General features: G+C 38.3%; 6 protein-coding genes and 1 long non-coding RNA gene across 7 annotated transcripts; 5 read left to right on the top strand and 2 right to left on the bottom strand.

Annotated features, from left to right (window-relative positions):
• The first annotated feature begins 934 nt into the window (after positions 1–934).
• Positions 935–12,067, top strand: LOC147866435 (putative ribosomal large subunit pseudouridine synthase SVR1, chloroplastic). The gene is made up of 10 exons (XM_087316876.1): positions 935–1,354; positions 4,020–4,099; positions 6,160–6,260; positions 6,368–6,440; positions 6,577–6,670; positions 6,763–6,811; positions 7,296–7,449; positions 7,529–7,585; positions 10,559–10,614; positions 11,721–12,067. Exons 1-10 carry the CDS (start codon positions 961–963, stop codon positions 11,797–11,799), a joined length of 1,137 nt encoding a protein of 378 aa, XP_087173002.1. The 5' UTR covers positions 935–960; the 3' UTR covers positions 11,800–12,067.
• A 2,599-nt stretch (positions 12,068–14,666) lies between these two features.
• On the top strand, positions 14,667–17,466 carry LOC147866434 (pentatricopeptide repeat-containing protein At3g09040, mitochondrial-like). The gene has a single exon (XM_087316875.1). It carries the CDS (start codon positions 14,758–14,760, stop codon positions 16,951–16,953), a length of 2,196 nt encoding a protein of 731 aa, XP_087173001.1. The 5' UTR covers positions 14,667–14,757; the 3' UTR covers positions 16,954–17,466.
• Positions 17,467–18,152: 686 nt separating this feature from the next.
• FAS4 (RNA helicase family protein) lies at positions 18,153–28,187 on the bottom strand. Its single transcript, XM_087316874.1, has 9 exons — positions 28,004–28,187; positions 27,784–27,858; positions 27,466–27,515; positions 27,177–27,237; positions 26,175–27,095; positions 25,870–26,100; positions 23,750–23,863; positions 19,997–21,085; positions 18,153–19,909 (listed from the first exon to the last, which is right to left on the bottom strand). Exons 1-9 carry the CDS (start codon positions 28,112–28,114, stop codon positions 18,467–18,469), a joined length of 4,095 nt encoding a protein of 1,364 aa, XP_087173000.1. The 5' UTR covers positions 28,115–28,187; the 3' UTR covers positions 18,153–18,466.
• On the bottom strand, positions 21,830–22,361 carry LOC147866433 (uncharacterized). The gene is made up of 2 exons (XR_015529576.1): positions 22,255–22,361; positions 21,830–21,960 (listed from the first exon to the last, which is right to left on the bottom strand). It is a non-coding gene; the product is annotated as an uncharacterized LOC147866433 (long non-coding RNA).
• A 2,704-nt stretch (positions 28,188–30,891) lies between the features above and the next one.
• On the top strand, positions 30,892–37,672 carry LOC147866431 (ATPase GET3B-like). Its single transcript, XM_087316873.1, has 11 exons — positions 30,892–31,201; positions 34,731–34,945; positions 35,043–35,105; positions 35,244–35,354; positions 35,440–35,514; positions 35,611–35,679; positions 36,259–36,324; positions 36,415–36,492; positions 37,004–37,102; positions 37,279–37,413; positions 37,498–37,672. Exons 1-11 carry the CDS (start codon positions 30,943–30,945, stop codon positions 37,633–37,635), a joined length of 1,308 nt encoding a protein of 435 aa, XP_087172999.1. The 5' UTR covers positions 30,892–30,942; the 3' UTR covers positions 37,636–37,672.
• A 6,565-nt stretch (positions 37,673–44,237) lies between these two features.
• LOC147866430 (putative polygalacturonase) lies at positions 44,238–48,363 on the top strand. Its single transcript, XM_087316872.1, has 5 exons — positions 44,238–44,831; positions 46,449–46,569; positions 47,043–47,217; positions 47,322–47,392; positions 47,483–48,363. Exons 1-5 carry the CDS (start codon positions 44,475–44,477, stop codon positions 48,112–48,114), a joined length of 1,356 nt encoding a protein of 451 aa, XP_087172998.1. The 5' UTR covers positions 44,238–44,474; the 3' UTR covers positions 48,115–48,363.
• An 8,464-nt stretch (positions 48,364–56,827) lies between these two features.
• On the top strand, positions 56,828–60,750 carry LOC147866429 (histidine--tRNA ligase, chloroplastic/mitochondrial-like; the record flags this gene model as incomplete). Its single annotated transcript, XM_087316755.1, has 5 exons — positions 56,828–56,983; positions 58,986–59,133; positions 59,270–59,367; positions 59,563–59,777; positions 60,233–60,750. Coding segments are annotated over 5 exons (780 nt in total), but the record flags the coding sequence as incomplete, so codon positions are not given.
• Between the last annotated feature and the right edge of the window lie 198 nt (positions 60,751–60,948).

Genomic DNA, 60,948 nt, shown 5'->3' with positions numbered 1-60,948 from the left:
TGTTCTACGTCATGATCCATGAGATATAGTAGCATGTAGGTACCCTTGGTATGTAATGGGTGCTCATTTAACACAATGTGGTCCTTGATAAAGACACTTGTGTTTTCGATCCTTCTTGAACTTGATTTTGTCATTCTTCCAATCATGCTTAATGTCAAGTGATCAAAAGTCCACATGCAACTCGACGTTATGGGGCTTCAATCAACTGTAAAGTCAACAACCCCAGTCTACAATTATGAAATTGATGGTATTGGGAAGTTACTTGAAAGTCGACTCTCATAAGTCTCCATTAGTGCAAAAGGTGTTGTTCACTCATCCCTTACGATCATGTCCGCACATGAAGCCTATGTTGAGTAGATGACGTAGACACAAATGCAACCCCGACCTCAATCCCAGCCCTAGCCCGAACCAAAGCTTTAACTTTACCATGACCATGACCATGACCATAGACACAAAAAAAACCCAACCTCAACCCGAGCTTCAACTTCCCCATGATCGTGAGCATGACCATAGACACAAATGCAACCCCGACCTCAATCCCAGCCCTAGCCCGAACCCGAGCTTTCAGCTTTATGATGACCATGACCATAGACACAAACGCAACCCTGAGCCCAAACTGGAGCTTCAGCTTGTCCATGACCATGACCATGACCATGACCCAACCCCAACCCCAACCCCAACCCCTACCCAACCATACACCTTGACCTTGACCATAGACAAAAATGCAACCCCGACCTCAGCCCGAACCCGAACCTGAGCTTCAGCTTTACCATGGCCATGACCATAGTCACAAATGCTACCCCAAGCCCAAACGGGACTTGACCTTGACCTTGACCTTGATCTTGACCCAACCCGAGCCCCTACCCACAGAAAAACAACAGAAGGGCATGAATGTGTGTTATGTGTAGCTGCTCTTCTTCTTTCTTCTTCTTTCTTCTTCTTCTTCATGAGGGTGTGATCATGGTGGCCATAGCCATAGCCATAGCTCGCTTCCCTGGCGCTGTTGCAGAAAACCTGGGCTTCGTTTCGTCCTTCCGCCACAGCCTGCCAGCCACAGCGGCAGCTCCTCACCCTGTCTCCGAATCAAAACCCTCTCGTCTTTTCCCTCTTCTGCTCGCCTCGTCGTCCTCAACATCATCATCGCGAGCAGTTGTCATCGAGAAAGCATCAAGCAGTCGCCAGGAAAGGATCCACACCCCATCCACACTCTCTCCCGCACAGCGTGCTGTCCATGGAAAGAAATCTACTTCTCCTTCTTCTCCCGCTCCAAGATTCTCTAAAGCTGCTCGCCGATTCTACAACGAAACGTTCAGGGAGCCTCAACGTCTTAGCAAGGTTTTAGCAGCTGCTGGAGGTATGTGTGTATACTTTTTTGCAGCCTTCCGACGAGAGAGATTATAATGATATATTAAGATCCACAGGAACAGAAATCATCGCAGTTTCCTGACTTTAGTGTTCGAATTTTCTATGTTGGTTATGTTGATGTGTAGAAAACAAACAAATACCATTCCTAGTGTCATTGGCGATGGTTCTCTGTTCGTCACAAGGTTTTGAAAGGTAGTTCAAATTTGCTGGAAATCTTGTATGCCTGATGTCCTCATATGTGGGGGCATTCCAAAGTGACACATTCGTCTGTTTCTGTTATATCAATGAATATAGCCAATATTATCCTTTTTTGCTTTCAATGTTCCCTTTCTTTACTTTACATACACATCCAAATATTCTTCCGTGTGCCATCTTGCATAGCATTTCCAAATGTCTTAAATCCAGCTGGATGACAAAAATTCGAATTTTCAGTTTTTTAGCTGTAATCATCAAATTTCTGATGACTTGTAATTTCCTTACTTCCATTATGTACTTGTAAAATCATTTTTGAAGAACATAAACTTAGTTGGCCTTCGTCTAGTTTCTGTAAACATTTCAGAGTGCAAGACTATGCTCTTAATCCCTAAATGATGGCATAGAAATTTCTTTTGTATTTCCTCTATTTCATTCATTCAGGTTGCTGAAAAAATTCAACCATAGCTTCATAAAGCAGAGTTTGCACCACATACACATTCAATTTATTCTAATCTACCATCTTTAGGTTGTTGGCACATGTGCTCAAATTCATAGTATTGGGGGTGCCAGCCCTCATTCTTAGTTAGACACCTGTTCCAAGTGTCCTGGTCAGGTATGTCAAATCCAAGGTATTTGAACCAATGAACTGCATCATCGCTTTGTTCTCAGCCACATTGACTGCTATGTCAAGATGTTTATTGAAAGTATGGATTTTTCACTAAAGCTTTTAATATGTCAGAAGTACAATATTATCTGCATAAATCAGAAGCAATACTGCGGAACGCCTAATGTCTGGTTTATGCTCATTCTCTCCTAATGCTCCTGGTATGAAATCTTCTCGTTGATCAATACATAGAAAAAATAGAGTAAGATATAGTGGGCATCTATATATCATTCCCATGTGCTCATGATCGCTCTTGAAAGCCTCAGTTTGTCGTCAACCTTCAGCTTACTGTTTGTATAACTTAGCTGTTGGTACTACCAAAATTTTCGTTCTTTCCTATAATTTTGTCCTTTGAATTTTGTCGAATGCCTTATCCAAATCTACAAAGAAACAATACAATGGCTGGCCTATAAGCCAACTCTCTTCCATTTCTACTCGTAGACAATCAAGATGATCAATAGTATCGTGTTTTGGTCAGAAGCCTGTTTGCTGTCAACTCTCTTGCTGTGTTTTTTAGCCCATTAATTGAGTTGATCTTCATAAGTTTAGCCATACAAGATCTTACCATTATCGTGCGATAGTTGGTGGGCTGATTTCTATTTTCTCCTTTATATAGCATCTTGATCCTTTTATGTTGCCGATTTTGAGGATTTCAATGTGCTGCTATAATGCATATATCCATTCTTTAGCCATTGAGCCTGTCCATTTTAGCATTTTTTAGCATAGATGAAGTGTATCTGTAGGCTTGCCATTTTGAAAAATTTTGATGTTTTTTTGTCAACTCGTTATACCCAGAAGATTTCATGTGATTTAGGGAAAAACATCAGTCATGGGTCTTCTGTCCTTCATGCATAAATTTTTCAGCATATGTGAACGGCCAGTTACAGATGATTTGCCTCATAAGCATGTGGCTGCTCAAATGATTTCATTGCAGTTTTGGAATTTGATGGTAGGAGTGTTAGGAAAGTTAACATATGCATAACTGACTTGTGGAAGCCAAGTGTCATAGCAGTGTTACTTTTTGGTTCTTTGATGTTGGCTCTTCCTATCATTGCAAAGAAAAATTTGGCAAGCGTTGGATTGTTCACCCACCAATAGAGAACATCTGCTAGGTTTAGACTGTTGTGAGACAAATTAGTCGTACCCTATCGATGAGCGGTATCACAACAGTAATTAACTTATTATGAGGAACCATTGATTGACATATTTTCTCATTGTTCTTGGTTGAAAAGCTAATGGCACAAAGCTATCACGTGTAGGATCATGATTGAAAGTTAGAATCCATCGACCTCCTGGGTTCTTACCCGACTTATAATAGGGTGGAGTGCACCATTGACAGACCATGATCTTCTGTGAAAGTTTCAAGTGGGAGCATCAGTGATGGGACTTGAAGGATGATGAACTACATTTGAGCAGGGCATCATGTATGAAAGGAGGATATTGGTTTGGGGGCCCAAGGGTTATCAAGGTTATCAATTTTTTTAATCCAGCCCTATTATTGTAAGCATTCTAAATATCATGAGCTATATACAGTATAATTGAGAGTTTGTTGTTTAGTTTTTGTCTAATTAATCATTTAATTTCTATCTAATTACTATGATCATTCAATTTTATCCTTATTATCTTCCAGTTCAAAAACTCAGGGCCTCTATGATGAGACACACATATCTCTTATTTAGATTATATATGTTTGCAAATAATGATAAAATATCTTTCACTAGATGAATGTAAAAAAGCATTGTAACATGCTTTTAGTATTCTTCTAGCTGATATTATCTGAAAATTTGTTTTGCAGTAGCATCAAGGCGCACATGTGAAGATATTATATTTGATGCTAGAGTTACAGTCAATGGTGAGGTTTGCAAGATTCCTCAGGTAAAGAAATTATCATTAAACTGTAAAGAACTGAAATATAGTGCAAACTGTAATAGTTATGTGGCCATGCAAGAGGTTGGTTAATAAACCTTGTTGTGAACCGTGTTCATACCAAACCAAATGGCACATGAGGCTTGTTCTAGGTTCTTTTTGTGTTGATGATTTTGAAAAGTATAAGAGTCCCTAAATGCAAATCTGAGCTAGCATCTCGTACAGAGAATTGTGGTCTTGAAAATAAGTCTAATGATGCATTCATTAGTAAAGGTAAAGGAAATTAAAAAAAATATATCCTTTATGAAATAATCTATTGGGTAAGATTGCACATAGTTATAGTAACTGCATTTAATATTTCATCTTTTGATTGTATCCTTGAGTTTTAGGTAATTGGTAAACTGTTAATGTTTCTTTTAGGATGAATAAACACATGTATAATATGTGTATGCAGTGAAGATTCAGAGAACTAGATAGGTGGTCATTGCACAACAGAAATAGAGAGAGAGAAATAGAGAGAGAGAGAGAGAGAGAGAGAGAGAGAGAGAGAGAGAGAGAGAGAGAGAGAGAGAGAGAGATTAATGTCTTTTAAGAGGCCACAATGGCCGATAAGACCAAACAAGAGATTGCATCTCTCAAGTGTTGTCTTGTCTTTGAGAACAACAAATCAAAATAAATAAATGTTACTAAGTAAAAAAGTAAATCAGTTAAAAAGAGAGTAAAGAATCTTGTTATCGGTACATGTAAGACTCTCAAATTAGATATATTGTAATTTTTTTCTTCGAAAGATCTTTAGCATAGGTGGATCCAGAATTGAGAGGTCTCCAAAGTGAGGGAAGCACTTGTGATGGTGGGAGATACTGGCCTTTATCTGTCAATGGGGAGAGTGGTGAGATTGTGGTCCATGGAGCAGGGGCCAACATGCATGACAAATTGCTATTGCCCGATCTATTGTAATCCCTTTGTTATGTCCTGGTCGGGAACCCATTTATGTAGCCCTTGATGGACTTGTAGCATGAGTGTGAGTGATGGGTCTAAAGAAAGTTGATGAGCTTGTGTGGCTGTAGTGTTGTCCTTCAACAACGTTTCCCCTTGTCTCTCGAGTTCTAGCAAGAAAAGTCCCAAGCAACGGTGATCCTCATATTCCATTACCTTGCATAGTAGGCCAAAGCCTTGTTTATAGAGGCAATGGTATCTCCCTCTTATTCCATAAAAAACACTACATTGACATAGGGTTCTTCAGATTCCACTCCATGATGACACAATTGGCAAATTCTTTCTTCTGGAGGTATTTGTGCATATCTATCTACCCCAATCGAGAGAGAGAGAGAGAGAGAGAGAGAGAGAGAGAGAGAGAGAGAGAGAGAGAGAGAGAGAGAGAGAGGCAATACGCCAAAGACAATAAGTTGTACTAGCAAATAAAAAAAAGATTACAATGATAAGGTCGCCCTTAATCAAATGCTAATGAATCATATACAATAGGGGGCTTGGTTTATCTAGGACTTCAATGGAAGTACACATAGAAGTTATGATCAATTTAGTAATGATGGAAGAATGGGATATCAAAAATATCCATTTCATTTGATGCAAAGCATTGTCCATTCATTTAAGTCAGTGGCAAACTTTAATATACACAAGTACTGAAAGGAGTGTGCCCACACATGAGGTGTGTGATTGAGCTTAGTATCTCGATGTAGGTGCTAAAAGGATGTCTTAAATGTGCCGAAAGAATCTTAATTTTACATTTGGGTGTGTATATACATAAGATATGCACTTGCATATATCCTTATTTACATGTGTACCAACATGTACATGTGCATATGGGAAGCCAGTGAATGGTCTGTCTTTATATTTCAAAGAGAAATATTGAGATAATCTGTCCTTCTTTGGGGACTTCTAACTCAAGTGCATGTTTATGTTTGTGCCCTTTATTCAGGGCCCTTCTTTGTACCTTTGTATATTCAAAGTTCAAACATTTATCCTGCTCTCGAGGGCATTAATGAACTCTTCTATAATTTATTTTAAGCTTTAGACTTGCATGCATTCAGCTTTTGGTATTTCTTCTGCAGACTTTAGTTGATCCTTTGAAAGACTCAATATACATTGATGGGAAATCATTGCCAAAGAAGATGTCACCGAAGCTGTATTTTGTACTGAACAAGCCAAAAGGGTGGGCTTCTGTTTAATGTTTTGTCACAATTAACATGTATTTTCTCATTTCTAATGTTGTGATTTTATTTGTCTTCAAGTAATTTTTTGCATTTAACAAATTTACAGATACATCTGTTCAAGTAGTGAAGATGACGAGAAATCTGTTTTAAAATTGTTCGACGACTACATGAAGATTTGGGTTGGCTTTTGGCTTTAATCAAGTTTTAGATTCTTGTTGAGTATTTTGCATTCGGCCTGTTGTAGACTAGGATGTACAAAATATATCAATGCATATTTTACAACAAATTCAATGGTAAATATCTCTTATTTAACAGGTACAAAGGAATCCTGGAATGCTAAAGCCAAGATTATTTACAGTGGGCCGCCTTGATGTTGCAACTACAGGCTTGCTCTTTGTTACAAATGATGGTTTTGATCTCCTTTTCCACTAGAAAAATATGTTGATTCTTACATTCTTCAAGGATGTTCTTTTAATGAAGGGCTGCGTGTTTCGTCTACAGGTGATTTTGCACAAAATGTTTCCCATCCTTCATCTGGCCTTACAAAAGAGTAAGGAGATCATTTTGGGGGTTACACATACATAACATTATTTTTTACTGTCATTTGTAACCATAAATATGCTAATAATTTTTTCTATTTGTATTTGTTCTTTAGAAATTGAACTTAACGCTCAGTGATCAGTCTATGTTTTTTCTTCCATTGACCCAGTTCTCATAACCTTTGATGCTATTTATCAGTATTAATTAATAGTATTACAGAAAAGCATTATTAAAAAGATAACATCAAAGATTATGGAAGGATGGTTTTTGTCAATAGAGATTGTGAAAAACAAGGCCTAAAATCCACTCCAGGTCATGAGAGACTGATTCAGTCTCTCATGGGGGAGAAATTATGGATATTGAGAGCAAGTTCATGTTCTAAAGAAACAAGATTGAGCATTATTCTTGATAATGCGTTTTTATCTGAGTTTCCATCCTTGGTTGCATTGGTACTGAAGAGGCTGATTGCTGATTTAAGCGCATTTCTTCTTCAGATATATCGCAACTGTGGGCAATAAAATAACTAAAAGACAGGTTCAAGCTATACTTGATGGAACCGAAGTACAAGGAGTGCATTGCGTTCCTGAATCTGTTGAAGTTGTTGCTGCAGCTGAACAAGGAGATTCAAGGATTAAATTGCGAATTGTGGTATCTTAGAAGAAACATATATCATGAATCAATGAGGTTATAATAAAATTATGGCCATCTGATTATGCTTCTGGCTCAGGTTTCAGAAGGTCGAAATCACGAGGTTCGCCACTTAGTAGAGAATGCAGGTTTAGAGGTTTGAGCTTCTTGATTCTGTTTTACTCCCTGTCATTTTTGTTTTGTCGCATTTGCAAATGGTGAATAGAAAGTAAGTCCTTGTGGTCTACATACTTATCAGTAAAGAAGGAGCTGTTTATGCTAATATGAATAAATAGTAGGTTAACACCCAGCTACTTGTCTAATATGTTATTAATAGTGGGAAATTTAGATGCTTAACTGTTTAAGCAAGATGTTAGGGAACCTTATCTGGCCGTCTCTGGACTTGTGACTGGGTTTATGACTGCTGATGGGACTGTCCAACATTATGTTTGATTTGTACAAGTTGTATGAATGCACATCTCCTTTTTTAATTTAATATTGCTGAAATTACGAGTCTGTGTTTGAGTTTATATGTGATGGATTTAAGATATCTGTTGATTGAACATTCATTGTTTGTGTCACAGGGTAATAGCTGATCCCTGTTTCTGCTTTGCCTGATACTGAGTAATATTGGTGATGAGTGTCTGGTTTTGAGACTCGATGGGTCATTTCATGAATGATTATCTCCTTTTCCATTGACAAACATGATCAAATCCGGCTGAGCAACAGTAGGCTTCTTTTCACACATAACTATATTAAGTTATCTTTTGGTCTGAGTGTCTTGTCACTGAACTATATCCATCAGTTATGAGTAGATATTCAACTTTATAATTCCTAGCAAAAGACATGCTCCTTTGTAGTGCGCCAATACTACAATGTCTCTGTTTATTTATCTTTAACGTCCCAGTTTAACAGCATACTGGAAATCCTTAAACTGCTGGTTATGCCATGAGACTTGATCGCTTGTCTCTATGGATAATATTACTGTGATGGCATACTGTATGCTGTGTATTGCAGGACGTAGCTATAAGTTTTTCTGTGCTTGCATTCTGAGAGCATTTAATAACATTTCTGCAAAACATTTGGATATTGAAGATACCAACTATATCAACAACTGATTTAATGATTGCTTCTCAAGGAGAATAGGTGTTTCCAACTGATTTCTTAGGGCTATGTGTGATCTTATGTCCTTGGATGTATATTCTTCCATCTTTCTAGCCAACACTGAGGCACCAACTTTGTGACTGGCATTGTTTTCTGTAGATGCCTCTAGAAGGTCATGTGGACTTTATAGGAATTGACACTCATGTGGAAATGATGTTATTTAAAAATGATCCCCTTTTTGCCTTGTTTAAAATACACATATGACTGGAGGCCAAATCATACATAACCTTTATAAGCTAAACGATATATGGAAGGAGACTCATACCTGATTGTGTTTGGCATTTAGAGACTCTTTTTGAGGTGTCAGTCTTATGGCAATTTATGATGCGTAATATGATCAATCCACCTTTTCGAAATACTTTCGTGAATACTTCCATTGCAGATTGTTTTGGTTTCTCCTTTGTGCTTGATCAGTAGGGATCTGCAATAATTTTTATGATATTGTTGAATATGTAGGGAAAATAGAGTTTGCACATACAGCCAACAATATAGAGAAACAATGGAAGAGTCAGATTACATCAATAGCAGAGTTCTGAAATGCATTTAGAACAGAGGGATGATGCAATAGAACTGTGTGCACATACACTGGTAATTGAGTAGATCCTGATACAACTCAGTTGCTTGACACAAGAAAGAACTAACTTTAGCTCTATTGTTGAGGTTGCTATAATACATGTAGCAGTAGATTGCTAGCCCTAATAACTGAACCACCTATGAACTTCTCAACCTCTCTTGTTTGGCACAACAAAAGGGTTAGTTGGAGCGTGTTCACTTCAGCACAACCTAACATACACCCCTCAAGTGCATCATGTGCACCATTCTCATCAGCTCATCTCCCGGAATCCCACATCATCTTTTATTTGGGAAGTTTTCGCATTATTTGGTTGCCTGAAATTCTGCATCATTCAGTTGCTTGAATTTTCATGTCATCCAATTCTTCCTCATCCTATTGCTGGTATTCGCTCCTGGAGCTTCTTTATCCACTTGGGTTCCAGGGGTTTTATAAAAAACTCCAGCTAAAGGACAATACTCTGACTTAAGCTTCTCAGTGGAAATGATCTCTTGTATAAAGGGGTAGTAGATTATCTAAAAGGTCTTTATCCGCCCTTGGAATGCCACATCCTTCGCGATACCGACACGACTTCAGCTTTCATATGCTATCCAAGTTGCTCCTCCCCCCTATCAGCATTCTGATTTCTACTAGAACCTTTCTAAACCACATTCCTTCATATCCTGCATACTACTCTGCCTCCAATTTCTGCCCTTCTAACACCTGCTTATACAGTAGAAATTTGAGGTGCAAGAATATTATGTCTTTGGAATTCTCATAAATGATTGGAACAGAAAATATAATTGATAAATATCAGATTCAATAATCTGACAACGTGTGTAGGAGCTAGCCTTAATGAAGCATTGCAAATTATTTATCCCCCCTCACCCCCAATGCTGGTCGTTACATCGTGTTGTGTTTCATCATGGAGTCAAAAAAATCCATACGCTATGGAGGAAGCAAAACAAAAGATATTTGAGAAAGAAATCCAAACTCATTAAAGAATAAAAGACAATTATGGCTTATAAGTGTTGCGAACTATACTCAAGCTAGTTGACTTTGAAAGGATATAACCTAATCAAATGGTTCATATATAGATTATGGTCTTCTGGTGTAATAATTATGGCATTCTATTATTCATATACCAAAGCTATGGCATTTTGAAAGACTATAACTTTTTTTATCAAATTATTCATATATAAACTATGGCCTTCTGTTACAAACTGGTGTTTGTTTTAGGATAGTATTAGTGTCAATTTGCTAGCATGGTGAATTAAATTATTTAAATTATATTGGCCTATAAAGAAAAGTTTTCTATACTGCCATTTGGGAGAGCTAAGTATTAGAAAAACTAAAATCTGTTTTAATGCATGATGTCTCATTTCTATATTAACTTTTTACTTTCTCTTTTTGAAGGTTCATGCCCTTAAACGTGTGCGCATTGGAGGTTATCGACTTCCTAGAACACTGGGGTATGTAATATCTTTTTTTCTGAATGACAATATAGGAGAAAATTTCTAGACATGGATTGAATGCTGCCTAAATTATATTCCAGTTAGTGTGGCCCAGAGAAGTGGATTTTAAAGTTGGCATTAAAATTTCAATCTTCATTGAACTTCATGTCATTCTAATGGTTCTGCTATTATTGTATCCAGATTTCTGAGCAGATGCATTTATTCAGTAAACTAACGCACATATATACATATTTTTTTAGGTACACAATTTTGCGATGGGCTTGGTGTAGTTAGGTTAACAAAACATTCGCTAAATTAGTGTTGGAAATCTAGGATGAATATAAAAAACTGTTAATTGTTGGAAATTATCGAATAGAGGTAGGAAGGAGTTGATTCATTAGAGTGATTAACGTTAAGAAAAAGTAAATACCATTAAAAGTTAGCCTTTGAATAAGCTTATAAATAAATCAAAGTGAATCTTAAGTGATTGTGAAACTCTATCTTCTGACAAATGAATCTGTAGTTTCCACAATTTTAATCTTCTGACAAATGAATTGTGTAATTTCCACAATTTTATTCTCCTGACAAATGAACGTGCAGCGGTTGCTTGCAGCACATTTTAAAAGACCCAAATATAGCACAGGAAAGAGAAAATAAGTTTAATAATGCTGGCTCTGGTTCAGAACCATAGATCTTACACAGGCTTTGATAGCATTAATTAGTGAAAATTAATGTGAGAAAGGGAAGATATATACCAAAACTACAAAGATGAGTACAAGGGCAACAGCAGTGTGCATGAAAGGTGAATGCATGCAGGACTCTTGAGGGTTAAGCTATTGAATCTGGGAAAGTTCATGACCAAAAACCGATAAATAGAACTCCAGGGCCCAGCCAATTATTTTTCTTGCTAATGTTTTTATACACAATTGAACAACTGATAATGTTTGTATACAATATTGGAAAATAAAAATTGGCAATGACCACAAAGATTCTTGGAATGAAAGTGGCCAACCTGGATTAGTGGTCCTCTTTAAATTCTTGATAATAAATTTTGCCATATGATTTTGCTGTGTTATAAGATTTTTGTGATTCCTGAAGCAGTCATGATTATTGTTGGTGTACAGGCTAGGAAAATACTTACTGCTTACAGAAGCTAATGTTCGCAATGCTAATTTGATATCCCAAGGAAAGAAGAAGGATTGACGTGATTCTCTACACAGATAAGAGTGTAGTCTCCATCGATAGGGGCCAATTTTGGGATTTCAATTTTCTGGAGATTAGTTTCTCTTTTAATTTGTACCTTTTATTTGTGAGGGAAAAAGTTTAGGAAATATAATGAAGGATGAGTTTCCATTATGTAATAATCCATTTAATGCCTCGCCCAATGTGTAATATATAACCCACCTTTTCATCATTATGTTGTGAAATATTCAGAAGTGTCAAAATATTCAATCACCTGAAGGTTGGTTGAGTGGAATGATAGACGTTTTTCCTGCCATAATCATGGACACTCTGATTATATCCAATCATGCAGCATGAGGTCGAATAATTGTTAAAGGTAATTGCTGTACAGTTCAGGAGTCTTAAGAGACAATTTGGTTAGACTAATGGGTTTAAAGGTATTTTATCCTTAGTCTTCTCATTCAAAAGACTCGGTGATTATGATAAGCTTTTCATTCTTTCCCAATATACCCCCGTTTTTATTATTTTCACAAATGCTCTTGGTCAATCCTCTCTTAATGACACCTATCCCTCCCTGATTTTTCTGTCCTTTTCAGTATACCCAGACTCTTTTTCTTGGTGTAGTCTACCACCTTTCAATCACTCTCCTTATTACATGGTTTTAGAGATGGGGACGATTGTGTGAGGACACTAGAAAAAGCTAGATAGAATTATTTGATAGGTGAGTAATGAATGATATGCTGAATTGAGAGTTGGAAAAGCTAGAGAAGTATGTCACTTCTGACCTGAAATTTTATAGAGGAAGAAGGTAGTGAATTCTAAGCCTTGTGTGACTTGGATGAAAACCTATTTGATCTATCTTGAGTTACAATATATATGAGCTCATACTGATGATAGTTGGTATTACACGATCTTTTCAGAATTATACAGCATATGGAAATAGGTTTTTACCTTCATATTTCCATCATCCTATTCTTAATTGTCATTTAGCCAACATGCCTTAAATATTGGTAATCCCTTCAAGATTTTCAGAAAGTGCTGCTCTTGTAGTGCAATAGCAAAGATTATTCTGATCCCATGCTGAAATTTTTGGAAATGCTCATTCCCCATGTTTCATTTACTGCTGCTTTCATTGTAAGGTTTCTAATTCAATTCTGAAGAACTTATTTCAAACATTTTACTCCATTTTATCAAACCCCTTTTAATGGGAAATATCTCATTAATAGGAGGCTACACTTGTACAAAAGTAGAGCTTGGTTTTCCACTAAACATGATAAGTGGGATGAAGCACGAATCAACCATGGACTTGGAAGTCATATTGGTGATGCAAGGTGAGGCTGTTGACCCACATCTATAGGCCTATTGTTTGTTAAAGTGTGGAGCCTTTGTTGATGCTGAAGCTAACTGTCAAGTATGGATGATCATGCTTGTGGAAATATGATTGAGCATGCACGCTTGAAAGAAGAATGTGGAGTTGAAGAAAGAAATGGATGGGGGGATCTATCATGTCAAAGAATTGATCCATAAGCTCAGTCATGGTTTGTATCATCTTTCGTTTGGTTGGTCTTTATTGTTGTGGGAATCAAGGACAATTGAAGACTAGTGAGCGATGCCTTTGAGTCAAAAAGTAAAAGAAACAACATTGACAAGTGTGGGGGGGAAAGGTGGAATGTGTACACCCTAAGAGAGTGAAGATCTTATCAAGAAGTTAAAGTACTGTCATCGCTATGGAGGTTGTCTACATACTAGTTCAATCAAGGTTTTGTGGACTTTGTGGTACCATTGAAGGGAGCTACTACATGGAAGTAGTTGTAACTCCTTTTGGTATACTTACCAAATGGTACTTGTTACATGGATGTTCATCAAGGTCGGTGTATGGGACATGCCATTGTCTAACCATTTGTTGGTGAGATGGGAGGGGATGAGTGTCAATCAACCTCAAGCTATTTATGTTGACTAACTACTAAAGTAAACTCTAAACTTCCTACAACTTTACCACAACCCGGGCACTCAATAAACCACCAACATGCCTTTGCTTCCATTAATCCAAACTTAATGTAATTAAAAGTTATTATGGATAACAAATATTAAGCTCTTAACTAATAATTATGGAAATGATTAAGGACATATATGCATAAGGTTTAGCACAAGGGAGATATGTTAAATAAGGAAGGTTTATAAATTCACCTCCATGGTTTTTTTCTTATTTTATTAAATGGGTGGGAGTATAAAAGTTTATGAATATTACCTCTATACCTAATTACAATGTTAGGTTCTCCCTCCATACTTTTGCAAGGAGTCTTTGGTTTATCCTCGGACCCTATCACCATAGTTTGAGATACCCGTTGCATACTTAACATCCCCCACAACCTAATGCATGCTTCTTGTTTTGTACGCATGGTTTGTTACACGATTAACCTAGTTTAGTTAGAATCATGGTTCATTCCCATATGTAAATATCCGAACTTGTGCATTCTTACATCTATTTTAGATTATGTTAGAAAGCAAGGAATTGTCTAGCCTAGGGTTTTTTCTTTATTTCTTTAAAACACACCAACTCTTCTTTATTTCTCAAACTTAACTACAAATATAGGGAGGCACATATAATGGCGTTGAGCAAGTACATATTGAAGATATAAGGAGAAGCTCGGGGGGTCCGTACCAGGATGAACGGGATGTCTAAACATGTGGATTCTTTACAACATGGAGTTTATACCTCGAACCATATCTTTATTTCACGAGATGCCCCTCAAGAATGCTCTTGCCTCCTCGAGCAAAGATAATCATACACACAAATGCTCAGAGAAATAAGGAAAGCAAATATCATCACATCCTTGGGAAATAAGGAAAGCCTAAAAGGATGCATTCATTTGGTCATGGTCCATGGATGCATGCAAGAGGAAGACGAAGCAGGGGTTAGGTCTCCATTTGGTGGAGGTGCTGAAGCACTGTGCAAAAAAGAAGGACCTGAAGCAAGCCATGGCCCTACATGATCACATCTCCAGAACTGGCGATGGGCCGCGTCTACTAAGAGAAGACCCCTATGTAGCAAGTGCCCTCATTAGCATGTATGCCAAATGTGGATCACTTGTCAAAGCTCAGCAAGTCATGGACCAGCTTACCCACCCAGATGCCTTCTGCTGGTCGGCTCTCATTGCCGGATATGCACAGCATGGCCAAATTAGCACTGCATTCACGTGCTTCAAACAAATGAAAAGTCTTTGCCTGTCCACCGCCGCTTCTATCCTCACCTGCATCTTGAAGGCTATTGGTCATGCACGTGCTCTCGACCAAGGGACGGCGATTCATGATGAAATTGCTGAGATGGGTTTGTTGAATAAAGATGTTGTGCTCAGTGCTTCACTGGTGAACATGTACGTGAAATGTGGCGCACTTGCGAAAGCACAACAAGTGTTTGACGAGATCCCTATCCGGGATGAGATCACTTGGACTACGCTGATTACAGGGTATGCCCAACAAGGGCATAGTGATGAAGCTTTGAAGTGTTTTGAGAGGATGCAAGGTGAGGGTTTCACTCCTGATGCCATGGCATTGCCTTGCATCTTGAAGGCTATTGGTACCATGCGATTGATTGAAAAAGGTGAACAAATTCACAATGAGATTATTAGAAAGGAGCTTCTGAAGACAAACGATGTTGTTCTTGCCACGGCATTGGTGGATATGTATGCCAAATGTGGATCTCTTGGGAAAGCACAACAAGTGTTTGATGATTTCCCTGTTCGGAATCTTGTTTTATGGACCGCACTCATCACAGGGTATGTCCAACATGGGCAAATTGATACGGCATTCGATTGTTACCAAAGGTTACTAAAGGACGGCTTGGAGCCAGATTTGGTAACCTTTTCTTGCATTCTCAATGCATGTGCTAGCATAAGAGCAATTGAAAAAGGCAAACAAATACACAATGAGATTGCCAGGAAAGGTTTGCTAGGGAAAGATACTGAGCTCGGCACTGCGTTGGTGGATATGTATGCCAAATGTGGGGCACTTGCCAAAGCACAACAAGTATTTGATGAGTTTCCTGTCCACACTGTTGTCTCGTGGACAACCCTAATTTCAGGGTATGTGCAAGAGGGTCAGTGTGATGAGGTGCTCAGGCGTTTTGAACAGATGAGATGTGAGGGTTTCTCTCCAGATTCGGTTACTTTTGGTTGCATCTTGAAAACCTGTAGCAATATAGGAGGATATGAAAAGGGTAAACGAATTCACAAGGAAATCATTTCTAGGGGCTTATTGCATAAAAGTATTGATCTGGGGGCTGCATTGGTTGACATGTATGTTAAATGTGGCACACTAGTAAAAGCACAACAAGTGTTTGATGAGCTTCCCATGCATTATCTCATCACTTGGAATGCACTAATTGCGGGTTATGCCCAGCAGGGGCAGGTCGAAGAAGCATTGAATTGTTTTCGCCCGATGCGAAATCAGGGCATTCTTCCTGATGCAATGACTTTTGCCTTCATTTTGAAGGCTTGTGGTAATGCAGGATCAATTGAGAGGGGTAAACAAATCCATGATGAAGTTCTAAGGTTGGGCTTACTAGGAAAAGATGTGATGCTTGGCACTGCACTAGTGTATATGTATGCCAAATGTGGGTTGCTTGAGAAAGCACAACAAGTGTTTGATGAGATTCCAGATCGGAATATAGCATCTTGGACAGCACTAATTGCAGGTTATGCACAACAGGGAAAGGTAGATGAAGCGTTTAAGTGTTGTGAAAAGATGGAAGATGAGGGACTCTCACCGAATGATGTAACTTTTCTTTGTGTCTTAAATGCATGTAGTCACTCAGGTTTATTGGATGAGAGCCAAATGATTCTCGAGAAAATGAGTAGAAAATACGGTGTTATGCTGAACCCAGAACACCATACTTGCATGATTGATGTGTTTGGTCGAGCTGGGCATTTTGACAAGGCAATTTCACTTATTCAAGACATGCCCTCTTCTGATATTTTGCCAGTATGGCATTCCCTTTTGAGTGCTTGTAAAGGCTGGAGAAATGTAGAACTCGGGAGATTTGCATTTGATCGAGCCATAGCTGTAGATAATCAAGATACCACAGCTTATGTCCTTATGGCCAATATTTATGCAAGTGCTGGCATGGAAGAAGATGCAGAAAATATTGAAGCCATGAAAGTTGAAAATTCTGCTTGAAAAAAGATGGACACAGAATGTTGCGGTTGACTTTGAGTGAAATCGATTTGTTAATTCATGTTGGGGCATACTTGAGAAAAGTTGGAATGACTCATACTAGGAGTTTAAAAAGAAAGAGATTCTTCCAGGTTAGGTACATCTGGTATGGAAAAACTTTGTATGTGACACCAAGCCATTCAAATATGTGTGGTTGTCATGTTAAATGCAGAAGCTTCTCGAACAACGATTTGTAGAATGGAGCTTACATTGATAAATTCTATGTAGGTGTACTATGGATCAGGCTCAAGGTGCATTATTGTAATACTGGCAAAGGGATAGCCATGATCATTCCAAAATAATCAAAATTTCTACGTCATGGCAATGAGTTTCAACATAGACACTATGATTTGTCATAATTGATAATCTCCATATCAGGCTAAAAACATTCAGTTGACTCTATGGATTTGATGTGTACACCACCACCACAATGCACTAGATTCTTATTAAAATATGGGGCCTCTTGGCATCCTTTAATACCCACAGGAAACTTGGTAATTGGTTTCTTGTGAACCTGAGTACTCCATTGGTCTGCTTTTACAGTGACTTGTCAAGCTGCAAAACTTTAAATACTTAATTTATCCCATAAGTTGATTCATTGCATTTGCTGGACAATACCCATCCATGCATGCAACTTATGTAGTTACTACTCAGATGATGCTACCATACAAGAATTTGATGTTATACATAAACTATGAAGCTCTCATTGATGTCGACTACATAATGTATTATAACCATAAGATTCAAAATTTATGTAATTAAACATTATCTTCTGTAAAGTGAATAAACATATCTCCCAATAGAATATGCTCAAAATGTTCTTGCATTTCACTTATTTTATTTGATGATTTTCATCCTTATCATCTCCTCTTCTGGCTCTGACAATTGTGTATACTTCAAATCAAAAGAAGTGTTCAAAGCACTCTATTTCAGAGGTTTGTATGATAAATGGACACCCGGGAGCACATGGAGAATTCATGATGCACATTCTTGATCTGGCAACTGTTTGCACATTTTAACTCCTCTATTCAAACTTTTCAGGAATTTCCAGTTATGCCTGTCAGTTCCTTTCAATCCATAAAGCAATTCCTATGGGAGGTTTGACTTTTTCAGAGTCTAGCTCTGACGCCTTTTTGTCTATCGTCTTCCAATCAAACCAAAGACAACTTCAATTAAAATGACCATGAAGAATTCATGATGCAAACTAGTTCCCATTCTTGCTCTGGCAACTCTTTGCACATTGTCCTCAAAACAAACCAAAACTAGTACGACCTCAATAAAAGTGAACGAACATGAAGAATTCTTAATTCATATTATGTCCTTTTAATACCAAATAGGTTATCTGTGGCTTTTCATTTCACACTTCTCCGAAGTCTTTCAGTTATGGATGGCAGCTCCCGACCACACACAAAGACATCTTTCCTGAAGAATTTTGGTCTTTCAGACCCTAGATCAGATAGCAGAATGCCAAATTCTATTATTTCTTCGTTTTCTTTGGAAAAAGCTCCTTTGCACTCTTTTGGACTTCTGATTTCAGAACTTCCCAGATCATTTTCAATTGTGAATGGGACTTCTTCTGTACCCACAAAAGTATCTCCTCAAAAAGAAAATCAGGTTGAATATCCCACATAATTTTCAGCTTGTAACGACTATCTACTGAGGCAACTTCCAAAGGGTGCAATAATTCACTGACACGTTTCTGCGTGTTACTGGCAGGTAAAAGTAAAGTAGCCGGATCAGCTGCTAGATGTGGACACAATTCCAGTAGGCCAGGAAACACTTTGCCTTGTAAAAGGGCACATGCAAAAACAGCAACTCGATGCTTCTTACTCTTTAAAGGAAATTTATGCAATGGAAGCTGCCACAAGTGGGGACCGAAACTTGGTGACACCCAACAGTATATATCATCTGAAAATGGATCATACCAAGGAGGTGGATCTGACAATGGCTTCGAAAATGTGCACAATGTTTTTGCATGTATAACAGGCCATTGGGCATCTACACTAGTTACCATCTTCATGTAAAGCCTAGATGTGCTGATCAGTTCATTATAGACAACAAATTCAGGTGCACTTTTTCTTAAAGATGAAGAAGGATGAATATAGACTCTCTCTTGTGTACTGCATGCTTGATATTGGGTTCCCTTGTGTTTTCGTTGCTCTTCCTTATCGTCTGTGCTCCTTATCAAATCTTGTACACTCACCTTTCGTGCTAGTCTATCAGCCCAACCTGCACATATGGCTTGTCTCAACACTTGCTCATGCTTCTTACTAATGTTGTCATCCCCAAGTGCTGCTTTCCATTCAACCTCCACATCTGTTACATTCATTTCATTATTTGTAGGAATTCCTAGTTTGTCTCCACCTTTGCTAAATGTAATGTATATGTGTATAAGTTGTTTCCTCAATTTCGACATCTCATACAGTATCCGAGCATGCATATGCTGTACCGTGCAGAATCCCTCTGGATCACTAGAAAATTCATATGCACGTAACGCCCTGACTATGCTGAGAGCATCACTCAAAGGATGTCTGTAATTAGTATAAGAGATTAATTTTTTAGGTAGTTTTCTTATAGGCGTACTATTTCCAACCTTTGTTGCTTCTATCTTCTGTTTTTCAGACCCCTCTTCAGCATTCCTATTTGTCACAAACGGAGAGTCCAAGCTTAGAGCAGCTACAGTAGCAGCTGCTAAGGCCAACAACAAATTTGCTTCTTTTACATCAGAAGGGCACCCAATTTGCATTACAGTAAGTAGCATTCTGGCATGACGTGGACCAATCGGAAACAATGCAATAGCCCGTCCTAGAGGTGTTAAAAGGCCCGAGTTAGTGTCCAGTGCTGACAGAGCATGGAGGCACTGCTCAGCTTCAGTAAGGGCTGTTTTATCAGGTTGAGATAGAAAGGGAAAGTTCTTCACCTGCAAATAACCTCACGACATTCAATGAAAAACATATTTAGGTTTTATTAGTTCTCATTACTCACTTAAACGACAAAATGATTATACCTTCATGATTCCCATACACTTCAAAAGAAGAACAAGTCCTTCAATTGGAGCTCGACTAATTTCTGGCTGCGTGAACTGAGTGAAGGTGTCATTGAAAATGGCCGATGAATAAAGACGATAGCAGTGTCCAGGACCTGTCCGCCCTGCTCTACCAGCCCGTTGAGCTGCTGATGCCTTGCTTATCCACCCAACCTCATACTTTGCAATACCACTTGCTCGTTCATAGAACTTTTCTTTAGCTCGGCCACAATCCACAACATACCGTATCCCAGGTATGGTGATGGAAGTTTCGGCAACATTTGTTGCAACTACGACTAATCGTGATCCCTCTGGAACAGCCCCAAATACCTTGAGCTGTGAGGATGCCGGTAACAGGGCATACAGTGGCAGCACATGCAATGGTCCAGCAACAACAGGAGTTCTATCTTTCTTTAGAGTTGAAGATGTGAATGCCTCATCTGTCTTTCTTGTGCCAGTAAATGCATCAAATGCATCTTTGATCGCATCCAAGCACAAACCGTCTTGTACATTAGCATTCCAATCTGAATGAAACTCATGTTTAGCATCTAATGTATTCTCTTCTTCTGAGAATTCAAGTTCACTTTCTGAACTGGAATCGTTGACCATTTCTGCCATATCCCAATTCTCTTCTCTTTCCATTTCATCATCGCGTTCATAAGGTTGAGAATCATCCAACTCATCTATTAAATTATCCTGATCATCTCCAGAAGTTTCATTCGTTTTATTCTTCCCATCGTTTTTTGGAAAAGCATTCTCAAGCCTCTTGCAAAGGTAATGCACTTCTGCTTGGCCAGTAAGGAACACAAGCACACCCCCTGGTGGAAGGTTCTTATGGATTGCACAAACCTTCTTGTAAGATTTACCCACATAGTCAACCAACTCTGTCTTGGCTGAGAAATGAACTGTCACAGGAAATTGTCTAGCAGGTACCTGCACCACAGGAGGCGGACAAGGAAACAGGCCCTTGTTTGCCACGAATTCATCTACTCGTAGTGTAGCACTCATAATCACAAGTTTCAGTGGGAAAACAGCAGCTTCACCTGACTTGATATGTTCCTCATATAAAGTCTGATATCCCAAAATAAGCACCATCAATAGATAGTAAAATAGCCAAATATTAGAATCAACAAAAAGAGTGAAATTTCAGCAACAGCCAACCATTGACTCAAGAATAACATCTCAGGGTGATGATGAACAAGTAGAGATCTAAAAACCAGTTATATTGCCAGAAGAAGATGGACAGCAAAACATAGAAATTTTAAACCCTGAAGGATGAAGATCAAATACAACCACCTACAAATGAAGAAATAACTGCTTAACTACAACAAGAAGATAACCCATTAGATTTGGAACCAAATCTAGGCCTTTTTTCATTTTCCGCGTATCAAATGGATGTAAAGATGGCTTCCCTTCGTGGTAGCCTAGATGAGGAACTTTATATGTTGCAGCCTGAGAGGTTCCCGATTCCAAGAAAAGAGCATTTAGTTTGTAAACTTTGACGCAGCCTCTATGGGCTGAAACAAGCCCCACATCTTTGGTGTACAAAATTTGATTCTTTCATGCTCTCAAATAGCTTCAATTGAAGTACTACAGATGCTTGTCTCTATATGAGAAAGGAAACTAATGGCAGTCCTATTATTTTGGTTTTGTATGTTGATGTTATGCTCATTGCAGGAAAGCATGAGAGGAGTTTGCAAGAATTAAAATGCAAACTCAAATCTGCATTTTCTATGAAAGATCCTGGAAACGCTGAACACATTCTTGGGATAAGGCGGGACTGGCAAAAGAAGTTACTATTTGAGTCTAAAGGGAAGTACATGGAGAAGATATTGGAAAGATTGCAGATGACTGATGCAAAGCCATCTTCAGTGCCTCTTCAATCACAAGAAAAGCTTTTAAAAGCACATCATCCCAAAGACAAAAGGAAACAAAAAAAATGCAGGCTATCCCATATGCTTCAGCTTGTGGGTCATTGATGCCTCATCTGTCTTTCTTTAGTGACTCCCAAAGACAAAAGGTGGAAGAGTCGCCAAGGGAAGAGCTCGAGACTACCAGTCGCAACTCAGATTGGAACAGGTAGTCCCAACTCAAGGGTGGAACCCCTTCTTTGGGATTGGGACTTGAACCGCAATTGGGACTGGTTCCCTTCTTGGGTCCTAAATCCTCATGTTTGTGCCAACCTCGATCATGACTCACTCCCAGACCGCATTCCAATTGGGACTCTTTAGGGACACCACATTCACTTCCATCTCATGAAGTTACTATTTGTGTCTCAAGGGAAGTACATGGAGAAGGTATTGGAAAGATTTCAGATGATTGATGCAAAGCCATCTTCAGTGCCTCTTCAATCACAAGAAAAGCTTTCAAAAGCACATCATCCCAAAGAAAAAAGGAAACAAAAAAAATGCAGGCTAGCCCATATGCTTCAGCTTGTGGGTCACTGATGTTTGCAATGGTATCAACGCGACCTGATATTGTATGTGTAGTAGGAGTAGTAAGCAGATTCATGAGTCAACCTAGACAAAGCCATTGAACTGCAGTCAAGTCTATCATTAGATATCCCAAAGGCACCAAGAAAAAAGCATTTGTTATGGCAAACGGAACTTGAACCTTCATGGCTATTGTGATTCTGATATGGCTGGAGATATAGACAAGAAAATCTACTTATGTCTATATCTATACTCTTGCAAGGGGAACTATTTCATGGTGTTCAAGGCTGCAACAAAGCGCGTTGCACTCTCTACTACAGAAGCTGAGTATATCTCAGCTACAGAGGCTTCAAAGGATGCCACTTGGTTAACTCTCTTGTGTAGCGAGCTTGGACTCCCAAAGCAAATTCCAGTCCTACATTGTGATAGCTGAAGCGCCATGTGTTTGGCAAAGAGCCCTGTTTACCACACAAGGACCAAAAATATTGTGATTCGCTATCACTTCATTAGAGAGGTGGTAGAGGATGGTCAAATCCAAACAGTAAAGATTGATACCACCAAGAATCCGGCAGATTGTTTAACGAAGTGTTTATCAAAGACACTTCACCAACACTATTTTGAGCGAGTGAGAGTTGTATAGTAGAGTAATCTAGTTCCTTTAAGTGGGAGGTTGTTGGGATTAAAGGCCGTGTAGGTTTCTCTAACTAAACTGAAAAAACAAGTTTATATTATATAATATTTTCTAATTTTTGTTAAAGTTGTACAGTCTCGTTTTCAGAGCTGTACTACTACTTTTAAAAGAATATTTTGTAGTTTGAATGGAATCCTTGTACTAGATTCCACTCAGCATTAAATATGTATTTATGAGGCCATGACTTAGCTGTCATAACAGCATTTAAAGCTCTTCTTCTAAGAGCATATTGTATGTATCTTGGATAGCACATATATATACATATAAATGTATGTATGTATATGTATGTATCTATCTATCTATCTATCTTGGATAGCACATATATGTCTGTGTGTGTGTGTGTGCACTCCAACCTTGTATATTCTCATTTTAAGCGGTAGGCTTTTGTTTTGCAGAATTGTGTCTACTTCTTTAATCCCTCCTATGTGTTAAACCCCATAATTGTTTTCATTCCTATATCTCGGCCTTTACATATTTCAGAAAACTGACATTCTATCTTCTACTTCCTTACAATAAGTATATGTATACTAATAAACAAGAAATAGACACAAAAAGGAATCATTCCCATTCAGCAGCCTTTTGGGCTGTTTACCCATTAGAAAATATGTATACCTGACGTAGTGGCAACACCCTTGACAGCATGCCGATGAGAACATCAGTATTAAGACTTCTCTCATGTGCTTCATCAAGAACTATGACTGAATATTTTCTCAACAGGAAATCTGACTGATAAAAAAAGATAAGGAATTAGATAATGAAATTTTTATTTAGAAATTGTCACTTAGATCATTGTATCCAAATTGAAGATTAGAATGAAGAGCCTCTTATAACAGCATAACAACCTGTCCAGCAATTTCTTTCATTAAGAGTCAATCCTTCCTCTTGCACAAAGCAGCCCATTTTACTAAGAACCAAGAAACACAAACCCCTGTGCAGTTTAACAGAGATTTCAAGAAAGGCCTTCGAATGCTGGTCTCGAACACAAGTGGAATGTAGGATTCTCATACCTAAGTAAGACATTGGCATTTGGGTTCACCCAAGTGTTGTTCACCATTCACAGGGACTAATTCACAGACTGCATAAATACAAGATGTGATCATAAGGGACTCAAAACTCTTACTACCATCTCTGCAACAAAACCCAATCTCTGCCTGTACAATCCTCCAATAACACAGAAGTCAAATGACCATAGTGGAGAAAAAACATTGAAATCAACCATCTGGAACATCCTAATTACACCATTTGGAAACTAGATTCAGTTCCTTTTCTACTCAAATGATAAAGAAATACTCTGACTCATGGGGACCTGTCACTATTGATAGAGAGATGTGATGGTGTGGTCAGTTGCTCCAAAACACCAAGGGAGTAGGCTGTTGTGAGGAGAGAGAAAGTAGAGAAAACTGTGCAAGAAAAATGAAGAGGAAACCCTAGTCGCTAAAATCCCTGTCTCCTTTATGAGATTTGGGATCAATTCTTATTGATAATAAACTTTTGGATCATTTGGGCACGTTCACACATGACCAATGACCAAAAGTTATAACGATAATGTAAATGCCTATAACTCCCCAAATTGGGACCAAAAATAGAAAGATCTTGAATTGAGCTTTCACGTGGAAGGGTCAAAATCTACACAAAAGGGAAGTCCTTCGGGTCTTTATCCCCAACAATTATTTTGGGGAGTGTGTGTGTGGTTGTATTCCTTTTTGCTGAAGGTGACAACTATAGGGTATGTTCATCTTCTAATGTTCTTTAGCCAGGTTAACCTCCACAAGTTTCCCTGCGTTAGCACATGTATATGCAAGTGTATACGTATACTCTCTAATACTCTCTCTATCTCTAATACTCTTATCTATCTATCTATCTCTATCTCTATGTGTGTAAACCCTTGCTCACTCACACTCTCCTTTGTATGCATTCTCTTCATAAAAGTACTGGCTCATTTTACTACACGTAAAAACCCTCAACCAGCCACAACTCAATATTGATGAAGTTAATTTGTAGCTCCATACTGCACAGGGCAATTCTTTCTGATTCATTCCTATATGTTTAGCTCACATCACACATTACTTCTGATAATATGTATCAAAGATTTGAATACTACGAGGCCAAGAAATTGGGCTATTGGGATAGATCCTACATTGAGAAACTGCAGTTAAATCTCACGCCTCATATTTCCACCACAAATGGTAGAATCTAGCAATGAAGACCTTTGTACCTTTAACAACGTCCATTAAACGTTTTATGGAATGCTTATATGCCAAGACGAAAAGAAGTACAATCTCTCTTATGTTTAAACATTTATAAAACAAAAACATTGTTTCAGTCCCTTCTTTTTGTTGGCTCAAAAAGGATGTCAACAAATTGGATCCGAGCACAGCAAAATGAAACAAACAAAGGTGCAAGAACTGTGGGTCCTATTTTTGGCACTATTCGGAAGTGACTCAGTGAGCAAAAGTTGCCCTAAACTCACCAGAACAAAATGGAGGAAATTTTAAAGGACTCCTGATACAATGATGCCCAATAGACAGTATAAATTTCCATGAGCACCAATATTTTGATAGTAAAAGTGACATCTTAGACATTAGAAAGTATAATGATTATATAATACAGAAAGATTACATAAAACGTTACAAAGATTATATGGAATACAGAAGATATGACGATACAGAAAGATTCTATATAATACACAGGATATGATAATACAAAAAGATTATATAATGTGTCAAGCTGACCTGCACTTCTCTAAGCAAGATGCCATCTGTCATGAACTTGATACAGGTATTTCCTCCAACCTGTTTATCATGCCGAACTTGAAAGCCCACTTCCTGGCCAAGTTTTAGGTTCATTTCATGCGATAACCTCTTTGCTGTTGCAATAACTGCAACCCTTCGAGGTTGTGTTACTCCAATCATTCCAGATCTCTCAACCACAGCATTGGAAGAAAATCCAGCCTCATATAAAAACTGCAATGGAGACAAAAGAAATATAGATACCTATGAAGATTTTTAACAAGATAACTATGAACATCAGCAGCTACCTGTGGAACTTGGGTTGTCTTACCACAGCCCGTCTCACCACAAATAATAGTAGTCGGATTTTCAACAATTGCTTCCATAATCTCTTGCTCCATCATTATTATTGGAAGCTTTTGCCTAGAATTTTCTACCTCCTCAGTTCTAGCAACATGCACAACTACGTTCGGGCTTCTATGTAAATTGTAACCAGCAGCTTTAGCAGTTTCACAAATCCTTGTATTCTGAGCATTATCAGATTCTGACATGGCATTTCGATTTGTTGCATTAATCATGCCATCAGGGGATGGAATACTTGTGTCTTTTCTTCTCTTTTTCTTCTTGTTAGATGTAGATTTTGTCTCCTTAACCTCATCAGAGTTGCACCTTCCATTATTCATATTATCTCTTCTAGCTTCATTTTCTGATGATGAAGGTTCTGCAATTTTTGCAAGTTGCTGAGCATTATCTGAAACTGATCTGGTATTTTCCTGTGCGTCTTTTTGCCGCTTTTTCATTTTTTTAAATGCAGTTCTTTTCTCCTTAACATCACCAGTGTTGCATGTTTCAATCTCCATATGAGCTCTTTTCGATTTCTTTGCTGATAATACAATTTCTTTGGTGGGGTTCTCTCCAATGGTTTTGTCACTGAAGTGACCAACACCATACTCAGCTCTTGATGATAAATCCAACAGAGTTTGTTTTTCCGTGTTTGTTATGGAATCGAGAATCTGAGCCTTATCTTCACAATCTGTGTCCTGGGATACAAAATATTTCAATTCCTTGTTATTATCTCCATTCACTGCAGAATTCTTCATTGTTCCATCAATCTCAATATCTTCAATTTCTTCAGTCCTTTCACGTAAAAGAGGAACTTCTGATGGAACTTGTAATCCTGCACGTGCATAATTCATGGCCCTCCGAAGCTTCTCCCTCATGCTCTCTCTCTATAAATATGAAAGAGCATGTTACGAATGGTAATTTTCTATATCAGAAAGAATATAGAAGATACTTTTCTACATGCTAACCTGCCCACGTGTACCAGATTTATGCAACAATGCATAGGCATCTTCTGCTAGCTTGTACTTTCTGAAGCATTTGTTAAGGCTGTTTCAAAATGAATAATGAATTGATTTGGATTGGAGCTTACAAAAATTTTAACCTGGAAAACCTACATATGATGAAGTTGACAACAGCTCTAAACAAACCTTCATAAAACTTACATAAGAGTTGTCATTGGAACATCCAATTTATCAAATGATAATGAGCATAAGGCCAATAAATTCCTTACAAATGTTTAGAATTATGTCAGGATACTCAAGAGTAGCAAATACTTCCACGCTTTTAAACTTCTTCTCCTTTTCTTCCTACAGAAACAAAAAGACAAATGTTGTCCAGGTAAATGTGATCATACAGCTAAAATCAGCATATAATATTATGTGTGATTTTGCCTTATTTCCTTCTCCTGCGTGCATGTTACATCATAACGTGGCACAAATAGCATCTTTTCGTTTGCCTTCTTTTTTTCTGCTTAAATGCCTAAAATAGCTATTTTCTTCTAATATTTTTCATTCAGGAAAGAAAGAAAATCAAATTGACATAACGTAGCATTATAGGCCAAGCATTATCACATACCTTCAATTTCTTTAGTTTTCTCTGTTGATTCTTGGACAGACGAGGAGTGGCCTTTAGTTGTGGACACAATTGGTTCTAACAACACAACGAGAAAGAGAAACAGAAAAAAATTTGTTTGATTTCGATACAATCATCGAAAAACGTTCTAACAACACAACGAGAAGAAGAAACGGAGAGAACGAAAAACAAAATAAGAGAGAGAGAGAGAGAGAGAGGTTACCTTCAAGCTCGTCTTCTTCTTCCTGCGGTCAGGCAATATGATGATGTCATCGCCATGGTCCTCGTCGATCGGCACGCGCTTTACATCTGCAGACTCTGCAGAAGCAGCCATGGGAGTAGAGATTCTGCCTCTGCCTTCTTCGTTCCTGCCTGTCTTACTCAACTGAGTTCATTCAGGTCTGTGTGCATTATGTATTAACTGTGAACCCTAGGGTTTTAATCGGATAGGTAAACCATGAAGACATTATTATGTATGTACATATATCTGCATAGTAGAGCCCTTGGGGCCATCATATGATGATGACGATGGTGGTGGTGGTGATCGTGATGATGGATGATCCTCATCCAAGACCCTCTTGGTTCCGCTCCGAGTAACACATTCTTCACTTTGCGAACAACGCACAAGACAATTAATTGATGGCAATTCCCCAAGGGGCAGGCTCGGGCAAGGACCACTCATTGAACATCCAAGGTCACCCCCCTAGACCAGTCCACCCGATACCCCCCCCCCCCCCCCCCCCCACCCCCTCCCTAGAATCGACACCTGATTAGCATTAGCAGAACTCGAATGTGATAGAGATGACAACGTTTAGGTTGGCTGGAGCGTAATGTTGTACACTACATACAAGGGGCAATGTCGTGACTTGGATGAGACGAAAGAAATCCTCTCTCATTTCATTAATTGTGAAGGAGATCAAATCTCAGCCTACATCTTATGAAGCGATCAATGAGGATTTCCTATAGGATATTGAGGAGGGGCAAGGAGACCTAAGCCAATGTGCTTTAACTACCAAAGGCCACACATGGAGAGCGAGAGCCCAACGAAGCATGAGTATTTCGACCGCATGGCACAATGACAACGACACACTCACCACAAAAGCACCCTTGCCACAACAACCAACAAATCCCTCGGATTAGCAAGCACACAAGCTCATTGCATGGTTCCAATGAGAAGCATCATGTCCCAGTCATGGACGAGAGCACTCGGTGCCCGATCATTCTAAGAAAAAGAAGAGAACCAATATGAATTTGTTATCGATAGCCCGATTGGAGCTAGTGTCATCACATGGCCCCAAAGGATTGCCCACAACCTCAAGCATCAAGAATCTAAGATGTTCACCACTCGACAAATGAAGCGAAAACCAAAGAAAAATAAATTGATCGGGTCTTCAAAGTTGATCTCTATCTCTAATCATTCTTATGGTGCCAATGCTAAGGACGAATCCCCCAATGCCCCAGCTGCAAGTTTGTTGGCACACGTAGCAACTTATTGAGGTAAAGCAAAAAGTAGAAGAGTACATCAAACTACTCCAACAAGAGGAAGAACAAACACTACCCAATCCACCAAGCTTAGATTTCAACAAACTCAATATTTCGGTCGGTGATCCTCGCTACCACAATGAAGTACCTACCCAAGAACACACATTCAACTCCTTCCCCGTGACAAACAACAAAGAGGTCAATGTAACATAGTTGCAACAAATATTAGCCCTCAGGGTATGACTCGTGTTGGGCTCATGTTATATGAAGTATACAATTTGACAAGTACTTTAATGGAGCCCACACCGAGTTTTAACCACGTTCTAGTAAAAACAATCGAGCTAGCACTCGAAGAGTTGCTAAAAGTCAACCTCCAACCCTCAAGGTATGACTCGTGTTATAGGAAGTATACAATTTGATGAGTACTTTAATGGAGCCCACACCGAGTTTTAACCACATTCTATTAAAAACAATCGAGCTAGCACTTAAAGAGTTGCTAAAACTCAATCTCCAACCCTCAAGGTATGCCTCTTGTTATAGGAAGTATACAAATTGACGAGTACTTTAATGGAGCCCACACTGAGTTTTAACCACATTCTATTAAAAACAATCGAGCTACCACTTGACGAGCTACTAAAACTCAACCTCCAACCCTGGCATGACGTTCTAGCTGACTAAATGGTAAACTCTTATCTAGGCGTGGAGAACCCATCCTCTTGAACCCACTGAATATCGACGTCACTCAATAACAACATGATGCTCTCCATATTGACACATTCAGAGCACATTTTGAGAGCGATGATACCAATTTCACGCTTCATATATTTGTCAACAACGTAACTACTCTCGCCATAATTAACACAGGAGTCAGTGTTCGTATAATTAACTGCAACTGTTTGCAAAAATGCGGGAGCTTGACAATGCTCCCATTTGATGTAAAGTTGCGCATGGTTGACGACTCTATCCGATGACCAGAAGGTAATGGAAATTGCTTGATAAACCTTGTCTCAGTCTAGTTCTTTATTGTGTTAATCTTTTGCACATTGTTCTTACCCTTTTCAGCTTAGAGGCCGTAAGGGATAAGCTCCCGTTCCCCCTTTTACTCCCTAGTCCGATACCCCCGTGGTTCCACCCAAGCCTACATGCACGCGAGGATTTCCGCAACATCTTTGGTGAGACCGACGTGAAAGGGCAACAAGGGAGGACGAGGATGGAAGAGGAAGACTTCATGGATATAATGGCGAGAATAGTGATGGATTTCATAAGGGAAAGAGAAAGACGAGTGGCTTGACAAGCCGTCGAAAGCACGCTTGAACAAGTTGGTCGTTTCAACGAGGATGATGTCCCCAAATTTTTGAGAGCCTACAACGCCGAGATGACGAAGAGGAATGTGGACGAAGCAACGAGGCTAGAGTATTTTTGTCGGGTGTTGGCCGTACCGATACACAAAGTGGTCAATGAGCTTTATCCCCTTCCATTCATACATATTGTTCCTTTTCCATCCCCTTCCATTCATTCACAAACATACATACATGCATGCATGCATACATACATACACACATACATACATGATACATGCATGCATACATACATACATACATACATACACGTACATACATCTCTCTCACCTCAGAAAACACACATTGTAACACAAGAAAGAGCTTCTTCCCTGAAGAAGCCATGGCGTTTCTTCCGCACTCGACATCATCTGTCGCACCTTCTCCTCCTTCGTTACGCAGGAATGACCTTTCTTCTGTCTTTCGTTGCTGCCCCTCTTCCTCCCACGCCTTCGTTTCTTCGGCTTTCAACTCGTTCTCGCCCGTCCTATCTCAGCGGGAGTTAGCAGGGTGCAGACATTTGAGTGTATCGACGAGTAGGTTCCATCCTTCTTTGTCTTTTCCTACAAAAACACGACCTGTTCGTCGCTCCTCACATGGAGGTAAGCAAAAGGTTAAAGAAAGCACACATACACACACAAAAAATCCTCTGATTTTTTATTTCTCTTGAAAGGTAACTTTGCTTTTTTCCTCAAAATGGGAAAATTATGCAGTTTTCTGAGTTATTTTGCCTATGATCTCAATGGGAAGTGATCTTGTATCAAGAAGTAAGAGCATGTTTCTATCTTGATCTTGGCTTGAAGAAACTTCATAAGAAATTACTTTTAGACATTTCTAAAAATTCTTTTTTCAACTGAAGTTAATGATGGTTTACAACTTACGTCAACCCAATAGAGAGAGATTGGATGGATGAAAGCTTGATATGAAATTTTATTGGGATAGGGCCCTTATAAAGCCCGCAAATTAGACCAATTATTGGTTGTAAGCCTCCACCGAAATCAAGGCAATTAATTGGGTTAGGTCTGTGTCTTGCTCCATAATCATTAGTCGTTTTAGCAACTAATATGGACTGTAAATACTCCAAATTGACTGGTTATTGAGCAACCAAATATTGTGTTGTAAATACTCCCTAACATCTCTCCCCTTAACATGAAAGGTGGGTCCAACCGACTAAATCTGTAACCAAGCAACCGAAGTCTTTGGCAGGATATTTTTGGTTAAGATGTTCATGACAGTGCCTTAAATTGGGATGCCATATACGAAGGCCAAGATCCTAGGGAGGGCACTAACTTTGAATGCTCGGTGATTAGCTTCGACCCAAATATCAATAATTAAAGACTATGCTTGAGAAAAGTGTAAATAATTAGGGTTGCCTATTTATGCAGAAGCAATGTGTTGTGTGGATGTATTTGAGAGAAGAGAAGTTGAGAAGAGAGTTAGGGATTAGTTAGTATAAACACTCACAAGAGGGGGGATGCAAATATTAAGCGCAAGAGGAAAAATGTTCATTCATCATCAACACTACAATAAGCCTTACATGTTTGGATACACCATCAACATTGAATATCACTAGACTTACACACGAGTACGATTTGTCATAAGAATATCTGAGTATTCTTTGATTGCATTAACTACAAGCGGCTAATTGGATATCTAATCTAGTTCCTTGTGTAACTAGATAGTTTACAATAAAGTGTGCCTTCACACACTTCCATTTATACACACATGAATGTAGAGCTTGTTTGTCAACACTCCTCAATGTCAACTGTGTGTCATGTTTGTCCATCTTGGTGTTATAGAAGATTCCTGTGGTTCTGCCAGGTTGAGGTCTTCATGGTTTCCTCTTACTTGGCCGAATTGTCAAATCGCATTGCTAATCCAAAAAAGTTGGTTCTCCATAATTGTGGGGTGTCGAAACTATCTCGGGCTTATCCGGTCTTGGTCCAGATTGTCAAGCCTACATTGGTCTTATACCGGATTACCTTGTGGGTAGGTTCCAAGCTTCTTTTGGGCTTACCCGAACCCTCATAAGATGCCAAGCGGTCACTAGGCTTAGTTTGGATGTCCTTCATATTTGTCGCGGTCATCATCACGTTCTTTGCGTCGAGCTACCATGCTTTGATCGTCTTCCTTCATGGCGAGTAGGTGGTGTTCTTTGTCTGGGGATCGTTGTCTGTGGCTATCTCTTCAACCATATAGGCTTCTCACTCATTGTCCTCAATCACGCAATGCCTTACTAGGGCTACCTTCGACGGCTACTATGCTTTTATTCCCTTTTTGCTTTGAAAATGAAAAGAGAATAAATAGTCCTTAATTCACGCCGCGTTGACAGAGAATCAAACTCAGCACCCGCACACCTCAAGCATAGTGAATAGCTCTAATCACTAGGCCATTCACTTATATATATATATATATATATATATATATTATACATACATTTTTGGGATTGTGAGTGGAACCTCCCTTTTTCCCATTTTCTTCTTTTGGCCACGCCACATCACGACATCATTCTCAGCTGGTTCATATCCCTGCCATTGGAGTTAGAGTCCAATGTTTCTGGCATGTCAGGTGTTGCTGGTGTCGGGGCATACCATGAGGCATCATAAAAAATAATGTCTCGTCTAAACCCGAGTTAGCTGAGTGAAGCACTTGTACACCTTTTGTTTGAGTAAGTATCCGGTGAGGATGCACCTTTCGATTTTGGGTCATGCTTTTGTCTCTTCTTGTCAGGTATGAACACGTATGGATGCTGCCAAAGACCTTCATGTGTGAAAGGTCCTGCTTTTTTCTTACGTCATGAACTCCCTCTGTCATGGATCGATTCATTAAGTTGACCGCCATCAATACCACCTGAGCCCAATAGAGCTTGGGATAGTCTTTTCTTGAAACATGGCCCATGCTACTTCGAGAATTGTCCTATTGTTTCTTTTGGCAACTCCATTTTTTTGAGGTTTGTATCGACGAGTGAATTCTCGGCGTATCTCTTCGTTTTGTAGGTATGCTGTGAACTCGCCCAAGAAGTATTCTTTGCCTCCATTGGATCATAAGTGTCAAATCTTCCAATTATTCTCTTCCTCGACTTGGCTTTTTAGTCGTTAGAAGTGCATGAGCACTTCACTTGTCTTCCGCATCGAGCGTATCCATGTATACTAGAAAAAGGCATTGATGAAGCTCAAGAAGCACCTACATCTTCGAATTGTTACGCTCTGAGCCAATCCCCATACATGTAAGTAGATGACGTTGAGTAAGCCTCTGCTTACATTTTGCTCATTTGGAAAGGGAAGCTTGTGTTGTTTTCTGAGTTGGCATGCCTCACATACTCTGTCGAACTTTTCCAGTTTAGGGTTCATTCATCATCAACATTACAATAAGCCAATGTGGTTAAGTCTATGACTAGACTTACACACGAGTACGATTTGTAATAAGAACATCTGAGTATCATTTAACTGCACAAAATACGAGCGGCTAACTGGATATTGGCTGTAGTTTTTCATGTAACTACATAGTTTACATGGTTTACAACAATGTGTGCTTTCACACACACACACACACATGTTGAACTTGTTTCTCAACAAAGAGATTAATAATTTTGATGACTAGACAGAATCATCAATTTGTGCAAAAGTTTGGCACCCCTGTCGGTATTTTTTTAATCAATATAATTATAATTGAGCTGCCCAATACAGCAAAAGTCTTGGATACATGAACCTGTAAGAATGTTCCAGCTCATACCAAATCACAATGATTCCGAAAATCAAGAGATCTTGGTGCGCTCTTCATGTCTTATGGAAATTTCTCAATTGAGTCCCCAACTCCACAATTAGAAATTGTTGTCCGGCTCACCTCTGTTGTAAGATGTGAAACGCTTAAGATGTAAGGGTGGAGGGAATCTGCTGGAGTAAGTATATAACATTATTATAATGTAATATTGATCCGTTAGGATCAGACTCTCACAATTATATATTTAACCTATTAAATATGACTAATTTATCTGAAATCGTAGGAGGCACTGGATTTATAATTAAAAATAGCATTTAGAAGCGCCTAAAGTCTAAGTGCTCATTAATTAATTAGTGTGCAAGGTGTGATCTACATGATATATTTAGTAATTCAGTTTATCATGTTGATTAGATATCAAGGCGGTTATGTCACCATCGGAGGTTGAAACTGCCTTTGAGCAGATGGCCGCAGGAACGCAAAGGAGATACTATATGCTTGGCGGTAAAGGTGGTGTTGGAAAGACAAGCCTGGCTGCTTCCCTTGGAGTGAAGTTTGCAAATAGTGGCCATCCTACTTTGGTGGTTTCTACAGATCCAGCCCATTCTTTAAGTGATTCGTTTTCACAGGTTTAATGTCCCCCGAGTCTTTTTCAATTCATGTTAAACCTGCATCATCTATGAAAGCCGCAAGTAATATGCACTGAATTATGATGATGTTTGTCAGGATTTAACTGGTGGTATGCCTGTAGCAGTTGAAGGTCCCAATTTTCCACTTTTTGTAATGGAGGTATATTCCTAGATCATATCTGGAGTTGTGAGCTCCAATTGCTATTGCCAATCGTACAATTAGATAGGAAGAAGAGGGGAGGGGGATGTAGGAAAAACATATAGCTAAACTTTTTCCTAATTGAATTGCCATAATTAGATTAATCCAGAACAAGCAAGGGCTGAGTTTCGTGCAGCTACCTCTAAGGATGGAGGGAGTGGTGTCAAGGACTTTATGGACAGTGTAGGACTTGGAGGATGGGTTGAACAAGTAAGTAGTAGAAATAATCTATTTGGGTAGTCATAGTATCTGATAAAAAGGATTCTCAGCTAACCCATTGTCATGATTTGTTAAGTTAGGTGAGTTGAAGCTTGGGGAACTATTGGATACTCCACCTCCTGGACTTGATGAGGCAATTGCCATTGCAAAGGTTACCTTTAACTCCATTTCAATGTTCGCGCATCATTATAGATTGCAAAGGATGTGCTTTATTTAATGCTTATGTGCACAAATTTCATTTTTGCAGGTTGTCCAGTTCATTCAGGCACCTGAATATAGCAAGTTCACTCGCATAGTGTTTGACACAGCCCCAACGGTATAGTTATTATGTTCAAAGATTGGAAGCATGACACTGATCTCTAAGCATTTGATATTTTTCTAATGGGTATTGTTTACAAGCATAAATAGATTGCAAGCGTGATGACCTACCTATTGTTTCCTGGCCTTTGAAAGAGATATACAGTTTGTTGATGAAACTAGCAATTAACAGTATGTAATAGCTACATATTGTGCATTGGGTCTTTTAACATGTAGCTATTAGATTATTTTAACCAATTATTTTCACTAGTGACAATTTCTGTGACAATTTCTGCAGTTGCCATTTCTCTTGAGTGTGTCATAACTGTTTTCTTTATTTTGTAAGTTTTAAAAGGAATTTACAGTCATGAATAATGGTTGCCGACACAATGTTCCACGTACTATAAATATGCGTTTACATGTTCCAGTTATTGTGAACTGTGCTTTGAAACTTTAATCTGTGTGTGCGCATGACTGAAGTGCACATGGGCAAACAGCAGGCTGATTCATGGTCTCAATCTCCATAGCTTTGGCAATCCTTAATAATAGAACTTGATCATAGGCATTTTTATTACTTATATTTGGAACTTTTATGCAGGGTCATACATTGCGATTACTCTCTCTTCCTGATTTTCTTGATGCATCTATAGGAAAGATTCTGACGGTACTTCCAAATCTAATTATCATTTCTTTGAGTTGGTTTTTATGAAACAAAATGAATTGCTACTAAGAGCGGTAAATTGCTTTCATGCAGTTAAAACAAAAATTATCATCAGCAACAGCAGCGATCAAGTCAGTGTTTGGACAAACTAGTGATGGACAAGATAGTGCGGTACACATCTTTGCTGTATCTATGTGATGGCTGGGTAATCATGTTGTATAATATATTCTAATTGTCAAACAAGGAATATGACGTTGTTAAACAAAGGAACATACTTTTCATTATTTATGTAAATATCAATGTAAGCATAATATATATTATACGTGTTTTTATTAATCAATGCTTAGAGATCAAGTATTATAATTCTGAACTGCATTAGCGAACCTCTTGATGGCTGATTCTGTTAGGTGCCCATAACTTGTTAAAATAAATTCAGAACCTAACATTGCTTTATGTGTGTTGATATATGAGCCATGGGCATTGATGATATTAGGGATGCCTTGCTATGCATGAAACAGTTGATAGGAATCTATATTCATTGAGATGCCATGTAATGGTTGTGTGGATTTGCAGTTGTATGGTCTAGTTTTATAGTTTTATTATCTTGATTTTTAGTCAATTCTCACCCTCTCTTCGTTTCATGAAATGCATTTGATCAAGTGGAATAATATTTGTTTTGCAGACAGAGAAACTGGAGTTATTGAAAGAACGTATGCTCATGGTTCGAGAGATTTTCCGGAACAAAGAGACAACTGAGTTTGTCATTGTGACAATACCTACGGTTTGTCTTTTTTGTAAAACGAAAGTTCTTTTTATTTTATTCTTGTAACTAGTGACTAAATATAAAAAGTTTAGATGTGTATTTTAAAATTGAAGAGAGGCATAATTATCAATGACAATGGATCCCCTCTACAAATGTTTTCTGTTCTTATTTGCTATTCTGTTTTGGATTTACAGGTAATGGCCATAAATGAGAGTGGCCGATTGTCCCAGTCACTCCACAAAGAAGGTGTTCCTGTGAAAAGGCTCGTAGTCAATCAAATTCTCCCTCAATCATCCAGTGATTGCAAATTTTGCAACATAAAAAGAAGGGTAATCTATTATATGCAGTATAGTAGTTAAGCAATGGTGACGATTAAGAGCAATCCTAACCTTTGGCATTCTTTTGTAACACAGGACCAGCAGAAGGCCCTTGAATTATTGAAAACTGATCCAAATCTAAAGGATCTTCAAGTTCTTGAATCACCACTTTTTGATCTTGAAATTCGTGGAGTGCCTGCATTGAAGTTCATGGGAGATGTAGTTTGGAAATAAATGATTTTTTTGATTAATATATATTTTGTTTCTCTTCCCTTGGACTGTGATGATATGTTATGATCTTCAGAAATTTTAAATCTTCATTTGATTTGTGTAGTTCCAAAAAAGAGACTAGTGAAGTTTTAGTGTTGTTTCGAGTAATGAAATTGTCTCACATATGGTTAAGATTCATTTACTAGTTGCTACTGCAATGATTCAGTCTCTCAAATATGGATGTGTACACATGTGGGGATGTGTGTGTGTCTGTAGGTACAGGTCAGTATGCCTTGGGTTACACAAACTCAGGAGACCTATGTCTAGTTCCAGGAAAGAAACTAGTGTTGAATGCCAATCCATTCTTCCACAATATGGAGAAGCTCAAGTGCCCTAAGCATTGATACCATAGCTTTGCATATGATACACAACACACCCACAATCAATGTGATTAGTTGGAGCAAATTGTGTATTTAGTCAATGTCTTGTGTTCTTATGGATTTTTTCATTGTAAAAGGATATCTTACAGCCAACGTTAATGTTATGTTCCCACATATTTGGGAACTAGAAGGACATTTATAAAGAATTTTGTTCAGCTTGCTTTTGTTATCATATACATAGATTTAGTTCCCTTGGCTAAACATATCTAGTTGTTCCCCATTGTGGCAAATACATCGTTGACACCCCTCATATTTTTTCTCATGAATCTGCTGATTTGCACCACTATGTAGGAGTCATGTATCTCTAGATGCATTTCCACTTGAGCACACTTCTCTTAAGTTTGTGAACACAATACTGTTTGCTTCCTCTAGCAGTTACACTTTACTCTTGTATCTTTGAATGAATATATGGAACCCTCCTATTATAGCCCATTTGATTGATGGAACTCCATTTACCACCACCATAATGTTATCATGGTGGTACATGGCTAGCATTGTCATTCTTTATCTCCAATCTTAATATTAATGAATCATTTCTTTTCTTTTTGTCATATTCTACCTCAATGCTCCTTCACACCATAGTTGAATGATCTTTTACCAACTTAATCACCCCAATAAGCAATATTCCTTTTTTACCAACTTAATCAACCCCATTGTTTGCACTAATCAACCCATCAATTATACTACTAATCCAAGGTATATAGCTTTCACGTCATCTTCAAGGTATCCTATGCATATTTTCATACCCTAACTTTATAGATTGATGCTTTTAAATTGTAAGCAAGTATAGAGGAAACCATAATAACCCAAAATACATAGATGAATAAATATCTAAAGTGATTGTAGATCTACCTTTTTATTCTTTTTAAAACTTGCAATTGCAAAACGCCATTAAACTTGGGATCTATCTACTGTACAAGATTTTTGCTAGAATTCCACGCAACAGTATGGTGAAAATCATGGTCCACATCCTAATTTAAAAAAGATGCAATATGTACAACAATAAATAGGTATCTTTGAATGAGTCCAAGGATGTTTGTCATTGGAAGATGATGTTTCGCGAAAAGGAGGCTAATGTTTAGGAATTTATAAATAACCAAAGACAAAGTACTTGTCTTACAAGTTCCCCATGTTTGAAAAGGGGAATGGAATTTGGAAATAGCCAAGGACAAGGTACTTATCCTATAAGTTGTGAATGGCACACACTTTAAATGAATAACTATCATATAAAAAATAAAATACAAGTAGAAAGCAAAGGTAGAGGTTGGAAGATACCATGTGGCATAAATGAAACCTTAGCTTTACTAACTTTGACATTTAAAAGGGGATAATACTCCAAAGATATGTCAACTTGCATGACAACCATAAACATAGTAAGTGTAGCATTTTGAGCGTCCTTACAACCATGGAGGTAATACATGCTTACACCTGAAGCATAACTTGGACATGTCAGCCCCAACATATGATCTCCCATACCTCTTGGGTACTTTGATCTCTTGGGTGTGAGTCAAAGTACCCAAGAGGTAGAGTCGAAGATCATGATAATTCAATAATGACAATGTAGGTTTCTGTATATAGGATTACCCCTTAAAGTAAGAGCACATTCAATAAAAAAGGTCACCAATCTTGGCACTAAACATACACCCCTTCCATGGTTAATTATTGGCCATAAAAATGATCGGAACAACAAAGATAGAAAACAACCATTGAGTGACCAAGACAAGACTCCCTTGATCAAAGCCTCAAAATCAAACATAACAATTAGTATCTAACTTGGGCGCATTAAAGCTTCAGTTGGGCACAATAAAGAGTGTTTAAGCTTCCTCCATGTAAGATGCGCTCATGCACTAAGGCCACTACAAATCTTTCACTTGGTAACACCTATGTTGATATCTCTAGTTGTAATTGTAAAGCCATTTCAAAGAGCGGACAATTAGTGATCAAACACAAACGAGGAAGATTTTTAACGATGAACATGACATTAAACCCTTTCCTCAAAACTTGAACTACAACATTAATCTTGCGCTGCATAAGCTTCCCACCACACAATTAGGTAACCGTGTGTATAGGTGAACAAAATTTTATGGGGTTGTCTATAGTATTTAAATAATATGCAAGGGCAATTAGCTTCCACGTTGTACAAATTAGCACGTAATGTCACGATCTTATTTATCTTGAGTGCATGGTTGTAGAGATTAATGGGGGTGCTTCAATGACAACAACTCAACACCATGATTGAAATATTTTGTGGCATTCATAGAGGCTTGCAAGTGATTAAAAACTGTGGATGCTTGCAAATTGTCCAATTATGCATGCACACACGGACACATATGAATAGCTATACAAATAACATAACCATTGATAAGTTTAAAGGTAATTGACAAGCCATGTACCTAGCACCATTGTGAGAATTTGAGTATAATTTGAAATAACTCAAACAATTGGAGCCAAAATAAAACTATGAAATTGTGGCCTAACGACAAAACGGTTTAGTTAAGTTTAAGTTCTGAAATTGGAACATATTTGCAATTTATCATACTTGAAATTATGGTTTTGTTGGATTATGAGAATATGGACATTATTTTATAATATTGAAATAATGTATTATAAGCTATAACACTCTTACTTGCAATTGTGAAGAGTTGGGTTCGAACTACAAAGGTGAACCTTAATGGATTAACAATGTGGTTTGGAACAAATGTTAGAATGAAGGATCACATGATCGATTTGGTTTACGATTTCTCGAACCATTGTTGATTGCTAATAAAATATCACATTTTTATAGGGAGCTAGGACAAGTTTATATTTATTCAGTTGGATTGTGTTTCCCTTTGTGAATATGCTTGATCACTACCTTTTAAGGGTTTGACCTATTCTTGGTGATTGGGGACCATCTTTTAGTGTTGGTAGACACACTACAATAAAAAAACCATGGTGGAGGGTAACTTTTACTTGTAAATTGCCAAACATAGTAAAATTCACTTGCAAAGCACTACATTAGATATTAAACTTGGATGTTTAGCATGAATGACAAGATTATACTAAAACATTAAATGCATGATATAAGTTTTAGGACCAAGAAAGCATCATTATGAAGGCATACCCCATTAATCGTCCAACATTTACTAACTAGGTGGGTTTCAAACCCTCATCAAAGAAAAAGAGTTAATATTACATCAAAAGTTGGCAAGCAATGATGTGTTGATGTAGGGAGGACCATGTTTCTTGGTAGCAAGCACCGTGTCTGTTAGCGTTATGTTCTAAAGTAAGCATGCGATAAGGATATAAAAAATAGATCGATAGAAAGGAGAGAGAGAAAGAAGGGTGCCGATCCACCTGACCACCCCCGAGCGAAGCGATCGAGACGGATTCAAGCCTTGATCGGTGTCCCATACCACCGCCGTGGCGTCGAGTCGTACTTGGTGCTGGCGCGCTTGCTACAAGAGTTGACCCACCACAAGAACAGAGTCTTGATGTAGTCAAGAGATGATTGAACTGAGGGTAGCTAGGCCTCATATTTATAGCGAGACCCGAGGCCCCCAAGCAAGTTCACACTTGGGTTAATGGGTTGTCTCAATCCCAAGGATTAAAAGAAATCCTCCCCTTCTTTACACTTTCGTTTAACCCTCACACTTTATCCATGTGTATAGAATTCTACGATACATTCTCACCACGGGATATTATATGGTCATGCCCGTAATAGTGTTGGCACATCAATGGTCTAAGACTTCGCAACTAGGTGGGATTTAGAATCGTGATCCGAAAAAGAGAGGAGTTTGTAATGCTGCATCAGAAGTTAGTAAAAGCAATGTCGTGTCAAAGGTAGGGAGAATATTGTTCCTTTGGCCGCAAGCGAATTTTGTCAGCTGGGGAGGGAGTAGGGAGGTTGCTCCTGCTCCGCACACACTCTCAAAGCTATGAGGAGCACATACATACATAGCTCCATGACAAAGAGAGCAAAACACACGTAGATTCAAACCGGTTAAGAGGAAGAAGATCTATCTCTTCTTTTTTACCGATAGAACACAACATTATGATATTAAATCATCGAAAAATTTAGATCCTTCCCTATAGTATTATTATGTATATAAGTCTTTCTGTTAAACAAAACGAGTGTAAAGAATAATTAGTTTGTAGAAGAACATGATGATGGTAAGTGACTGAAAATGTTAGAATAATTTGTTATATAATCGTTCCTTGGGCGAAGTGGTTTAGATAATTCACACTAAAGTCACAAAATGGAAGGAACCCAGGCTCGATCCTCGCCACCGCCACAACTCTCTCTCTCTCTCAAGTGCGTATCTTGCTCTATGCAGACGACATAGTTTTGCTCTCTGAATCCGAACACGACCTACAAAGGCACCTTAATGCCTTAGATGACTTTTGCACACAACGAGGATTGGTAGTGAATCTAGGGAAAACTAAAGTCCTTATCTTTCACACGCCGGCCCAAGTTAGAGCTAAGTGTCACCTAACTATCTCCCATAGCCCAATTGAGGTGGTTGGATCATATGTCTATCTCGGAGTCACTTTCAGTGCTCACTCAGGTAAATTTTCGATGACACAAGCAGCGAAGGATAGACTTACAAGAGGACATGCATCCCTCTCACTCCTCGAGAGACAATGCCACCAATCATACTTCCAAGAGCCATGAACTAAAGGGTGGCTCTTTGACTCATTAGTGACTCCCTCTCTCATGTATGCATCAGCGGTTTGGGCCCCAGGACTACCATCTTTCATGTGGACGCAATTAGAGAGACCATTGGTGATGATGTTATCACGCCAACTCCGAAGCAAATCATCGGTCCCACATGACATTATTAGGGCTGAGTTCACTCTACCCCCTATGTTAGTAGAAGCACTTTTTCAACTGGTAGTCTTTATACACAGGATACATAACCAACCACTTGATAGAATATCCCACCAAGCCTTTAAGGCTTCTCGAGCACTGTATGAGTCCGGCTATACTAGCTCATGGTATGGCATGATGGTGAGTTGGCTTCTTGCCAACGGTCTAGACATTACTAACCTCCCCCCCCTTAAGTACGACCACACGACTGATAACACTTTAATCTCTCATGAGGACCGTAATAAAGTAATACGCCAAGAAATATGGCAAATTTATACTCGGTATAAATGGATCACCCCACTAGAGCCACTCCCATCTAAAATGTCGTACTATAAGGAACACTTTATGCACTTCTCTGAGTTAGGTTTTATCACGCGCCCAAAATATCTAGATGTATTCTTACCACATGCACTAAGGGTTGCCATTGGTCAACTTAGAATATCATCTCACCAACTTGAGATTGAGAATGGACGTACTAATGGAGTCCTCAGGGAGGAAAGGATATGTAGGTTATGCCACATAGAGATAGAGGATGAGTACCATTTTACATGCAAATGCCCCACCTATGCCGAGATAAGGGCAAAATACCAAGACATACTTGGTTCCTCTCCCACCCTCCCTAAACTATTAGATACACTAGATATAAAGAAATTAGGTAGATACATCTTAGAATTGAAACAACACAGAGAGAATAAATTACAAAACGTTGATAATAATGTTGCTAATGTTTACCAACATATAACAAATGAAGTTTTTCAGGAATAGGGGGAGACAATGAATGTCGACACACCTGCACCACTCGGACTTCTCCTTGATGAAGCAGAAAATCAAAGAAGAACCAAACGCCCTCGGATGCCAGGTTTCAAAGCAACTCGACGAGATGTAGAAGCAATAAAGAAAATAAGGGAATGTGAACTAAACCACCTAGAAGCCATGGCTAGGGCACTCTATGCATTGGGACCATGGGTCACACCCACACCAAAAACTTTTGACCTCCCACTTCTTTTTGAGAGACTTGGGTGGAAATGAGATTAGGCTTAGTGCAAAGTTTTGTACACTACTAGAACTTTCTTAGCTTAAGCTATTTTCTTTTATTTTTAGTTTTGATGATTGGATAAACACTCATTTTTGTTGTAACCTATTTGTCTCATGGGCCAAATTTGGCCTCAGAAGACGTTAATATATCTTTCTTTCTTTCTTTCTTTCTCTCTCTCTCTTTCTCTCTCTCTGTGTCTGCCTCTGCTTCTGTCTGTCTGTTTGTCTGTACAGCCACGAAGAAAGATAAAAAGGAGAGATTTTTAACGCTGCGAGCTTCCATGGCGATCTCCTCCTTCTGTACTCCGTCTTCGCCCCGGACCTTCATCCGCAGCGAATTTTAGTTTTAGCTCAGACTCTCGCGTTTTGATTGTCCATTGCTTTGTAAATAGGTTGTCGTGCTCGTGAATCCCTGGAATTCCTCTTCCATCTTCCCATCATTAGCTCTCTGCACTTTTGTACTTGAATCCCTGATTCCTCTCCATCCTTTTGCCAGAGCTTCGCATCAAACTGTAAGCGCCAATTCATTCAACCACACCATGCGCTTCTTCTTCTTCTTCTTTTCCCTCTTATTCTTCGTCCTCCTCCTGTGTGATTCTTCCACTGCAGCAGAAATACTGCGTTCTGATCTTCCTCTTCCATCCTGTTTCGATCATGGCCGCTCTTTACCGAGAAGAAAATACGTGGCTTCCATCTCTGACTTTGGAGGTGTTGGCGATGGCGTGACCCTCAACACAAACGCGTTCCGTTCTGCTGTTTATAGTCTTCGTTCTCAAGCTTCTCAGGGAGGTGTCCAGCTAAACGTACCTAAAGGAACATGGATCACTGGTAGCTTCAACCTTACCAGTCATTTCACTCTATATTTACAGAAAGATGCAGAAATCGTGGCTTCTGAGGTATTGGAACATCAACCGTCACATTTCTCGTTTCTTTTTGTTCTGATGATTGGTAAATTCAACGAATGATTTTATTCAACTACTTCACTGTGTTTTCTTAACTTGTTTGCAATGATTCTTTGTCTTGTTGCGTTAAATTTCTCTGTTTTCTTCCCATTATTCTTTTCTTGGATGACCGGTGAAAGTGTGAAATTGCATCAAATGTCGCTGTTTTTCCGTTGATTCCTTGCTTGGATGCTCTGTTAAAGAGTAGGCTTGCCTTCAATGGCTCTGTTTTCTGAATGGTTCATTGCGTGAATGATTGGGTAAAGAACAAGTTTGCATTCAATTTATCTGTTTTCTGAATGACTAATTGTTTAGCAAGTCTATAAAATGGCAAGGCTTTGATGTTCTTTTCTGGTGAATCTCTGCTTGGATTGGTAAAAGATCAAGAATGCTTTAGCATTTTTACTGTTTTTCTTAGTTATAGTTTCCTTGGATGATCGGTAAAAGATCAAGAATGCATTCAATCATTCTTTGCTTGGAATAATACATAAAAGATTGTGAGAAAATTTTTCATTAATTCTTTTCCCGAACAATTGATAAAAGTGCACATTTCATTTTATTTCTCCTGTGTTATGTGTATCTTTCTCGAATCTTTCTGTGAGCCATTAAATGCGTTACATTTCTCTGTTTTTCACATAATTCTTTGCCATTTAAGTAAAAGAGCTAGAAATGTGAAGACATATATTAGAAGATTTTAGGAATGAACTAGACTAAGATCATTTAGTCTGTAGAAATTTTAACTTATGGAAACTAGATCATTTACAATGACTAGGGGTTCTTAACCGTTTCTCTGTTTGTAGATGTTTCCTATAACATAATAATGATTTGTAATGCGAGGTCCTTGTTTCAAACTAGCATGAAATTGTCTACTGATTCTTTGACCTGTGAAAAGGGCCAAACTTGATTCCAACGGTGATATGCAGGCCTACTTTTTCCGTGTAATCTACCTGGATTTTCTTCTTCACAATGTAGTCGTTACTTTGTTAAGGTTTGTTGAATCTCACCTTAGATTTATGTAATATACAGCTCTGATATAGTTGATATACTTTACCAAAGCTTTAGTCTAGTTGCTTCTTGTTAAGGTTAGCTGAACTTCACCTTAATTTTGTCACTTTTGATAGAGTTAGAATGCTTGGTCAAAGCTTCAATAACTGTTTGGAGTAATTCCCTATCATACATGAATGTGGCTTTACAAGATCGCTTAGCTTTGCCTTTCCCTGAATTTATCAATTATAACTCTCTAATAGGGTTTATATGTATAGTTATTGCTTGTTAAGAAGGCTGAATGTCACCCTGAATTTGTGAATTTCATATATCTAGAGTTTTATATATTCTGATATGGTTTTTTCTCATTAAGATAGCTGAAATTCATATTAAATTTGTGCATTATATAGCTCTTATATGGTTGGCATACTTCGTTGATACAGCTGTTTCCCATTAAGATTCAAAATTGTACATTTTAGAGTTGATGTACTCTGAGCAAAATTGCATAAATTTCTGTGCGTCAGAGAGCGTTTGTGTATAACCTGTTTGAGATAGTTATATACAATTCAACTGGATATTTCTGAGCAGGATATCAGAGATTGGCCAGTGATAGAACCTTTACCATCCTACGGACGTGGAAGAGAACGTCCTGGTGGACGATACATCAGCCTCATTCATGGACAGAATCTTGTTGATGTAGTGATAACAGGTAAGTAACAATGTGTTGATGCATCGTAGAACGTTGGACTATGCATGTGAGTTTTATACAGGGAGAAACTCCAAATACCCCCTGTGTTTTTCTTCATTTCTAAAACTACCCATAAGTTTTCATTATTTCTCCAAATGCCCCATTGATTGACGACCCCATTCTGTCTTTCTATGATATCTCCTCCAAGAAAGAGTAGATTTACTGGAAAAGAGAGAGTCTGAAGAATGAGAGAGGAAATAATATCATTTGGAGAGAAGGAAGGTGACCAGGGCATTTGGGGGAATAATTAAAAGTTATGGGCAGGTTGGGGAAGACAGAAATACTTGGGGCATATTTGGGATTTTATACTTCATATATATAGTCAACAGTTGTACGGTGCACTTGAAAAGAAGCATATGTCTTGAGACAAGTTAAGTGAATCAGTCTCCAAGTAACAGCAAGTGCTCATGTCATTGTAAAAATACTGAGAACAGGTGAAAATGGCATCATTGATGGGAAAGGATCAACCTGGTGGGAACGATGGTACAATCGCACCTTAGTGTACACGCGAGGCCACCTTGTGGAATTCATTAGTTCTCAAAACATTATCATATCTAATGTTGTGCTAAGGAATTCTCCATTTTGGACTGTCCATCCTGTGTATTGCAAGTATGTCCTCACTTTCTTACCGATCTATGCTGCTTAATCTCAAGCATATTGTGAAATAAAACATGCAATTCATAATGAAACTTATGTATATTATATTTTTGCAGTGATATTATTGTGAAGAATGTATCAATTTTCGCTCCAAGATCTTCTCCTAATACAGATGGTGTTGATCCAGGTATGAATACTGGCATCAAAATAGATGTCTTTGGAGATTCCTAAAAGCATTACAATGCTTATATGCTCACTCAACATGATCTCTTTGTAGATTCCTGTACAAATGTATGTATTGAGGATTGCTACATTAGTAATGGCGATGATCTTATTGCACTCAAAAGTGGGTGGGATGAGTATGGAATCTCAGTTGGTAAGCCAAGTTCAAACATCACAATTCGTCGAATTGTTGGCACAACGCCATTCTCTGGCATATCTATTGGCAGCGAAATGTCGGGCGGAATAAAGAATGTACATGTAGAAGACATACATGTGTTCAACACAGGGACAGGGATAAGAGTAAAAACAGCTCCTGGCAGAGGTGGTTATGTAACAAATATTACTATCACTAGAATGAGAATGGATAAGGTATCGAAAGCCATAGACATTACCGAAGATGCAGGGGAGCACCCAGATGATAGCTATGATCCCAATGCCATACCTTTAGTGAAAGGAATAACCATTACGAACATAGTAGGACATGATATTACATCGGCTGGGAGGTTCTTAGGTCTCATGGAATCTCCTCTTTCGCAAATATACTTGTCGCAGATTTACTTGAAGCTCTTAACACCAATGACATGGACTTGTTTGCATGTGGAAGGTATTGCTTCTTCAGTGTTTCCGATGGCTTGCTCAGGTTTCCAAAGATCGAGTGATGTTGTTGGCAATCAGGACTCTATGTGATTGTGGAAGTTATCATGAGACATAAGAAGGATATGCTTTCCAACAAATGCAGCTAAAAGTTGTCTGATTCTTTCCATCAAAGTGGTCATGGTTAATGCAAAGAGTGCAAGTGTACAAAAACTTTGTAGCCTACCACTGGTTTTGTATTTTGTATTCTGAATATCCATTAATTTCAATGACCTTATAATATCACATATATAATGTTTTCTAAAATATTGATTCAACCTAATACAAAGATATCTTATTTGACATGTTGCAATGTTGCGATTGATATGATCTTGTTCCACACTACTTAATATAGCCAAAGAGGCACACAACATCCAGTAGTTTGAATATGTGCATTGTTGAGAATTAGTGTGTAATATATTGGTAGTAAATACAATTAATAGTATTTATTTTGAAGGGGAGGAGCACCATGTGTTGCGGAGAGAGGGTTATTGATTACTTGCACCTACATAATCTAATCCATGGTCAAAACTCTAATACGCAAGTAGGGCTGTCGGATGATAACTCTAATATGCAAATGAAAGCAATTTGTGGCCATCCATATTTGTGCTTGTTTTGTTGGTCAACTAATTTTAGAATTTCATCAACTAGAATTTCATGTTTTGTTAGTTGCAACTCTTAACACCTCTAGAACTTGCACCTCTGGATTGTAAGATACGAGTTTTTAATAACATCTTAACATTTTTTATTTATTTTGGTGAGGGCACACTAATTTGGGTGCAAGCTTAACCTCTACATCATCTTACTTTAGCCTTGGAAGATCCCCCTATCTATTGATGGTTCTCAGATGCAATATTAGCACATTTACATGTGGAAAATTTGTTAAGCTTGCCATATCTGAGGTGTAGGAGGAAGGAAAAGCCAATCCATCTGTTGCCATATCACAGAAGCAGAAATAGAGCACACTCATGTGTACAATTAGTTAACATGTCAAATCTCACGTGATACAAGAAGGAAAAGCCTGTTTTAAAATGTATTTTGTTTCATGTAATAGTGTTTCTCAAAATGCAAAATTGGTCAGCATTCCATTTCCGACGTGTATACAGGAACGAAAAGCTGATCTGAAAATGTATTTCCACTCATGTAAAAGCGTTTCTCAGAATACAAATTTTTCTCGAGAATTGATTTTTGTTCCATTTCTCATGTGATGCCACTTCGCAGAAGCCGAATAATAGTGCAGATCAATGTATATGATTGATAAAACTTATCATTTACTATGTGTGTAAATGCAACTCCTATCTCAGATGCCTATATTTCATGTAATGGTGCTTAACAAAAAAAATTGAGTCAGGTGTGAACATTTGGTTAAACTTGGCTGTTTCTATCGGAAAATGGCTTTCCTCTTGTGTGATGGTGCTTCTACAAAGGAAAATTTGATGTACTTTCCATTTCTAAAAGGAAAAGCCTATCTGAAAATGCCAATTCTTGTAATGATGTGCATACACAGGTAGGAAAAGCCTATCTGTTTTTGCGGCAACGACTGCAGCTGGCGACATCAACAGAGGGCAGCAGCTGCAGGCCCTCCTACCCTCCTCCATCCCAATGAAAGCATTGATTATAACCCACCTCGCGGAACTAGGGACTTTGCACCAGAGGAAATGCGCCTTCGCAGATGGCCCTTCCAGAAGTTTAGAGAGGTATACAATTTCACTTCTTAGTTTTGTATGTTATAATGAATTTTCTCTTTCTTTTTATGTATATGTAGATAGATAAATAGATAGATATAGATATTGATATGTATATGCTTGTTGCACCACCTTTTATGTACATGTTTGTGTGTTGTGTTGTGTATAATTGTTTTGCTCTTGTTTTTCATCACACCTTAGCATAATTATATGCAGTGTCCATTTTCTCTGTGTTTTCCCCACATCTTTTTTTAATGATATAATGTGTGCATAATTGATTTTCTCTAAGTTTACATCATGCCTTTGTATCATAGTATACACATGTTTTTCATACGCAATTGGTTTGCTCTTAGTTTTCATCACACCTCTTGCTCTGTATATATATTATTGTCAATTTGTAATTGAGTTGCTCTTCGTTTCCATCATACCTTTGCATAATGATATTTATATATATGTTGTCAATGCCTAAAGGTGTCCAGATTATTTGCATTCGAGGAGGTAGATTTCCCTGTCCTGGAATCAGAGGCATTGTTTGTTAGAAAAGCAGGTGAAGAAATTACACAGCAGGTAATTGTCTGATACTATGCGTTTCCTCGCTGCTCTTTTGAATTTGATTCACGTAAGTCATCTGTATGTCTGTCAAGAAGTTTTTGTTTGCTTTTTCTCTGAGATCATTGTTTACTGAATGTTAATCATGACTAATTGGCGATTACCTATAGGGAAGTGCATCTTGTCTTGTTGACGAAGTTTTTGTTCTGGTTTTCTCTGAGATCATTTTTTTTATTGAGTGTTAATCATGACTAATTGGTGCATTACCTGTAGGGAAGTGATAGAAGCTCAATTGTTTATTCTCTGGATTTCTTTCTTGGCTAAACATGAAGCACTATAGAGATGTGTTTACATGAATGATTAGTGATCTACCATTTGCATGATATTGAATAAGTGAAAATCATATATCTACGTATTTAAATTTTGTCATATTGAACTGTCCTTGCTTTGTTGATTATAATTTTGTTCTCCTTATAGGGAATGGGCATCATTCCTTATACTTCTAAGCATATATATATATATATATATATATATATATATCTATATCTATATCTATCTATCTATCTATATATATATATATGCATTAAGCTCATCTGGTGAGAGGCTGGTAACGCTGTCATATTTCATATTGAGGACTGGGGTTTTCATCACTTTCCAAACTTAACTTGCCTTGACATCATCTGGTGAAAGGCATAGAATGTTGTTTCTGATGATTTATTTTGGGAACTGGAGTTCATTCCTTAAGTACATGCATAAATAGTTGAGTCTTGCATTGGTCCTCGGTTATGAGTTGGTGAGAGGCATGTAACTCTATCTCAGGTGTCTAGTTTTAAATACATATATGCTTAAACAGTATGCGAGGATTGGAAAACAATTTATCAATGTTTATGCTTCTATGTGCTCCCATATATGCTAGTTTGTTTTGAGTATCCTGTGTTATACTCTTTTTTTCATTTGAGCAGATATCCTATCAGCTTTTTCTATGCTGTGAATAATGTTTAGATCTCATATATCTAGCACTTTTGAGGACAGTTCCATAGAGGACATGTATCTATTATTAGAATGTTGTGCGGTTTTGATACATCATCTCTTCTTGTATGTTTTCCTGGTGACGTTATGAGTAATGATTGGTCCTTGGAAGAGAACTATATGCATGTAAAAATACAATCAACATTAGGGCAGTTTGGCTTGAAGTAATTGCTTATTGTTCATGCACAACTTTATAATTTTGAAGATAAAGGTGGACGTTGGGTTTCACTACGTCCAGAACTCACACCATTGTTAGCTCGATTAGTGTTGAATCTGGAGTAATGGAGGCGGACGAGCTGCTGTTTTCTGGCCTGCACAGAAAATGTCGAACACACACACAGAGGAAAAACAGCACACAAAAAAAAAAAACAGGAAGAGAAAGACAAAACTTTTTGGGGGCTGTTTTTCCTCTGTGTGTGTGTTCGACATTTTCTGTGCAGGCCAGAAAACAGCAGCTCGTCCGCCTCCATTACTCCAGATTCAACAGTGGTATCAGAGCGTGGACTTTGTGAGACTGTGTGTAGCAACAAGCATCTACATTTTTGCTTTTTCCCCCTCTGCGCATGCTATTTTTCAGGACCTCGACAGAGGTAATATCTACTACACGTTTCCGTCTTGAACAGTTTTTTTTTGTGTGCCTATTTTTTGGGGAAAAATAGACCTTGGTGGAAGGTAGAAACAGAGAAGACTTGTTGTTTCAGAAGTGAGGATTTACACGCAAAAGAACCTGTGTTTGGTTTCTTTTTTTTTTCTTTCGATGCTTGCTCACTTGATGTGAGTTTGTGACGTTGAAGTTACGTCTTGGTTACAGACATTTTACCTTGGCTGATATAAGAAAGAGGTGTTGTCCTCAATCGAACACATATACCTACCCTAGAACACGGCTTGAGACTAGGTAGGGAGTAGTGTCTCAACTATTGTTAGTTGTTTATATTTGGGATTGACCAAGTTTACCTAGCTTCCGAATGGCTGCCTCTGAAATGTCCGAGGTTTCAAGTACCTCACGCGGTGGTTCGTTCAATTCCCATAGAAATCACCCTATGAGTGGAAAAGACCACCTTGAGATCCGTAAATTTGACGGATCCAACTTTGCCCTGTGGAAGAATCAGATGAGAGATGTCCTGATTCAAAGAAGGCAATTAAGAGCTATAAGTGGTGAAGCCAAGAGACCCGAGGGCATGACCAAGGACGATTGGGAAGAGCTCGATCTCTTGGCAATGTCTACCATAAGACTGCACCTGGCTGACAACGTGTATTTCACGGTCTTGGACTGTGACTCAGCTGAAAAGCTATGGACTAAACTATCCAGTACATACGAAAAAGAGACCGCATCAAACAAAGTTTATCTAATGAGAAAACTTTATGATCTTCGAATGAAGGACAATGACAGTGTCGCTTCTCATTTGAATGATTTTGATGCATTATGGTCACAATTACTGGCTCAGAAAATGATTTTTGATGATGAGTTGAAATGTGTATTTTTGTTATGCACTTTGCCTAGCTCATGGAACACTTTTTTGCACCGCTATTAGTGCAAGTGCACCAAATGGGAAATTAGTCTATAATGACATATGTGGAGCTCTTTTGGGTGAAGAAATTCGTAGAAAATCTGTGATTGCATCACACAATGGAGATGTATATAATGTTTCTGATGTTGGTCCTCGCAAGAACCAACAACGTGGTAGGAGCCAAACAAGAAATAGTGGTGGAAATGATAGAGGTAGAAGCAAATCTAGGAAGAAAAATATGGAGTGCCATTACTGTCATAAAAAGGGTCACCTTAAGAAAGATTGTTATGCCCTTAAAAATAAGGAGAAAGATAATGCTAGAGGGCATGGTAGACAATCTAGTGGTCCCTCTTCCTTGTTGGAAACGGAGGAAGTAAATGCAACATGTGGTGAGACGGACATCTTGGTCCTAGATGATGTTAGCACACATGCTGGGGTGAACACGGTCTTTTCTCCATCATATACGTGGTTGTTGGACTCCGGTGCATCGTTTCATGTGACTCCACATAGAGAGTGGTTCACATGTTATGAAGCCAAGTCGCTTGGGAAAGTTCGACTTGGAGACTCACATCAATGCGATGTGATTGGCATTGGAGATATCTCAATGCATTTTAGTGATGGTGCTCATTTAACCATTAAAGATGTACGCCATGTTCCCCAACTAACTCGTAGTTTGATCTCCGTTGGTCAGCTTGATGACAATGGATATAAGGTGATGTTTGCTTCTCAATCCTTTCGTATAACGAAAGGAAATATGATTGTTGCAAAAGGGAACAAAGTTGGTTCCCTCTACCCTCTATTTGTTCATCAAAAGGAACACTTGTTGGCTGTCACAGACCAGCCAATGACGAGCATTTGGCATGGTCGTTTGGGCCACATGTCAAGAAATGGCATGGAAATCCTATCTCGTTATGGCCACTTACCTAAGTTGTCATTCTCTGATTTTGCCTTATGTGAGCATTGTCAACATGGTAAGAAAACTAGAAGTGCACATAAGACTAGTGTAAACTCATCCACTAAACCATTGGATCTTGTCCACACGGATGTTTGTGGACCTATGCCCACAAGATCTTTGGGTGGTGCCCTATATTTTGTTACTTTCATTGATGATGCCACTAGGAAAGTTTGGGCTTATCCAATTAAGGGAAAGGATGATGTATACCCCACTTTCAGAAAATGGCTTAGTTCGGTTGAGCTAGAAAAGGACATAAAGCTTAAGGCTTTACGTTCGGACAATGGAGGTGAGTATACCTCTCACGAATTTGTTGACTTTTGTAAGTCTAGAGGTATTCGGAGAGAGTTTACAGCTCCTTACACCCCTGTCCAAAATGGTGTGGCTGAGAGGATGAATAGAACCATCTAGGACAGAGTTGTCTCCATGCTACACCATGCAAACCTCTCGCAAGGCTTTTGGGCAGAAGCTGTTTTAACAGCAGTCCATGTGATTAACCTATCACCGAACACAGCCATAGGTCTAAGAGTGGCACAAGAGGTGTGGACTGGCAAGACACCTCATTATGCTCATCTTAGAGTTTTTGGATGCGAAGCGTATGTACACATTCCAAAAACTTTAAGAAAGAAATTAGACTATAAATGCAGAAAATGTATATTTCTTGGTTACGGAATTGATGGACAGTTTGGATATCGCTTATGGGACCCTGACACACGTACTGTGGTCAGAAGTAGTGATGTTGTTTTTGACGAGAACAAAATGCATAAACAGTCCGTAAAGGAGGTAGAAGTGAGAAAGGTTGCATTTAAAGATAGTACGCCTTTTGTTGATGAAAAACAGAAAAATCTTATTGATGTAGATGCTTCGCAGTCACAAAAAACTGTTATTGACCAGGATGAAGATGCCCAAAATGATAATGCTCAACACAATGATGTGCAAAATGATGCTTTTCAGCAAGAATATGCTCATAATGATGATGCTCAGAATGAGGTTTCTCATGCACAACCTGATGGCACTCAGGTTCAGGATTCATTGAGGAGATCTATGCGTGTGCCCAAGGCACCTAGTAAGTTTGCTGATTATGTAATGCTAACAGATGCCGGTGAGCCTTCATGTTACAATGAAGCCATATCTGTAAATGACCATGTGAAATGGAAACAGGCCATGCAAAGTGAATTGGACAGCATTTATAAAAATGGTACTTGGGATTTAGTACCTTTGCCAAAGGACAGGAAAGCATTGCCATGCAAATGGGTATACAAGTATAAGTATACATCTGATAGTGCTTCTCCAAAGTATAAAGCACGCTTGGTTGCAAAAGGTTTCAAGCAAGAATATGGAATTGACTTTGATGAAACCTTTTCTCATGTAGTTAAGATGACTACATTACGTATGTTGCTTTCATTGGCTGCAAATCAGAATTTGGAACTTGTCCAAATGGATGTGAAGACTGCTTTCTTGCATGGGGACCTTGATGAGGACATTTATATGGAACAACCAGAAGGTTATGAAGTATTGGGAAAAGAACATTTGGTATGTAAACTCAAGAAGAGTTTGTATGGGCTTAAGCAGTCCCCGAGGTTATGGTATCAGAAATTTGATGCCTTTATGAAGACTCAAGGATGTACTAGAAGCAATGAAGATGCATGTCTTTATACGAAAAACTGTTCAGATGGGAGTTTTATCACATTGATATTATATGTTGATGACATGCTTATTGCTGGTAAAAACAAGGATGAGTTATCCTCGTTAAAGAAAAACTTGAGCCAGAATTTTGACATGAAGGATTTGGGAGATGCAAAACATATTCTTGGTATGCGTATCACTCGTGATAGGAGTAAGCGATGTATTTACTTGTCTCAGGCTGAGTACATATCGAAAGTGCTCATGAGGTTTAATATGGAGAATGCGAAGCCGTTAAGCACTCCACTACCTTCATATGTAAATCTGAGCACACGTGATTGCCCCACATCCGATGAGGACAAGAAATTCATGTCCAAGGTTCCTTATCAATCCGCTGTTGGGAGTCTTATGTACGCTATGATAGCGACCAGACCAGACATTGCTTTCGCAGTGGGAGCTGTGAGCAGATTTATGTCCAATCCTGGTAATAAACATTGGGAGGCAGTTAAACTGATTTTAAGATATCTGTGTGGCACTAAGAATAGGTGTCTATGTTTAGGTGGTGGAACTGTATCCATCATCGGATACACAGATTCTGATTATGCTGGCTGCTCTGACAGCAGAAAATCCACTTCAGGATATATTTTTCAGTTTATGGGAGGTGCGATATCTTGGAGATCTCGTCTCCAAAAATGTACTGCTCTGTCCACTACAGAAGCAGAGTATGTCGCAGCTAGCGAAGCTTGTAAGGAAGCCGTATGGCTGTCCAGATTAGCTTGTGACATGGGCATATCTAAGCTTGTACCCATATTGTTTTGTGATAGTCAGAGTGCCATTGCATTGGCTAAAAACCCAGTATACCATGCGAAGACCAAGCACATTGGAGTGAGATATCACTTCATTCGAGAATGCATAGCTGCTGGCTATATTAGTCTTGAGAAAGTTGTCTCTCAAGACAATGCCGCAGATGCGTTGACCAAGGCTCTATCGCACGAAGCACTAGAGCATTGCTGCCACTTGATGGGGATAACTTAGGTCATGAGGTTACACATTGTTTCTTGTACATTGTGTAACATACTCATCAAGTAGGATGTGTAGGTCTTGTTCAATCTCCCCATCAGCTTTGTTGATCCCTAGTTTGGCCTTTTAGTGGGAGATTGATAGTAAGAAAAGGCCAAATCTGTAATTTCTTACTATTTACGCATAGGTATATAAACTAATAGAAATGAGGGTTTCATTTGCCCCCAAAAAGTTGTTGTGTTTTTCCTCTGTCTGTGTGCTGTTTTTCTCTGTGTGTGTGTGTTCGACATTTTCTGTGCAGGCCAGAAAACAGCAGCTCGTCCGCCTCCATTACTCCAGATCCAACAATTAGTACTGCAGAAAGGGTACATGAAACACGCAACGTCAACGTGTAGCCATAATGTGTGGAAGAAAACTGTTTAAAGTTCTCGTCTCTGCCATTTCCTATGAAATGGTTTGCAATAGGACAATGTTGGCGTTATGAAAGGATGACAAGGGGAAGGAGACGTGAACATTATCAGTGGAATATGGATATAATTGGTGTTTCTGGTGTTGAGGTGAGTTAAAATATAGTATGAGAGCATTACTTGGATGTATGTCTTTTAGGTTTGTTTAAACCTTTATTGTTTATTTAGCCTTCAAATCTTATGTTTTTTGTTTTTATGTGATTAATTTTTAGTGTGTTTATGTGATGTAAAGGGGTGGCATTTCAATTTCTATCTATACATAAAATGCACTTCCAATCACAAAGAATAGTGTCGGATTCTTACCCTGGTTTATGTAACCATTCATATGAAGTTAATGATCCTTTGAGAAAGTTTCAAATTCCACATGGAAACCTAGTACCTAAAGAAAGAAGGTAGTGACTACCATTCAAATAATCTAGTAGAGATCTTATAGCAGTAGTATTTCACTACAAGTTTTGAATCAGATATTGGTCTGCTTTTATTAGTATACCCAATGGGTATGGTCACTTCTGATTTATAAGTTGATGGTCGCATTTGTCTTAAGTTACGAATAAGGTATCTGGCTTTAGGGATAATATAGCTATCTTACAATTATATAGTATAACCAACAAGTACAAAATCTTTTGATTTATATCCCTACTTTAAGCTTCCTCTAATCACACGACATTGTATGTGCTTTCGTTGTCCCATTGACCTTTCCATTTTGGATCACCTCACCCAATGATGAATTCTTTCAGAGGGCAGCAATTTCAGGTCCAGTGATCAGGCACAGAAGCTGATTATTGGCTATTCACGATTCCATTTCAAGCCATTTAGTTTTGGGGACCTACTCTAGAAAGACATTCTTCTTTTGTTATTCACATTGACTAGTTATAAATAATCATAAATGTCTGACAGGTCTCATAGGCCATTATGGGTCTTTTTCAGACATTAATCTATCTTTCTCCCAAGTCAATCTTTACATTCTTGCTATGCATCACAAACAATTGTAAACTTATAAACAGTTATAAATGTCTGACAGGTCTCGTAGGCCATTATGGTCTTTTACAGACATTAATATATCTTTTTCCCAAGTTAATCTTTACATTCTTGCTATACCAATGAGGGTATATGTGCTGCCTGCCAGAGGACGTTGAAGCTTAACTCTTAATTTAGAAACGTGCTCCAATCACAGCAGAGTATGTCTGTCACAGGTCATTGTACATTTGATGGAAATTTGAGAATACAATTGCTGTATTATTTAAAATGTAGAAGCATCTCGTTTAGGTTAACATACTTCTGTAGTAATTCATAAGTCTCCACATTCATTTGCTCGAAATCTTACTAATTTTGGATTCTTATTTAACTGGTGCCATTGTCTGGCACTGGTGATTCATTGTCTAGTAGATGAAAGTTCATTTTAACTTATCACTTCTGCTGTGTCCTCTTCCAATGTTTCCTTCTAGCTTTCGAGAAAGAGCTCTTGTGAATGAGAGTTAGCATGGTGTAGGATACACATTGTGACATGTGTAATTGAGTTTGTTAATCATCATTTTAGGATGCTCAATGTGATGGAGGTGAAGGATATGGAAGGATACCTGTGTGTAAGATACAATTCCTGAGGTTATGAATGGGGAATCGGAGCTCCAAAAATACCATTTGCGATGGAATAAATAATTATTGGAAATTGAGCATGAGCCCCAAAATAATATTAGAATGTAAAAGTGATGGTGCATTTTTCATATAGTGCCCTTTTTGCAACTGAGCAAAATCTTCAAATAAGGAATATGCCTATCAAGTGTGTGATTTCTTTGAGAGTATTTCTATACAGGTTTATGTAGAGAAACTCATTTAGGTTTTCAGATCACTGACAATTAATCTTCGAATTTGTATCAGGCATATTTAGCCTGGTGCATGGTTGAAACATGTAATGTAATAGTGCTTCAAATTTCAGGATAAGATCAAATGTTCCTTTAGGACTATTGTATGACATTATAGGAACATATAAGCAATGCGAGGTCTTTTTGTAGCTTTTTTGCATTTTATAGGTAGTTTCTATGTGTAGCCCTTCTCACAATGTATGCATGAAACCTAAAACTCTTTCCAAATCCAGGCAGAAGCAGAACTTCTTTCTGGTATTTTTGTATTTATCAAAAATGTTGGCCTTGGCATTACATCTGAAGATGTTGGGATTCCAGTATCCAATAGAAAGGTAATCAATTTAGATATTCAAATTTCAGTTTATTTGTTTGTATCTTCGTAGAACTGGTGGCAAGGATATTATTTGTTTGTATCTTCGTAGAACCCACAAACAGTATCTGCGTATTTAAGCAGCAACTGGTGCAATTTCAGCGCTCCATAGAAAAATAGTTTTTTTTATCTTTCCTCCATTTGCAGGTTTTCTGGGCTCTGACAATGAAGCTGTGAGAGAATTGAATCAGCTATTCGCATTAGCTAGTGGATATGGTTATGCTTCATTGTCAGAGCCCATTTGTGTATTTGAAGCATTTGTGGGTTTTCGCTTCATTGCAAGCTTTCTCACTATCAATATATGTTAGGGAATTACACCAGAATAACCCTTTGTATTAGTAAATTTTAAAATTTTGAACCCTGGTAAATATCTGACAAGTTAAGGATATTTTGGGAAGTTGACATTTTCTCCTAAAAGCTATTACCCAAAAAAAGCATAAAATGAAATCACTGATAACAATGACTTATTATTGACTTGGATACTTTCGGTTGCTGAAGGAGAAAGGACTATATTGCCCAATCTTCAGCTTGATGTGGATTGCATTGTGTTTGCACTAGAGGAGGAGCTAAGGCCACAAGCTGGATTGATTGCAAATCGGTTGTGGAATGCAGGATTCGCTGTGGAACTTGTTCTCGAGAATAAGAAGATGAAATGGTAACCTCAATGTTTTCATTTATGAGTTTCTGTTGTAAATGCAAATGTACATTGTTTTTTTTTCTAAACAAGATATCCTTCCATTAGTTTTAAAAAGCATATCTGCTACAAAATACAACCCACTTATTTTACAAAAATGAGAGATGAATTGGGAGATATATAGCCTCCACTATGTGACTTTCAGCATACATGCTTGACATCAGTGCATATCCTACTATTGTATCAGGATCCAATTTTATAGCTTCATTCGAGCACAATTTCCCCTTATCTATATTGCCAAAGCATGTATATGCTATTAATAAGGTCAACCAACTAAATGAACATTGTTTTCATGGTATGTGTTTATTGTGTCAGTATATTTTGACTATGTGTATAATTATGTTTTTATTGTATGAATGTAGTATGATTTCTTTGTATGTATGTATAATTGTTGCATGTCTGTTATATACTTACAGGGCATTTAAGCATGCTGAATGTTTACAAGCCAAGCAGATCATACTGTTAGGCACAAGTGAATGGGAGCGTGGATCAGTTCGTGTTAAGAATCTGACTTCAAGAGAGGACAAAGATATTCTAGTTGATAATCTTATTGCTGAGCTCAATAGCTGGACTGCTTGAACTACACTTCTTCAGTCATTATAACATAAACCCAGTTACACAAAATTATTTCTAGTAACAATCCGAGCTTATTGAATACTTTCAATAATGCAAATATTTAAATTCATTCAAATGGTTTCCAAAGTGTTGTTTCACTCCATAATAAGACCGAAAGCTAATTCAAAACTTCAGTTATGGGGTGAATGCTTAAAATGCTCATTTCTTTCTTCCATCTGTATTTTCAGAGAAAGTCACAATAAATTACAAAAGCCAGACAATTTTGTGTCAAAAAAATGAGAAATGAGATATGGACTCAAGCAATTCATGTGATCTAACAACTCTTCAATTTGTTTAGTTAAAAAGAATGTGCTGATTTGACATGGCTTTCTATATTAGAGAATCATAGCCATCACTAAAATTGCACATTGCTTTGTTTTGGGAGCATGGCATGTGCAAGTGAAAACAACGGTCACGTGTTTGATACTTTGGAATGTTTGTTGCTAGCAATGGGCACGGTTTCGGCTCAAACTGAACCGAACCATTAAGCCATGGTTTAATGGTTTATTGGTTCCAA

This window comes from Azolla caroliniana, unplaced genomic scaffold, assembly GCF_043228905.1.
Source record: "Azolla caroliniana isolate FFs.n. ecotype wild unplaced genomic scaffold, voAzoCaro1.0.p SCAF_3, whole genome shotgun sequence".
Classification (NCBI taxonomy): Eukaryota; Viridiplantae; Streptophyta; class Polypodiopsida; order Salviniales; family Salviniaceae; genus Azolla; species Azolla caroliniana.
This window is presented reverse-complemented; position numbering and strand designations above follow the sequence as displayed.

What these genes read in the sequence shown, in the direction of transcription:
- LOC147866435 (XM_087316876.1), top strand. Translation starts at nt 961, where the DNA reads ATGGTGGCCATAGCCATAGCCATAGCTCGCTTCCCTGGCGCTGTTGCA. An exon ending in TCATCTGGCCTTACAAAAGA is followed by an intron (nt 6,812 to 7,295) that starts GTAAGGAGATCA and finishes TTTCTTCTTCAG; the next exon opens with ATATATCGCAACTGTGGGCA. An exon ending in CGACTTCCTAGAACACTGGG is followed by an intron (nt 10,615 to 11,720) that starts GTATGTAATATC and finishes GTTGGTGTACAG; the next exon opens with GCTAGGAAAATACTTACTGC.
- LOC147866434 (XM_087316875.1), top strand. Translation starts at nt 14,758, where the DNA reads ATGGCCCTACATGATCACATCTCCAGAACTGGCGATGGGCCGCGTCTA.
- FAS4 (XM_087316874.1), bottom strand. Translation starts at nt 28,114, where the DNA reads ATGGCTGCTTCTGCAGAGTCTGCAGATGTAAAGCGCGTGCCGATCGAC. An exon ending in AGACAACCCAAGTTCCACAG is followed by an intron (nt 26,101 to 26,174) that starts GTAGCTGCTGAT and finishes TCTCCATTGCAG; the next exon opens with TTTTTATATGAGGCTGGATT. An exon ending in GGGTGTTGCCACTACGTCAG is followed by an intron (nt 21,086 to 23,749) that starts GTATACATATTT and finishes TTGGGATATCAG; the next exon opens with ACTTTATATGAGGAACATAT.
- LOC147866431 (XM_087316873.1), top strand. Translation starts at nt 30,943, where the DNA reads ATGGCGTTTCTTCCGCACTCGACATCATCTGTCGCACCTTCTCCTCCT. An exon ending in TCGTCGCTCCTCACATGGAG is followed by an intron (nt 31,202 to 34,730) that starts GTAAGCAAAAGG and finishes CATGTTGATTAG; the next exon opens with ATATCAAGGCGGTTATGTCA. An exon ending in TTTGCAACATAAAAAGAAGG is followed by an intron (nt 37,414 to 37,497) that starts GTAATCTATTAT and finishes TTTGTAACACAG; the next exon opens with GACCAGCAGAAGGCCCTTGA.
- LOC147866430 (XM_087316872.1), top strand. Translation starts at nt 44,475, where the DNA reads ATGCGCTTCTTCTTCTTCTTCTTTTCCCTCTTATTCTTCGTCCTCCTC. An exon ending in TGTTGATGTAGTGATAACAG is followed by an intron (nt 46,570 to 47,042) that starts GTAAGTAACAAT and finishes TACTGAGAACAG; the next exon opens with GTGAAAATGGCATCATTGAT. An exon ending in TACAGATGGTGTTGATCCAG is followed by an intron (nt 47,393 to 47,482) that starts GTATGAATACTG and finishes ATCTCTTTGTAG; the next exon opens with ATTCCTGTACAAATGTATGT.